At 38.0% G+C, this 72,089-nt stretch overlaps 1 protein-coding gene across 1 annotated transcript; it reads left to right on the top strand.

The window, feature by feature from the left end:
* Positions 1–31,740: 31,740 nt before the first annotated feature.
* On the top strand, positions 31,741–63,469 carry fndc5b (fibronectin type III domain containing 5b). The gene is made up of 6 exons (XM_028461483.1): positions 31,741–31,937; positions 43,452–43,570; positions 45,570–45,768; positions 51,582–51,671; positions 58,971–59,161; positions 62,735–63,469. The coding sequence occupies exons 1-5, from the start codon at positions 31,859–31,861 to the stop codon at positions 59,108–59,110; spliced, it is 627 nt and encodes a 208-aa protein (XP_028317284.1). The 5' UTR covers positions 31,741–31,858; the 3' UTR covers positions 59,111–59,161; positions 62,735–63,469.
* The last annotated feature ends 8,620 nt before the right edge of the window (positions 63,470–72,089 follow it).

Here is a 72,089-nt window from a genome sequence, read left to right as displayed (position 1 = left end):
TGCAAAATTCAGATGGAGGGCAGGAAGTGAAGCATGAGAATCTGACGTCTGAAATAATAAAAATGCCCATGTTTTATGGAGTTTACGGCTGCTCTACTCGAGTACCGAAGATAGTCGTTCACAAGGGTGAGAAATGTAAAAAGCTCAGAACAACGCCGTAAAAAGTGGATTTTGAACCTACATCTGTGGTCAGGAGGAGCAGAGTCAGCTGATGTCCGTGTCTGTAGCAACCGCTTAGTCAGAGGTATGTTCGCGAGCTAACTTTGTTAGGACAACTGCGGGGGCACCCCCGCAGTTGTCCTAATGCCCCCCCCATTTAATACTGCCTGGCGCCGACTCTGTTTAAAGCATATACCGAATATAGGTAATTTCTTCACTCCAGTGTATTTTGCCAGATCAGCAGTTCTTTGGGAGAAATTGACAGGGACTGAAATGTTTAACCTTTGCCTGTCTGGTTGAATTGTGACGTTAGAGGTTGTTTTCTGTTTCAAAACAAGCTAAAATGATCTTAGGACCAAAATGCTAATTTGAGCAGATGATACTGCATCTTATTTATTTTTCTTTCTTTGTGGTGGCTCAATGAAAATGCTGTAAATTGTTTATTGTTGTTGAGAGAAAGCTGGCAGATTTCAAAATGTGTATATTGCACCACTTGCTTGTCCTGTTCAATTCTGAGGAAACAGGGTGATTTATGTTTAAAATGAGCCGAGGAACAAAATAGCACTTGATCCTATCAGATTATGGGTTTTTTATTTGGTGTTTTGTCTGTGGACTTCCTCTGTGATGGTTCTATCAATTCAGTACATTTGTGTTGGCAATAAGTGTTGTAAAATGAATACTGGATGCTTTGAAAGTGGTGACTTATTCTTATTTTCTGAAAATGGAGGACACTTCCCTTCCTCTCTAATGTAGTGGGTCAGTTTTGCCAGATTATACTGATGCTGATGTGTTTTATTTTCATAGCATCATATGTGAGTGAGTGGCTTTGACAAGAGGATATAGTGCTACATTTGTATTTCTATGAGCATCTGTACATCAAAATGCACTTGATGACAGTTAGATATTGATGTATTGAGTATATTTATGTATATTACTGAAATGTCTTTGTTCTTTTGCCATATTATAGTAAACCTAGGGTTGTGATGATGGGGCCCTTGAACATTGTTGCCCAGGGTACAGCAAAGTGTTAATCTGACCCAGGCCCCATCCTTCAGAAATGACTGGCAGCCTTCCCAAAACAGCTGTCAACTTAATACAGACTTTGCGGTAGATCAGGAAAAGGCCAGCTGCAGTCAACAGCATGCCCACTACCATAAATCCAATTATGTAGATGTCCTCCACGTCTTCAACGGAAAGCATGGACAAACACACAACCATCCACCTGTTCCAGAAATCCATCGTAAACGTTCCATCTGGACATGCAGGCTCACCCCGGCCCGGTCTTCTTACAGAAAAGGGACAAGGCAGCGTATCTTTAAAACACAAATCCTCTCTCTCTCAAATCAAAATTATTAAAAATGTATGATCTTGTAAAATGATTGAATGCACAGTTCACCTTCAAAGTGTATCATCATTTAATACCTGTTCATATTCAAAATATGTTTTCTCATAAATTTCAGTCGTACAGTTTGAGAGGATTTGGGAACTTTGTGGTTTCGATGGAGGGATCCACCAGGATGTCTCTTCTATGTCTGTGTGGTGTTAAGTTGTGGAACAGTCTGGGGCTTGAACTACAGCAATGTTCACCATTTAAAACGTCTTTATAAACAAAATGTCTGGTCACAATACAAAGATAATGAGGTTTGATTGTATTCATGTTGTGTGAACAGTTGGATTAGATGATACTGTACTTACCACTGTGATATTCCCTCTCCCAATGTTGCTAACAGATCCTCAATATTACTTACCCTAGTGGTATTCCAATTACTATTGTTGATATTTGAAAATCATTGTTACGTGTGGTAATATCTGTATAAAATGAGTCAGTATGAGTTTGTGTGGTTTGGCACGTGTAACTATAATACTGTTTCTTAATGAGGTATTTTTGAGAAAATGGAATATGAAGCAGCTATTTTGTTTCTAAGTATTAGGGTGGAGTTCAATAACTTTTGCTTTTTATTACCATTTCAAGCATCAGTGTATAAGTGATTATTATTGTGTAGCCTATGCTTTTGTTTTGTTCTTGGCACACTATTATCTTGAAATAAAAAATGAAATTAATCACTATAAGAATTGTTTACTACAGCCCTACTGAAACTGAAAGAAAAGTATTATTATTATTATTATTATTATTATTATTATTATTATTATTATTATTATTATTATTATTATTTTATGAATAATTTTTGCAATGATTGCCCTTTTTTTCTGGTTCAAGCACCTGCCCCCCCATGTCTGTGCACATACCTGCTACAGGTCATTTACAGAAACTTTAAATAACATGTTTTAGACTGTGTGTGTAAAGAGGAAAACATGTAAATTCCAAATAAAAACATTCAAGGTGTCTACCATCAGAGAGAAAGCTGTGAGGCAGGTGTGTACAACTACCCTAAATGCTGCTCGAATACATCTGTTAGAGGCATGATAGGAGGTTTTTTTTAGAAATATTGGGTTTTTGACTTTAAAATAATAAAAAAATAGGGGTGACGGTTTAATAGTTAAATAATGCAGTAAGACTACAGGAAATGGAAATATTACTAAGCGAAGTCAAAGAAGTCTTTCAATGTCTGGAACAACTTTTACAAGTCCTTTATTGTATTGTATTATTTATTCATTTCCCCCCCTGTGGATACTGAACTACATGGTGATTAAAAACTGATGTGAAAATGAGAATCTCTGCCAATTGTATTAACTTTTATTATTGTCTTTGTTTGCTGTTTCAAATGTACTGTATGTATGGCCTGGTGGACTGCAAAACTGAAATGCCATTTAGGATAAATAAAGTTGTTTAAATCGAAATCTTAAATAGAAATCACACAGTGATTTATCATACGAAATAATCAAGAACAAAGAAATAAAACAACATACACATAAAATCAGCCTCCTTTTAGAACTAAAGTGCAATTAGAAGAAGAAAAAAAATCACTGTTTTACGAATCACTCTTTGAAGACACACTGCACCAAACTAAACTGGCACACTGACAGTTTAGTTTCTCTTCCCTCCTGATAGTTGAAGTGGTGCTTGGTGTGTTGTTAAATGCAGGTAACATTTCGTTCCTGTCATTTGATGGCAGGACACTCAGGGCAACATGACTCTGCATTAATCCTGAGGAGATGCTGGTCAGGAAGGCCAAATATATTGGGAAATCAACCCATTGACTGACCAAATATGACATCTGATTCGTTGTATACGTACACCATGTAGGAGATGTTATTAAGTCAGTGATGCTCAACATGTGGCTCTTTATGTCTTCATTTTTTTTATTATTCCCCCAGAAAACCTTAAAAGGGGGAAACTTTTTAACCCCTTTTTTTTTTACCTATTTCATTTGTCCATTTTGCAACTTCCTTTGTCCAATTTTATCCTCTTTTCAAAAACTTCTGACACTTTTTTCAGCCTTTTGCTACCTTTTGCCAATAGATACCCAATTTTCCTTTTTTTTGTCAATTTTTGCCAGTTCATTTTGACACTTTTATCCAATTTTTGTCCTTTCTTGAATTTTTTTCTCCCCTTTTTCTTCCAATAAGCTAACTTTCGGCTAATAAATACCACTTGTTTCTTTTTTTTTCCATATTTTTGCCCTTTTTCACTATTGTTTGCCTCATGTTGCTCATTAAAGCTACACTTTGCTATTACATACCACCTGGCTCCTCTTTATTTGCCCATTTTTTGGCCATTCTTGATGACTTTTGGCCAATTTAAGTCACTTTTCTACTATTTTCTTGCCACGTTTTTGCCATTTTTGACCATTTTTGGCCATCTATACCATGTCTGCCTCCACTCACTAATCAAAAAAATCAAAAATAATAAAAAAAATAAATACAAAAATGTAGTCGACCAAACCAGCCCATTATGAGTCGATGCCCGGTATGCCAGATGGCCAGTCTACCCCTGGTCATGTATTTGATCAGATGCCGTACATCAGGAATCAATTAGGACTTATTGTATAACCTTAATTTAAACACCAGTACATACATTACTACTACTACTACTACTACTACTACTACTACTACTACACAAACTCCCTTTGTGCGTTGTTGTGCTTTTTCTCCCTCCTGCTACTTTATAGTATTCTTAGTGGTCACTTAGTGTTCCTCAGCCCTCACACGCATACACAAAGGTCTCCTCTGTTGCCTTATTGGCTCTTTTGTTTCCAGCTCATCCTCCTTTTGTGCCTGTAGCCCACAGCAATGCAGGAGGAAAACTGTGATTTAGTCCCAGCGTGGGCCGGGGAGCCGCGGCCTGCGTCTTCCTTATATCAGCGGTGCTCCATCTTGTCGATGGGGGACACGAGAACTCATTTAGGGGGATGCCTCGGTTTGCCTGATAGCACAGTTGAATTACTACTGCGCTACGTTGCTCTTTTATTACTCTCCAGTTCCCTGACTACCCTGTGCATTTGCTGCTGCTGCTGCTGCTGCTGTCGCAAGCACATGAAGGGAAACCTTTGGCCATCAAGAATAGTTGGAAGTGGCTCTGCTGGCACACACACTTGAGTATTGCAACAAAACCCAAAGCAACCACGGCGGAAAACAAAAGCTAGAGCCTTCCAAACTCTAACAAAGGCAGTGTTTAAACAGAAGAGTTGTAGGATAAGAAAGGAAGATAAATGCAGGAGTGTGAATTTTACCCTACTTTGATTTAGTGTTGATATTGTTAGGATTCACATTGTTTCCAGATGGCTCTAGTGACTGATAATCTGCATGCGGTGGGTGTTTTTGGCTTTCTAAAGAGTTGAGTAGAAAGTATCCAGCTATATTACTGCAAATGGTACGTTAATGTGATGGTCCCTGGGCCACAGAATGAGTTAGCATAGCAGCAAAAGCATTGATCATACACTGTAAAAACTGTTGCTTAGATGCAACTAAAAAGGTATTTTCCAATCACTTTTTATAGTAAATTTCTTGTTTTTTTGATTTCGGAAAACTCAAAAATTTGTATTTTTCTGTATTCATTTTTTCTATAGCCTTGAAGAAAAAGCAAAAAAATTGAGTTTGACTAACTTAATATATATATTTGATATATATTAACAAATGTATTTGGACGAATTCCTGCAATGAATCATATTGGTTTTAAATAGAAATAATTTTGTATGTTTTGAAAGTCTACTAACTTCACAATTAACTGTTTAGATGCATTTTAGATTTCAAAACTAAAATAGATCCAAGTAATCTTCTTAATGTACTATACATTTTGCTCTGAAGTATGTGGGCCTGTCAGAAAGTTTTAGTTTTGGTAAATGCTCAAAAATTGAGTTTGTTAAATAAATTTTATGAGAATTTAATTTTATTCACATTTATTACTTATCTCTATAACTTTCACAAACGAAAAAAAAAATGAATCAATTTATTGGTGCAGGTATGCTTTGTAAAATAAAGTAATACTACCGGTAAGTACATCACTGAAGGTCATTTTTACAGTGTACTGTAAAACATCATGGTACTTAGCTCCTGTTATTTGTCCATGAATGCCTTGAACCTGGGCAGTAGTGGAGTAACACTTAAGGAAGCAGGTCACTGGTTCAAATCCAACCTGGGCCATTACTGTGGAATGTTGAGCAAGTCCCATATCTCTGCTCATAAATGTACGTCTTTTTGGATGAAATGGTTTGCTAAATGCAGAGGTGAAGTAACTAATGACAAGTACTCACGTTACCGTAATTGAGTTGCTTTTATGGGTACTGAGTAATGGTACTTGTACTTAAGTATGTTTTAAAAGAAGTTAAGTTATTACTAGTTACATTTCTACACCCAACCATTACTTAGTAAATTATTATTTTTTGTAGGAGATATGCAGGTGACCGAAAATGGTCCGAAAGAGGCAAAAACGTGGCAATAAAAGAGTGAAAAGTGAATTAAATGAACCTAAAGCAGTCAAGAGTGGCCAAAAAAAGGGCAAATAAGAGGAAGCAGTTAATATTTAATAGCAAAGGGTAGCTAAAATAAGCAAATTGTGGCAAACAATAGTGAAAAAGGGCATAAACATGAAACAAAGAGAGGCAAAATGTAGGCAAAAAAAGAAGGAAACATGTGGTTTATTGGGCAAAAGTTAGCTTATTATGAAGAAAAGGGGCCAATACATTTCAAGAAAGGACAAAAAATGGGTAAAAGTGTCAAAATGAACTGGCAAAATGAACAAGAACTAGGAAAAAGGGGTATTTATTGGCAAAAGGCAGCTAAAGCCTGAAAAAAGTGTCGGAACTTTTTAAAAAGGGGCAAAAATGGGACAAAGGAAGTTGCAAAGGAGCCAAAGGAAATAGGTCAAAAGGGGTTAAAAAGTTTCCCCTTTTCAGGTTTTCTGGGGGAATGATATTTAAAATTAAGATATAAAATGCCACATGTTGAGCATCACTGACGTCATAACGGCTTCTACTTGGTGTATGTACTGTATACAACAATCAGAAGTCATATTTGGTCAAATGCCATGGCTGAATTTTTGTCCCAGTCCACCCTTGTTTTATACAGATGCTTTTGTGAGAAAAAAATGTATTTCCAATTGTGCCTGATTTGGTCTCTTCCTTTTTAAGATTATACCGTGGCAAGATTTATTACCTAAAACAACTGATTCACATCAGTAATCAGGTGGAGCGGGAGGAGGAGCTGTATAAAAGGCTGACAGGACCAGAAAGAAAGCCCAGTGCCCTCCCCACTTTTGTTCAGTTTGGCCAAGATCTCCAGTCCATTTTGTTTCTGTGTTATTTTTGATTATGTTACTACTTTTAATCACTTTATATAAATACTTTGAAAACCTTGATGATTTCTGTTCAGCGTCTTTATGTTGCAACCCATCAAGCCTTTTGTGTACGTATCATGGAGGGGGCCGTAACACTTGAGTACTATTTAATTGAGCTACATTTTACTTGTACTTGAGTATTTTATATATGACTTACTTGAACTTGGGTACAATTTCAATCAAGTAACAGTACTTCTACTTGAGTAGGATATAACAGTAGTCTTTACACCTCTGGTTTAATGAAATTGTAGAAATGTAGAACCTTTGTTTAATTACAAATCATTCACTGTGAATAGTGGGTTTCCAGGATTACGCTGTATAGGATTTCATACTATTCTTTATAAACCACACAAAGTGCTATGCTGTTTGATAGAAAGCCAAGCCGAGTACATTATATCAGCAGCTTTTAACATAAAAAGTGATCACGAGCATGAGGCCACGTTGCTGCACTCCTCACTATTTGACTGACAGGTGATCTTTAAAAGGAACCTATATTAACTAAAAAGAGTAAAGTGTTGTGCTGGCAGGTAGCTCTGCACAAAGTCAGAGAGGACATTCGCAGGTAGAACAAAAAGAAACATCCCCTGTCTGCTTTACCTCTCTGTGCCATATTAGGAGTCCTATTTTATGTTACGTTGCATAGCCCATCATACTGCTCACACTGCTTTACACCATTTACACTGATGTCCACCCCATATATCATTACGTGTGACCAGTAGAAGACGAAACCTTGTCTGTAGTGGTAGTATTTCAGAGCATGGAGGATGCCGCAAGACGTTTAATATTAATATTAACCCAACCACTAGGAACGAGTGTATCGTAGTGTATCATGTTTTTTCTGCAGTCTGTGCCTTCTCCTCGCCCTCCGAGTGCTCTCTTTTCTGTTTCAGGTGTCTTGATGTTGGAGCTGGCAGTTCCTGATTGATGGCTTGTGACTCAACTAGTCTAGAACACCCAGATGGACTGATCATTGGTTCACGGCTCAACTAGTCTAGAACACCCAGATGGACTGATCATTGGTTCAGGGCTCAACTAGTCTGGAACACCCGGATGGACTGATCATTGTACAAGTACAAGTAAGTCATACATAAAAAACTCAAGTACAAGTAAAAAGTAGCTCAATTAAATAGTACTCAAAGTAAAAGTTATTTTCAAAAGTAACTAGTAACCCCGCCCCCCCCCACGTTTAGATTAGATTAGTGCCGACAGTGGGACCAAACCCGGAAACAACTAAAGAGCGAGAGAGATGGATATAAGAAGACGTTCCAAAAAAACAAAGAACTCGTGTAAATACCTTGGGAAATGGGACAGAGACTTTACCTTCTTAAAGAGCAGCAGGATGTGACACAGTTATAGGTTCTGTAAGATTTCTAACTGAGATTTTAGCGTCAGCATGTCAGTCAGCATGAAAAATCCACCAAGCACAAGCGCCACGCTTGTGATTGGTAATATACACTCCTTTCCAAAAAGTGTTAAAGAATGTGAAGTCTGCAACAAATCTGTAAAATAAGTCATTAGTGAATACCAGAGAACCACATGAGTGAGCATGAGAAATAAAAAGAAAATATGTAATGACAATAAAATGTAAATGTCTAACGTAAAGCAAGTAATGTTAAATGAACCGTAAATATGCAACATGTTGACTTGTATGTGAACTGCAAGTATATTAGATAAACAAGTTCTGATGAACTACGGCCGGGTCCGCGGAATGTCTCCTGTTCCCGAGAATTCAGTGAAATTACTCGGTTCAACAGAGCTAAACAAATGAAATTGTGCGTTGTAAAATTGTAATCTACGATGAATTGCCTTTGAAATGATATATCACACAACTATGTTCCAATAAATTTAGAAACTACTGGAAAAGGGGGTTGGCCCCCGGTTCCTCCCCTTTCAAAAAGGTCTCCTAGAGGCTCTTGACATTCGCTCATAGAATATACATGTCAAATTACAGCCCAGTTCAACGAGCATCAACGGAGGAGTAGTCATTTGAAGAATGGGGTCCATAGGGGCCCCCTGGTGCCCCCATGGCATATATGGAGTAATGGGCCCAATTCATATATTGGTTTGTACCAATGAATCTGTACCACCAACCATTGTAATATATGACTCGCAAAAAAAATCACAAATCGACTTTCATTTTTTTTAATCCTTTGGGGCCCCAAATCAAAAATTGGGCGTTGAATGCGTACACATCCATAGATTATACCTACCAAATTTCAGCCCGATTCGTTCACGAAAAATAGAGGAGTAGTGATTTTAACTTGTGTACACAACAACTACAAGAAGAAGAACAACAAAGTGAGTGGAGTTTTGAGTCCAGTAGCCCGGCCTGAAAATGTGCTTCATATACCCTTTGATGTTTTCATTTAGGCTGTATTATAACGTAGGAATGTTCATCATCTCACTGTCAACAAAGGTAGGCCTATTACGTTCTAATCACCTAATAGTGTTTACTAAGAGGTAGGGATGTAACGATTAATCGTAAGGCAGTTAAAAATCGATTCATAGGTATCACGGTTGATATCGATTTTCTGAAAATTTAATCGCAGTACTTTTTTTAACCAGCAGAGGGCGGCGTGTACAAGTGTAGGCGGCGGGCGGAGTCTGCTAAAAGTTTCTTTCTGGCCGCCTTCTACTCTTAAATACGTTAATAAATGATTCATTACCCCTTAAGCACCGAAAGAATATCTGTAATATTACTTGAATATCTGTAAAAGTCACGTTTTTCTATTAGCTCTGTCTGCTAGCATAGCTTCTCTTCTTCACTGCAAGATATCTGCATCCCAACCGACCACTGTGTTACCAGCGCCCTCTGCTGGTCCAAACAAATATGACGTAAATCAGTGTAATCACCGTTTTTGTTTTTTTAAAGTCCAATTGTTAAGGCACAAAATACATTTTCAGTTGCACTTTTAAAAGAAAAAGAACTATTATGCAGTTTTGCATTGTTTAATTTAGAATCAGAATTTAAATTAATAGGCTTCATTTTCATTTGTATTATTCCTTTATTTATTTCATTCAAGATTTATTTTTAGTTAAATTGCATTGTTTTGAATAGTTTATCAAGGAATTCTTTTGACAATGAAAAATAAAAGGAAAATAGTACCGTATTTTCTAGTTTTTTTCCCAAAAAAAAAATTTGTCTACAGTCCCATTTTGTAAAATAAATCGTGAGAGAATCGTATCGTGAACCCAGTATCGTGAATCGAATCGTATCGGGAGTTGAGTGAATCATTACATCTCTACTAAGAGGGCATTTTAGATTTCTTGTCCACCTGTCTTGGACTATTAGGGATACTGGAACTTGGTTGGGGTGGTGGGATGGCTTGTAGCGGGCTCCAGAGAATTTCCCATGTTTTGAAATCCCAAACTTGACACGTATGCACGACGCTGCAACATTTGCCTCTGCATTTTCTGTTTGTCCATTTGAATAAGGGCAAACTGGCTTTTTAAATACAGTATGTCTGTAACCTGTAGATCTCAAGGCCAATCAAGAAAAATAGTTAAAGGTGCTACTCCTGGATTTTTTTTACTCGATAAAATCATACTGTAGGCCTCATGGTTCAATTAATCAAACATAATTTACTCTAACAAGAAAGGAAAAAGGTCGCAATGGCTGTTTGAAAGTAAACAGACAAATAGAAGTGCTTTGTTCTGGTTTGTTCCCGGTATTCCATGTGATATCAGAATCCCACAAGCGGTATTTCCGACCTTTTTCCTTCTTTTTTGGAGTACATTTATTTAAATTAAATGGATGATGTTTGATTCATTGATCTATGAGGACTAAACTAATTTCATCTAATAGAGAAATGATCAGGGTTAGCAGCTTTAACAACAGCAATGGTTTGGCTAGTATTTGCCAATTGTGGAAACAAAAGCCTATTCATCTGCTGTCATGCCAACGTGCCTCAGCATAAGGTTTTGGTAAATTGAAATACAAAGTTCAATAATATTTCTCCTATGAGGTCCTTCACTCCTCAAACAGGATATATGAAACATTTCTCCTCACCATGGTATTACCATGAACAGGATGTGGTAAAAAAAAAACAGGATTTCCACTGTCATGTTCCCCGAATAGGATTAAAATGGATTTTTATTCTAAACAGGATTACATTGTGTTGTTGTAGTAACATTCTTGACATAACTTTGTAAAAATAAATACATGCTAAATGGAAACTCAGCATAATCCTCAGATTACACTGTCAAAGGGTTCAGACAGATGATTGTATAATCATTCAATCCAGGATGCAGAGAGTCCCCCAGAAACTTCCTTCCCAATTATGTTTATTTCATGAAGTGAGAATATTGAATCAGCAGCTAAATCAGGAACTATGATTTAATAAAAGATGGGAATTTGCTGCTCTGAATGTCTCTGAACACCCAGCAGATGATTCTTCTATTTAGTGTAAAATAATAGTCTACTTCAGAGTTCTGAGTGAGTTTCACTCAGATTTCTGCTAGTGAAGTTTTTTTTATTATTATTTTTTTTAAATAGTTTTATACATTCATATGTTGAAAAATCTGTTATTCATGTGAGCTTTCATTGTTTTCGTCTTACTACATCTCAAAAAATCCACTTAGTTTTTGTGTTTTTCATCATTTTAAACTGATATTACACTTCTAGAACATGTAATAATTTGCTTAAAAAAAAAAAAGAACTCTAAAAGGTAAAATCACTTCCTCATATGACATTTACTGACTATTTTATAGACAAAATAAGTATTTTAAAAACAATTTCTGATAAACTATGGCCGGGCCTGCAGAACGTCTCTGCGCCAACTTCAGTGAAATGACTCGGTTCCACCGAGTAAAACAAAAATAATTGTGAGACGTAACATCGTGGACAGGCGCCCTGTCCAGGGTGTACCCCCGCCCAGCACCCAATGAGAGCCAGAGATTGGCACCGGCAGACACCCGCGACCCTGACAAACACGAATAAGTGGGTCTGAAAGTGGATGAATGGATGGATGGAAAGAACTCAACTTTTCCACAAGAATTGCAATTCCTCAGAAACAAATTCACAAAATTCCTTTAAATTACACAAAAATGGGTCCCTTTTTGTGTGTGTGTTTAAGTTTAGAAAAGCAATAGTTATAAACAGTTTTCTTGTGTTTTCTCTGGATTCTCCAACTATAAAAAAAAATCCATCGTCCTTAAAGCAAAACAAGGCAGATGTATATGTGTCGGGAATTCAACGTGATTTACATGATTTAAAAAGAATAAAAATGATTATAATAATTAATATGCATTGTAATTTTATAAAGTGCTTTTTCATAGACACTCAATGTGCTTTACATTGATGTGCATTATTCTTTCACTCCACACACAGTGGTGGTAAGCTACTATTGTAGCCACAGCTGCCCTGGGGCAGACTGACAGAAGCGAGGCTGCCATAGTGAACCATCGGCCTCCGACCACCACCAACACTCACTCACACACTACATTCATACTACACTACACTTTTTAATTGTAACTTACACAATATTTTTTACACATTACATTTTTATTTTTGATGTACATTTTTGTTTCATTATTTTTTATTTATTAAAACAACATTTTAAAAAATGAATGAAACAGAATTTGGAGAAGAATAAAATTTATTTTATAGGGCCCAATATGGTCCTTCCTAACCTCTTAATCCGGCCCTTTAGAGCATCCAATTTGGCCCGCAGGACAAAATAAAAATGACAGCGAAATATTCATATTCACCAATTTGATGAAACTCTATAATATTTTTAGGGGCTTTTATTTTTCCTTTGTTTATTTACATGAATTTAATAATGTTTAAATGGAAATTGTGGAAAGAACTCAACTTTTCAATAAGCAATTGGAATTTCTCACAAACAATTTCACAAAATTCTTCTAAATTACACAAAAAGGGGTAAAATTAAGAAAATTCTGAACTGAATTGAACTGATATTGAAAACTAGGACACAGTGATGTTAAAATTGTTCTTTTTTTTCCCGCCTAAAATCTGTGGCCCACTAAAGGTCAAACTGCTCTGTATTTGGCCCCTGAACTAAAATGAGTTTGACACTCCTGATATAAAAGATAAAAGCTTTCATGCAAAAGAATAAGATAGACCTTTTAATTGTAGCTTACACAGTGTTTTAAATTATATTTTCATTTTTTTTAATTGTTTTATTTTGTTTAATTATGGTTTTCTTTTTTATTATTTTATTTCCTCACAGGAGTTAAAAACTAATATTTATTGAAAAAACTGAATCTAGAAAAAAAATCTAATTGATCCATAGGGGCCTATACTGTATGTTCCAAATGGGCATCATCTAAAAAGATAAAAGCCACTTCCTGCTGTTCCAAAAGATCAAAGCCACTTTAACTATAAAAGTCTTCACTGTGACTTTGATGATCAGTCTGACCTGTGATATTCATTGAGGACAGAAGTGTTTTCAGAGACAGAGTAATTACAACTTAAACAGGTTACTGGAGATCCAAAGAGGAAGATGGAGAATTCTGTGGAAACTTACAACAGCATTGAGAACAGTATCGACTCTTTGATAGAGTCCATCTCTCAATACAGAGATACGTGTAAGGCTGAGGAGAAACAAAAGTCTCCATTGTCTGAGAAGATGAAGAACCTGGAGGAGGAGAACCAGATGCTGATGAAGGTGAACAAAGAACTGGCAGAAAACGAGGTCTGCCAGTCACGAAAGGCTCAGATGAATAAAGACTGGGTGAAGAATGTGTGCTCTGAGCTGGAGAAGAAAGAGCAGAAGATCAGCTCTTTAACGACAGCTTTCCAACAAGCCAACGCTGAAGTGGAGCGCCTGGAGAGTGAACGCTGTGACTTCAACAGCATGAAGATGAGGATGACCACTGAGCTGGAGAAAAAGAACGAGGACTTGGTCGTGTTAAAGAAAGCACACCATAAGGTGAACACTGACTGGCAGCACATGGAGCAGGAATTGTGTCTGAAGGAGCGCGACCATAAGGACACTGTGGCTCAGAAGGAAGCAAAATGGGAGACGATGAAGGAGACCCTGATCACGTCCCATGAGACCATGCTGAGCCACGTCTGCTCACAGTTACAGGCTCTACACAAAGATGTGGAGCTCTATGAGAGGAACGCTGCTGAGGCTGCAAAACAGCTCCAGGAAAAGGATGCTACCATCCACGCCATGGAGACCATGTTTGTAGATCTGCAGAAGAAACATCTCACTCTGACCAAGGTTAAGGAGAACCAGCAATTGCAAATTGATCTTCTGGTGAAGGAGGGCGTTGAACTGAAGGAGCTTGCCCGTATGACGGACAAACAGAAGGCCAGGAGAAAGAAAGAGCAGGACGAAGCAGAGAAGAAGAACAAGAAGAAGGAAGGAAAACTAGGTTTCCTGAAAAAGATCTTTTGCTGTTTTGCTTGCTGCAAAGAGTGAGAAAGAATGGATCCATCGTCTTTAAAGCAAAACAAGGCAGATGTATTTGTGTCGAGAATTCAACGTGATTTACATGATTTAAAAAGAATAAAAATGATTATAATAATTATCATGCATTGTATTTTATGAAGTGCTTTTTTCATAGACACTCAAAGTGCTTTACATTGATGTGCATTATTCTTTCACTCCACACACAGTGGTGGTAGGCTACTATTGTAGCCACAGCTGCCCTGGGGCAGACTGACAGAAGCGAGGCTGCCATAGTGAACCATCGGCCTCCGACCACCACCAACACTCACTCACACACTACATTCATACTACACTACACTTTTTAATTGTAACTTACACAATATTTTTTACACATTACATTTTTATTTTTGATGTACATTTTTGTTTCATTATTTTTTATTTATTAAAACAACATTTTAAAAAATGAATGAAACAGAATTTGGAGAAGAATAAAATTTATTTTATAGGGCCCTATATGGTCCTTCCTAACCTCTTAATCCGGCCCTTTAGAGCATCCAATTTGGCCCGCAGGACAAAATAAAAATGACAGCGAAATATTCATATTCACCAATTTGATGAAACTCTATAATATTTTTAGGGGCTTTTATTTTTCCTTTGTTTATTTACATGAATTTAATAATGTTTAAATGGAAATTGTGGAAAGAACTCAACTTTTCAATAAGCAATTGGAATTTCTCACAAACAATTTCACAAAATTCTTCTAAATTACACAAAAAGGGGTAAAATCAAGAAAATTCTGAACTGAATTGAACTGATATTGAAAACTAGGACACAGTGATGTTAAAATTGTTCTTTTTTTTCCCGCCTAAAATCTGTGGCCCACTAGAGGTCAAACTGCTCTGTATTTGGCCCCTGAACTAAAATGAGTTTGACACTCCTGATATAAAAGATAAAAGCTTTCATGCAAAAGAATAAGATAGACCTTTTAATTGTAGCTTACACAGTGTTTTAAATTATATTTTCATTTTTTTTAATTGTTTTATTTTGTTTAATTATGGTTTTCTTTTTTATTATTTTATTTCCTCACAGGAGTTAAAAACTAATATTTATTGAAAAAACTGAATCTAGAAAAAAAATCTAATTGATCCATAGGGGCCTATACTGTATGTTCCAAATGGGCATCATCTAAAAAGATAAAAGCCACTTCCTGCTGTTCCAAAAGATCAAAGCCACTTTAACTATAAAAGTCTTCACTGTGACTTTGATGATCAGTCTGACCTGTGGTATTCATTGAGGACAGAAGTGTTTTCAGAGACAGAGTAATTACAACTTAAACAGGTTACTGGAGATCCAAAGAGGAAGATGGAGAATTCTGTGGAAACTTACAACAGCATTGAGAACAGTATCGACTCTTTGATAGAGTCCATCTCTCAATACAGAGATACGTGTAAGGCTGAGGAGAAACAAAAGTCTCCATTGTCTGAGAAGATGAAGAACCTGGAGGAGGAGAACCAGATGCTGATGAAGGTGAACAAAGAACTGGTAGAAAACGAGGTCTGCCAGTCACGAAATGCTCAGATGAATAAAGACTGGGTGAAGAATGTGTGCTCTGAGCTGGAGAACAAAGAGCAGAAGATCAGCTCTTTAACGACAGCTTTCCAACAAGCCAACGCTGAAGTGGAGCGCCTGGAGAGTGAACGCTGTGACTTCAACAGCATGAAGATGAGGATGACCACTGAGCTGGAGAAAAAGAACGAGGACTTGGTCGTGTTAAAGAAAGCACACCATAAGGTGAACGCTGACTGGGAGCACATGGAGCAGGAATTGTGTCTGAAGGAGCGCGACCATAAGGACAATGTGGCTCAGAAGGAAGCAAAATGGGAGACGATGAAGGAGACCCTGATCACGTCCCATGAGACCATGCTGAGCCACGTCTGCTCACAGATACAGGCTCTACACAAAGATGTGGAGCTCTATGAGAGGAACGCTGCTGAGGCTGCAAAACAGCTCCAGGAAAAGGATGCTACCATCCACTCCATGGAGACCATGTTTGTAGATCTGCAGAAGAAACATCTCACTCTGACTACGGTTAAGGAGAACCTGCAATTGCAAATTGATCTTCTGGTGAAGGAGGGCGTTGAACTGAAGGAGCTTGCCCGTATGACGGACAAACAGAAGGCCAGGAGAAAGAAAGAGCAGGACGAAGCAGAGAAGAAGAACAAGAAGAAGGAAGGAAAACTAGGTTTCCTGAAAAAGATCTTTTGCTGTTTTCCTTGCTGCAAAGAGTGAGAAAGAATGGATCCATCGTCTTTAAAGCAAAACAAGACAGATGTATTTGTGTCGAGAATTCAACGTGATTTACATGATTTAAAAAGAATAAAAATGATTATAATAATTAATATGCATTGTATTTTATGAAGTGCTTTTTTCATAGACACTCAAAGTGCTTTACATTGATGTACATTATTCTTTCACTCCACACACAGTGGTGGTAAGCTACTATTGTAGCCACAGCTGCCCTGGGGCAGACTGACAGAAGCGAGGCTGCCATAGTGAACCATCGGCCTCCGACCACCACCAACACTCACTCACACACTACATTCATACTACACTACACTTTTTAATTGTAACTTACACAATATTTTTTACACATTACATTTTTATTTTTGATGTACATTTTTGTTTCATTATTTTTTATTTATTAAAACAACATTTTAAAAAATGAATGAAACAGAATTTGGACAAGAATAAAATTTATTTTATAGGGCCCTATATGGTCCTTCCTAACCTCTTAATCCAGCCCTTTAGAGCATCCAATTTGGCCCGCAGGACAAAATAAAAATGACAGCGAAATATTCATATTCACCAATTTGATGAAACTCTATAATATTTTTAGGGGCTTTTATTTTTCCTTTGTTTATTTACATGAATTTAATAATTTTTAAATGGAAATTGTGGAAAGAACTCAACTTTTCAATAAGCAATTGGAATTTCTCACAAACAATTTCACAAAATTCTTCTAAATTACACAAAAAGGGGTAAAATCAAGAAAATTCTGAACTGAATTGAACTGATATTGAAAACTAGGACACAGTGATGTTAAAATTGTTCTTTTTTTTCCCGCCTAAAATCTGTGGCCCACTAGAGGTCAAACTGCTCTGTATTTGGCCCCTGAACTAAAATGAGTTTGACACTCCTGATATAAAAGATAAAAGCTTTCATGCAAAAGAATAAGATAAACCTTTTAATTGTAGCTTACACAGTGTTTTAAATTATATTTTCATTTTTTTTAATTGTTTTATTTTGTTTAATTATGGTTTTCTTTTTTATTATTTTATTTCCTCACAGGAGTTAAAAACTAATATTTATTGAAAAAACTGAATCTAGAAAAAAAATCTAATTGATCCATAGGGGCCTATACTGTATGTTCCAAATGAGCATCATCTAAAAAGATAAAAGCCACTTCCTGCTGTTCCAAAAGATCAAAGCCACTTTAACTTTAAAAGTCTTCACTGTGACTTTGATGATCAGTCTGACCTGTGATATTTATTGAGGACAGAAGTGTTTTCAGAGACAGAGTAATTACAACTTAAACAGGTTACTGGAGATCCAAAGAGGAAGATGGAGAATTCTGTGGAAACTTACAACAGCATTGAGAACAGTATCAACTCTTTGATAGAGTCCATCTCTCAATACAGAGATACGTGTAAGGCTGAGGAGGAGAAACAAAAGTCTCCATTGTCTGAGAAGATGAAGAACCTGGAGGAGGAGAACCAGATGCTGATGAAGGTGAACAAAGAACTGGCAGAAAACGAGGTCTGCCAGTCACGAAATGCTCAGATGAATAAAGACTGGGTGAAGAATATGTGCTCTGAGCTGGAGAAGAAAGAGCAGAAGATCAGCTCTTTAACGACAGCTTTCCAACAAGCCAACGCTGAAGTGGAGCGCCTGGAGAGTGAACGCTGTGACTTCAACAGCATGAAGATGAGGATGACCACTGAGCTGGAGAAAAAGAACGAGGACTTGGTCGTGTTAAAGAAAGCGCACCATAAGGTGAACGCTGACTGGCAGCACATGGAGCAGGAATTGTGTCTGAAGGAGCGCGACCATAAGGACACTGTGGCTCAGAAGGAAGCAAAATGGGAGATGATGAAGGAGACCCTGATCACGTCCCATGAGACCATGCTGAGCCACGTCTGCTCACAGATACAGGCTCTACACAAAGATGTGGAGCTCTATGAGAGGAACGCTGCTGAGGCTGCAAAACAGCTCCAGGAAAAGGATGCTACCATCCACGCCATGGAGACCATGTTTGTAGATCTGCAGAAGAAACATCTCACTCTGACTACGGTTAAGGAGAACCAGCAATTGCAAATTGATCTTCTGGTGAAGGAGGGCGTTGAACTGAGGGAGCTTGCCCGTATGACGGACAAACAGAAGGCCAGGAGAAAGAAAGAGCAGGACGAAGCAGAGAAGAAGAACAAGAAGAAGGAAGGAAAACTAGGTTTCCTGAAAAAGATCTTTTGCTGTTTTGCTTGGTGCAAAGAGTGAGAAAGAATGGATCCATCGTCTTTAAAGCAAAACAAGGCAGATGTATTTGTGTCGAGAATTCAACGTGATTTACATGATTTAAAAAGAATAAAAATGATTATAATAATTAACATGCATTGTATTTTATAAAGTGCTTTTTTAATAGACACTCAATGTGCTTTACATTGATGTGCATTATTCTTTCACTCCACACACAGTGGTGGTAAGCTACTATTGTAGCCACAGCTGCCCTGGGGCAGACTGACAGAAGCGAGGCTGCCATAGTGAACCATCGGCCTCCGACCACCACCAACACTCACTCACACACTACATTCATACTACACTACACTTTTTAATTGTAACTTACACAATATTTTTTACACATTACATTTTTATTTTTGATGTACATTTTTGTTTCATTATTTTTTATTTATTAAAACAACATTTTAAAAAATGAATGAAACAGAATTTGGACAAGAATAAAATTTATTTTATAGGGCCCTATATGGTCCTTCCTAACCTCTTAATCCAGCCCTTTAGAGCATCCAATTTGGCCCGCAGGACAAAATAAAAATGACAGCGAAATATTCATATTCACCAATTTGATGAAACTCTATAATATTTTTAGGGGCTTTTATTTTTCCTTTGTTTATTTACATGAATTTAATAATTTTTAAATGGAAATTGTGGAAAGAACTCAACTTTTCAATAAGCAATTGGAATTTCTCACAAACAATTTCACAAAATTCTTCTAAATTACACAAAAAGGGGTAAAATCAAGAAAATTCTGAACTGAATTGAACTGATATTGAAAACTAGGACACAGTGATGTTAAAATTGTTCTTTTTTTCCCGCCTAAAATCTGTGGCCCACTAAAGGTCAAACTGCTCTGTATTTGGCCCCTGAACTAAAATGGGTTTGACACTCCTGATATAAAAGATAAAAGCTTTCATGCAAAAGAATAAGATAGACCTTTTAATTGTAGCTTACACAGTGTTTTAAATTATATTTTCATTTTTTTTAATTGTTTTATTTTGTTTAATTATGGTTTTCTTTTTTATTATTTTATTTCCTCACAGGAGTTAAAAACTAATATTTATTGAAAAAACTGAATCTAGAAAAAAAATCTAATTGATCCATAGGGGCCTATACTGTATGTTCCAAATGAGCATCATCTAAAAAGATAAAAGCCACTTCCTGCTGTTCCAAAAGATCAAAGCCACTTTAACTATAAAAGTCTTCACTGTGACTTTGATGATCAGTCTGACCTGTGATATTCATTGAGGACAGAAGTGTTTTCAGAGACAGATTAATTACAACTTAAACAGGTTACTGGAGATCCAAAGAGGAAGAATGGATCCTTCGTCTTTAAAGCAAAACAAGGCAGATGTATTTGTGTCGAGAATTCAACGTGATTTACATGATTTAAAAAGAAAAAAAATGATTATAATAATTAACATGCATTGTATTTTATGAAGTGCTTTTTTCATAGACACTCAAAGTGCTTTACATTGATGTGCATTATTCTTTCACTCCACACACAGTGGTGGTAAGCTACTATTGTAGCCACAGCTGCCCTGGGGCAGACTGACAGAAGCGAGGCTGCCATAGTGAACCATCGGCCTCCGACCACCACCAACACTCACTCACACACTACATTCATACTACACTACACTTTTTAATTGTAACTTACACAATATTTTTTACACATTACATTTTTATTTTTGATGTACATTTTTGTTTCATTATTTTTTATTTATTAAAACAACATTTAAAAAAATGAATGAAACAGAATTTGGAGAAGAATAAAATTTATTTTATAGGGCCCTATATGGTCCTTCCTAACCTCTTAATCCAGCCCTTTAGAGCATCCAATTTGGCCAGCAGGACAAAATAAAAATTTTCAATAAGCAATTGGAATTTCTCACAAACAATTTCACAAAATTCTTCTAAATTACACAAAAAGGGGTAAAAACAAGAAATTTCTGAAGTGAATTGCCTTTGAAATGATATATCACACAACTATGCTCCGATAAATTTAGAAATGACCAGAAAAGGGGTTGGCCACCCGGTTCCTCCCCTTTCAAAAAGGTCTCAGAGAGGCTTGTTGACATCAGCTCATAGAATATCCATGTCAAATTACAGCCCGATTCAACGAGCATTAACGGAGTAGTCATTTGAAAAATGGGTCCCCATGGCACCCTGTGGTGCCCCTGTGGCACATACAAAGTAATGGGCCCCATTCATATATTGATATGTGTCAATGATTCGATACCACTAACTGTCGCAATATTTGACTCACAAATAAATGAGAAAATTACTTTCATGGAAAATTGCCTTAAAAGGGGGGTGGGCTCCTAATCACATTGAGCGAGACATAATCACACAACTATGTTTCAATAAATTTGGATATTAACAAAAATGGGGGGTCTGCCCCCTACCCCATCTCAAAAAAAGGGCTCATCATATTAATTCATAGAGAATTCATACCAAACTGCATTCTGATCTAACTAGAATTAACGGGTGAGTTGAAAAATGTGGCCTCCGGGGGCCCCCTGGCGCCCCCATGACACGTACGGGTTAATGGGTCCCATTCATATATTGACGTGTGCCAATGATTCGGTACCACCAACCGTCGTAATATTTGACTCGCAAATAAATGAGAAATCTACTTTTTTTATTATTATTTTGGCGCCCCAAATCAAAAATCGGGCTACGAGCGTCAATGAGTACACATACATAGATGACGCCTACCAAATTTCAGCCCGATCCGTTCACATATAACAGAGAAGAAGAAGAAGAAGAAGAAGAAGAAGAAGAAGAAGAAGAAGAAGAAGAAGAAGAAGAAGAAGAAGAAGAAGAAGAAGAAGAAGAAGAAGAAGAAAAAGAAAAGAAGCAGTATTTTAACTTTTGGGATATACAAATTATTGTTTTGAAAACTGAAAACATTAAGTTGACATGCCTTCATTTATTGTTGGATCATTTTTAAGTCCAGGTCAATTAAATCAGTTGTGTTATTTTAACGTATTGTTGTTAATTTACATTTAAAAAATTTCAATAATTTAGGACCAAATTGGTCCAACTATTTTTTTTTCTTCGTCGACCGTAAACCATATAGCTGAATGTAGACGAGTCCTTCAACACACAGAACCTGAGCCTGCAGCGTTGCCTGCCTGTTAGATAACACAAAGGTCTGCACCCTCAGCACTGGGCATCTGTCCTTCAATGAAAGGCACAGGATGGCTAAGAAAAGGCACTGACGTCAGAGCATCAGGTCTTTTTCTGTCTCTGACTGACACACACACACACACACGTAGAGACTACTTTGGAAAATCAGATAGCTCCATAAAGGCCTATACCTACAAAACTCCAAGGTGTTTTGGGAGATTCAGCACCCCAGAAGAGTTCAATACCCTCATCCGTCAACAGGCTATTAATGTTAAATTATGCCACTGTGTGCCAAACAGGACTGTGACTGCTTTTGATGAGAAAGGTAAATCACCTGAGTGTGTTGAAAAGTGCCCTAAAATTTAATTTTACTGTCAAGGAGAAAAGAGCCAAATATTCATGAATGAGAGGAGATGTGATGATGTCAGCAGCTTTTTTGCCACCACTTTTATAAAGGTTGGCAGGCTGTGCACGTGCAGGGCATCGTAAAAGTATAGCATCCGTGCCAAAGGTTCATGTAAGCACGAGGGTGGCAAACAGTTCAGGTCTCAACTTCTTAAAGTGAGTTTCTTTCTGTCCTCTCTATCATTCAAAGTTCCTCAGTAGTGACTTTTTCCTCCGTGCAATTTCCACTATCATCCCTCACCCAATTTCACCCATGGTCCCGTCTCATCTTCATCTGTATGAATCAACTATGAGTACCCCCCCCCCTTCCCCCCCCCAACCCCTGCACACACACACTCATAGAACGGTGTAATTAAAGTGCTCAGGGGCCAGTTCAGAGAGGTTAGCAGTAAGAGGGGTCGAGGGGGAAGGAGTGGGTGATAACACTTCAAAGCGACAGATGGATTAGGGTCACTTCAGGCTGGCTTTGAACCCTATCAGCTTCATTTATTACACAGGGGAATCCCCTTAAAAGATATCTAAATTTAAATTGTTAGTTTAAACCAACAAAACCTCAATTAGTAACACCATTATGAACAAGTAAGGAATGTGATTTTAATTGTCATATTAATTTATGATTTGATATATAAATAATAATCATCAAAAGTCATTGGGATGCTGTTTCAAAACATTTTTTTTAACATTCATTGTGAAAATAACTCTACATTCCTTGGTAATTTCAGCCATGTAATTTCACATTCTTTCTTTGTTCTTTTTTTCCAAAGATCAAGTGGAGTTGTTGATAGTGTCCAACAACTCCACTGTCAATTTTCATATCATAATTATGGATGGTGCGTGCTCTCCTTCTCCCTCTCTTTGCTGAACACTTGAATCAAATCAGCACTCAGCCTTTTCATCCACTTCTTCTCCCACTCTACCTTAAGTTACATTTTTCATTTCAACTTTATTTATATGACGCAAAATACAACAAAGTCATATCAAAGCACTGAACAAAATATAAAGTCCATAGTAAGAAAGAAAGAACCCAACAAAATCCACATGAACAAGCATTTAGCAACAGTGGGAAGAAAAAATTCCCTCTTTTTTGGCAGACAATGTGCGATTTTTTTCAATTGTTGTACTCCAGCTCAAATTGTGCGACTCAATTGCAGAGTCTGGATGTTCGCAAAGTGACTGCTCACACTGTACGTCCATAGACGGCACGTCGGACTCTTGCAACATAAAAATCAGGAGAAGAAGAACTCTGAAACAAAAGAACAACCCGGAAGTTGATAAACACTTGAGAATCCCAGCAAAAAGAGCTTTAAAAAAGAATGATGCAGTGGACCAGGAACTGTCTGGACAGGACGTGATTTCTACAGCGGTCCTACGGTGTCGCATGCGCACTGGGCTAATTTGCAGTAAGCCGGTCCGTGGCACTGCTTCAACAGTGCGATACCCTCACGAGGAGCGACCAGGATTTGTGATTTTCTTACGACCATACGATTGCTGATCGGGGGCTGGTCATGAGGTGTTAATTGCTTCTCGTGACCCCATACACAATGCACAACACTTGATTTAGCCGAAAATTGGACGCAAAAATAGACGCACGAGTCAAAAATCGGCTCAAAATGGACCAAAAATTGCACAGTGTATGCACGTCTTAAGGCTGGTCCTGTAATACAGAGTGAAAATAATAATAATTTCAAAAGAAATGCACTGTAAACCGGAATGTTCAAAGTACTTGAATAAATTAAGTAGTTTATACTCAAAGTTATAGAAAAGGTTGTACTAACTTAATTATGTCGTCAGTGTAACATGTTTGTCTTTTTCTGAGTAACTTTAACTAATAACTTTTGAGTAAATTCTAAGTATGCATAACTTAGAAACACAACTTAAGTACAATTTAATTTAATTAAGTAATTACATGCTAAGAATGATAAAGTTATTTCTATTTTTTCAAATAGAGATTATCTAAAAATAAACTTAATTCATACAGTACTTTAATTTTACTGTTATCGTAAAGTACAAGTAGCCAATCATCCAACCTTTTAAGTTCTGGAAAATGTTGACTTTTAAGTTAATCATCATTAAAAAAAAAATGCAATCAATTTTTTTAGTTCTGGTAGCCTGTTCGAGTTTACAATATTATTGTGTACATGTGGTTTTCAGAATTGGAAGTGTAAATCCTAATGAAAATGCCATAATATGAAGGCTACTATAATGGTGATCAAGTCTTATTAGTTCATCTCTGCAGTTGATTCACAATGTGAACCAGTTTGTAGCTCTGAGATGGACAATCCTATTCATGCATATGTGAACCAAACCTGTATGTTTATGGCCTGTGGGAGGGAAAGGGAATCTCAAAGCGTAAGCATGTTCCACTTTCTTCATTCAGCTTAAAAGACTCATTGATTGCTTGTATGGAAGGCTTTATTTATGGAGGCGCACCAACCACTTTGAGATCGTACCAAGCTAATACGGTATTGAGCTCACCTCACAGCACCTCTACATCATTATCCAAAAATACATGGAAGTTTTACACAAATCTCTACACATCATCATCTTCAGACAAAAACAGTAAGGAAAATTAGTGACTGAAAAACTTTCATGCCAAACTATAGAGGTCAATGGAGTATATTTGGCAATCTCAACTTAAATCCGGCGGTAAACCTGTCGTTGGCAGAGAGAAGAGATATGACTGCCATCCTCCAAAATTCATCCTATAACCTTCAAAGAGCAGCAACACCCCACTCTCCTCTCAGTGCAATGAAAGCAATGGAAGAGGAAAGAGTGTCCTCTTAGGAATGTTAATCACGTATATCGATCGAGTAATCTATGGTCAAGTCGTGTCCCAGGATCCCGATATATATTTGGGCAATAGGAACCAGCAAGAGAAACTATCACACACACACATTTTTTTACAGCCCTTTGAGGAGCACATTTTCCTATTTAACCCAAGCATAAAAACACCCACTCTATGGTAATGATACAATATTGATGTTGTTAATGTCTTTGCATTCAATCCCTTAGCGCTTAAAATGATACTCAGGATACATTTTGTTGTGTTAAACCATACAGTGGATGTAATGTTTTAGTGAAAATATATACACCAAGGTGGATTGTGTAGAAGGTGTTTGCCCCAGACATCCCATTTACAGTTTACACAAAACATTCACAAACTTTTTCAAGATGGAATTGGAATAGCGGTGTACAGTGGCACACTGACAATAGCAATGTAGAATATTGATTGAAGGTTTCCTATTCAGTCCCATTCGTCCGTAATGCTGAACTACGTGAAAGATAGCTAAACACATGTCCCGGACATTGGAAGGTTTTGGAAGGTTTGAAGACTCATATGTACAGTTCCGTTAAATGTTTAAGACCATCAAACAAATTAAAATATTAAAAAAAACACAGAATGCAGTTTTTAAATGATGAATTAAATGTTAGAGAAAAAAGCTATTCAAAACTACCCATCCCTATGTGGAAAAAGAATTTGCCCCTTGTCAAATCATGAATTAACTGTGGCTTATCAAATTTTTTGGAAAGCAGTGTTCAATTTCACTGACCACACCCAAGCCTGATTACCTTCAGATTTGTTCAATCAAGAAATCACAACATGTCTGACAAAATTACATTGGCCAAAACATCTCAAAAAGCTGCAACAAAATGCCACAATCCAATAAAATTCAAGAACAGATTAGAAAAAAAGTGATTAAAATCTATCAGCCTGGAAAGGGTTGCAAAGCCATTTCTAAAGCTTTAGGATTCCAGTAAACCATGGTGAGAGTCATTATCCATAAATGGAGAAAAGAAAACATACAACAGTGGTGAACGATAATTTACCCCAAGAACACTGGGGCGACTGTTCCAGGAAGTCACAAAAGAGCCCAGGAGAACATCTATAGAACTGCAGGGCAAACTTCCAAGATAAAAACCACCTGCTGACCAAAAAGAACAAAGGCTCGTATTATTTTTGCAAAAAGAAACAAAAAAACATCTGAACGTCTCCCAAGACTTGTGGGAGAATATTCTATAGACTGACAAGACGAAAGTTTAACTTTTTGGAAGGTGTGTGTCTTGTTCCATCTGGAGTAAAAGTAACACAGAATTTCAGAAGAAGAACATCATACCAACAGTCAAACATGGTGAGCCAAAATATCTCCACAGAGATGTGAAAGACTCATTGCCAGATATAGAAAATGATTGATTTCAGTTGTTGTTGGCCCAACCAGTTATTAGGTTTAAAGGGGAATTACTTTTTCACACAGGGCCTGGTATAGCTTGTAATAGTTTTTTTTTTTTTACCCCTAATAAATAAAATCACCATTACTCTATCGTTGCCAGGGTGAGTCTTGGTAACAAGAGCCATTGGCCATTGATTTATGTTCATATGAGCCTCTTTGAGCAGCAATCTCCTGCCTTGACATTGGGCAGCACGTCTTGCCACTTCTTACAGTTTTGAAGAGAATAAAGGTATTTTTTGTCCATCTCTCAACAAGGCTCCTGGAGGAGAAAGTGGGGTGCAAATGCAAGTCCTTTGACAAGAAGTGGCAAAAGAAGTCAAAAGAAGTGGAGATGGGACCTTGGCCATCAAAGTCAAAAGCACTTCATGAGCCAGATGTGAGGGGCTGATACCCAATCATTCTTTCCCATAGGTTTAAAAGTCCATGTACATCCTTCCTCACCAAGATACTTGGTCATATTGACATGGACACAGGGAAAAGAAGCGCTGCTTGACCCTTGACCTTATTATGTGACCCTGGTAATTGTTACAGATACTCTGAATCTACAATTTCTTCACTCTGAAAAGTTTTTATTTTGCTGTGATTGCACAAAACATTACATAAACCTTAGACAAGGCACTCATTAACTGGTTAAATAACTGGTAGTGGTGTTGGTTTTGATCACCTTCAATACCTAATTGGACACTTTCCTTTATGCATGGATGGAGGACAATCAGAAAGTAACATTTATAAATATGTGTATTTATGCTTTTGACTCCTTTGTGACGGACAGAAAATCTTTGATCAATAGGAAAAAGCTCAGAGATCTGTCAGTCAGACATAGAGCTTCACCTTGACTATCTACTCGTAGTCAACAATCACGGTTGGCTGCAATGATTTTCTGTCTTCTGTATAGCAAACATCCTACCTGATGTACACTTGGCACTACAGTAAACATACATTATTGATGAAAGAACTTCCTCTAATATAGATTGTAAACAGCTCACATTGTAAGTTGTGTCAAATCTACAATCCTGCTTCCAGGAATAACGTCAATATCAATTAGGTATTTTTTTAGTATGTTCTGTATAGCCCATTAAAATAAAAACAATAAAGTGTTTATTTTATTCACAATATTTATTCAAAATATTTACATGAAGAATTCAGGTGATGACATTTCACAGAAAGAGAAGCTGACACTATGAATGGCCCTTCCTCCTCCTCCTCACCCTTAAAAGCCAGGTGATGGGTGTAGTTGTCCTTTTTACACCCGAGATTGGTGTAATTGGCTTTATTGTCCACAACATGGGTGGTATTTCACCAGCCAATCAGGATTGCCGTAATGAGATAGGGCTTCAGAGGAATGACGCGGAGGCGTATATCCCGTAGTGATAACTAACCTTTTTCTCTTTATCTGATTGCATCCTTTGCACTCCTCTGATTTCATCACTGTTTCACTCGTATGTTTTCCTGTATTTTCTCTTACTCATCTAACAGCTTCGGCACAGCTCAAGCTCTCAGACCGTTTTATCTTCTGAACCTCTGCTCTCTTTGCTGACTTCACAAGTTCGCAGGCTGAGCTATGCTCCCCACCACAGTTAGCACACTGGGGTTGTACCCATAGGCGTAGTTTGAGATTCATGCCGGGGGGGGGGAAATTAAAATAAAATATAATATATAGAACGTCTCGAGATTCGTGCCATCCACGAAGTGTGTAACATAAACAATAATGCAAAAATATTAGTAATATAGTTGATAATGTTGAATGCAAAAAATTGCATCAACACATTATTTAATTGTAAATGAATGATAAAATCAGGCCGGCGGCTGCTTACTGCTTCATTTTTGCTGCAGTACCATAACATGAACTGCTGCAATCCAAAATACAACTTGAAATGTTTGGCACCCTCTTGTAATTTCGAGAATGAAAGAGTAAATTTGCTCAAATTAGGCAGAGTTATTATTGATGATGTTCTACATGACATATCATACAACACTCCATACATGTGCTTTAATACATGAGATATGCTTTAACATGGTGGGATAGACTCTGGCAGTTGTAAATCACTAAGTCAGACAACAGGTAACAAGTTTCTAACAACGTTGAATGCATGCATACTCCCATGGCGGCAAGAGGATGCCGATTTTGTCGGGGGGAGGGTAGAGTTGATTGGAACAACACCGCTCAATCCACCGCTTTGTATCTAGACAAGCGTGCACTGATTGCCGGGTCTTTCCTCATTCGCTGGTTTAGCCGCTTGTTTTCTCGGTGCATCACTACAAACAATAGACTTGTGTCTACGGAGCACCCACGGTCTCCAGCGTCCACCATGTTGTAAACAGATCTAGCACTGAGCTGCTACGGGAAGCAATGTCATCGGCTGCTGGTCCTTTAAAACTATTTTCCTTGATTTTATTTCATGAACCTTTGAATTTTATATTGCCCTAGTCTCGTCTTTTTGGCACTTAAAATATGTTTACATTATGTAAATTATAATAAAAATTTGGAAAACTGTACCCCATCCTCCCACATCCCACCTTCATGGTCATTAGCACACTTCCTACACCGCTGCTTCTCTCTGCACACTGCAGCTGTTACCAAACTTTTGGCACTTACCCTGGACTTCCACTGGATGCGTAACTGCACTGTAACTGCTGCGAAACAGCAACGCAGCTGATAGGTCTCCATTAAAGTCAATGTGTCAATTTCCAACACATGCGAATGATTCTCCAGCGCTGCACCGTCACTGCTGAGTCATGGTGCTGCCCTCTGCAGCAAATATGCAGCACTTCTATTTTTGCTGGACACTGGAGCTGTGCTGCAGCAAGTTAACAAAAATAAGTCTGCGCGGGACAGGAAGTAGTACATAGACACAGAATAAAATATCCGGATTATTTTCAAAAATTAAAATACTCCGTATTTAAGGGGGAAAACACAGACCTTCCAGGACCTCCAGCAGGCCCATTTCGGACTCTATCCAAAAACTGAGCACATATTCGGACTCAGGGGAATAAAACTTGTCCGCTGATACCACATTTTCGAAGAAAAAAAAAGAACACTTATAAAATTGTGTGTTTTGGCTCGATCCGAGCACTTTTAAAATTGTATTTCACATATAAATATTGCATTTATCCACGATTGAATCACACATATGTATACGTGAATTAGCGGGATCTCCTGAGTCCTTGCTACAACATTTCCCTCCTGGTGTAAAACCAAGACTGACTCCTATATTTTCAGTTCATGTTCTAATCAAGATCATTTATATCATCATTTTGTGTGTTTTTTGTGTCATTTTATGTATTTTTGGTGTCATTTTGCGTGTTTTTGGTCTCATTTTGTGTGTTTTTAGTGTCATTTTGTCTGTTTTTTTATATCATTCAGTACATTTTTCTCTCATTTTGTGTTTTTGTTGTTGTTTTTATGTGTTCTTGATATTATTGAAATTATTCTATCTCAGTGTGTGTGTTTTTGGTGTAATGTGGTGTTTTTTTTTATGTTGTTTTGTATGTTTCTCTGTTTTTTTTGTGTATTTTGTAGTGATCTTGTTTATTTTTCTCTCATTTAGTATGTCTTTTGTTGTTGTTTTGTAAGTTGCTGGTAATTTTTAGTATGATTATTGTTTTTAACCAAAAATAAACATTATAAAACCACATAGTTCTCTCTCTCTCAAGTACCCCCTGTACCCCTAGTGGTACACATACCCCCATTGGAGAACCACTGGTCTATACTATGTGTGCACATTTACTGGCTTCACATTGTAGCAAATCAACACTGATGTGTTTTTTTTTTTTTTTTTTTACAAATGAAAAACAAACACCACACTGACTGCCAAACCTGCTTTACAAGAGATTTTAGTGAAAACATTGAATGATTTGCATAAATGTATCACCATCAAGTTTTGTGTAAACATAATCCAGGAACGAGTGAGCAGTCTGTCACAGAAACACACGTCAACCTCACCATATGGTATGTTTTTGGACCTGGAGTGCGTTTGGACGACATGTGGAGAAACCATGCATTCTGGGAGAGAATGTGCTTATTCTACAGAAGAAAAAAGGACCAAACCTGGATTGGAACCAATCATTGTTTTTATTTAAATCAGTTACAATAAGGAGTGAGACATAATAATAATACAGGGGTGTCAAACTCACTTTCACCCATGAACCAAAAACGGATCAGTTTGATTTCAAGTGGGCCGTAGAAATAAAAACAATAAATGAAAAACTTAAATCTTTGGTAATTTACACAATAATTCTTGTTGTGTGTGTGTGTGTGTGTGTCAGGATTAGGGTCAATTATACTTGTAATTGAGTAATTGATCATTAATTACAATTATGGTGTATTCATATTTGTAATTATCATTTAAAAACTGTTGCTGTTGTATTTGTACTCAAATTGTAATTGTGTTTAGATAATTGGCTTTGCAATTGTAATTGCCATGAAAATCCTATAAAAATTGCCAATCGTAATTTAACTAAAGTAATTGAGAATGTAATTGTAATTGACTTTCTGAGGACAAAACATAATTGTAATTTTAATTGTAACTGTAATCATAATTGAACATGGATGATTGAAAACGTAATTGTAACTTAAAAATGTAATTGAACCCAACTCTGGTGTGTGTGTGAGTCACTGTGGGCTGGACGATATGGACCACATCTCTCTCTCTCTATATATATATATATATATATATATGTCATTGCAATAATTTCAATTCAAATAAAATTTTATTTGGTCATGAGAAATAGCAAAAGCAGCAACTCCTAAAATAAGTATTTTGAGACTAAATGAACTGTTACAAAATACAATTATATTTCTTACATATATTTTTAGATAGATATAGTCGAGTATTATATTCTTTATATCGCCAAAATAGAAAACTCAATATATCTTGGAATCGCGATATATTGATCAGCTCTCGTGTGTGTGTGTGTGTGTGTGTGTGTGTGTGTGTGTGTGTGTGTGTGTGTGTGTGTGTGTGTGTGTGTGTGTGTGTGTGTGTGCGTGCGTGTGTGTGTGTGTGTGTGTGTGTGTGTGTGTGTGTGTGTGTGTGTGTGTGATGGTTCGAGGCAGATTCACCCACCGAGGACACCCAGCACCACCCGCCCCCTTGCCGCCCCTCCTCCCCCCGCTGCTGCAGCCTCAGTGCTCAGGTGAGAGCCGTGCGTGGTGTCCGTCTCTCCCGCCACAACAAGTCCCGTTGTCGCTCCCGCGGTTCCCTCGCACCGATGATGCTCTCCCTCTCCCGGTGATGTGATGTGATCGATGGGCCGAGCAGCAGGAGGAGGACATGGAGAACCCAGGCTCTAGTGCGGCGGTGCTGCTGCTGCTGGGGCTCGGCTTCCTCTGCGTGTTGTCCGCGGATGCCGGTGAGTTTCCCTTCCCTTCCCCACAGGTTGATGACCGTCGTGCGTGTTTACTGTGCACTGTGCGCTGTCACTGTGTATCAGTCATGTTCTGTCTACTGACACATGCATATGTGCACGAGCTGGGTACAAACAATGGGCTTTGTAATGCCAAAAAATGGCTGACACAAGTTAATCTCGATCTTTACATTTGACTAAATGGATGTTCCATTTAAATAATAATAATAATAATAATTATAATTATAATAATAATAATAATAATGTATATGTATATTTTAAAGATAAAAATGTCTTGATTTGTCAGGTAAGCTACATTTTTAAGAAGTGGTTCAGAGTTGAAAATACAATCCAGCAAAAGTCAATGTAAAAGCTAATAATAATAAGGATGAAATACACGCCTTCTTTATTATACTCAGAGGTGTAAAAAACACTGATATATTTTACTCAAGTAGAAGTACTGTTACTTGAATGAAATTGTACTCAAGTACTAGTCAAAATAAGTCATACTTAAAATACTCAAGTACAAGTAAAAAGTAGCTCAAAGTAAAAATGACTAATTACTTTCACCCCCCCCACCCCCCCCCACCCTTATTTTTTGTAATAACTCTTGCACAATTGGAACTTAATTTATTGTCCAAAGGTTTGTTAAAAATGTATTTATTTATTTTTTGTTAATAATAAAATAACAGCAATTAATTCAATTCAAAGTAACTACCTTTATGAACTCTAAAACTGAGAAATAGCCTCCATTCAATGCTGTTTTGGTGCTTTGCATTACATTTAATCTGATTGGTCGACTATGATGCGATGCACTGGAATGTTGTCTGGTCATTTCATTTTTTGTAGTTTCACAATGTCCCTTGATCATTTTAAAACAAACAATAATAATTTACTCAGTAACGGTTGGGTGTAGAAATGTAACAAATGATTTTACTTCTTTTAAAAAGTACTGTATGTACCAAATAGCTCAATTAAATAGTACTCAAAGTAAAAGTTACGAGTTTCTTTAAAAAAATGATCAGGCTCTAAGCTAAATACATGAACTCTAGAACCTAGGTTCCCAAAGTGGGGGGTACGCAAATGGTCACAGGGGTGACATGGATGAAAAGACAAAAACAGTCGTGGTGAGCTCATTCATTACATGGCCAGACGCCCTGCTCTCCCAGACTTACGTAAATCTAATTGTTTGATTTATTCACACCAAACGTGTCAAAAGCGGCAGGTTAACATTCACAATACATGGTGGACGCTGTGCGTCCCGCGCCTCCTGTGGGCGCGCGTCCGTCGCTTCTAACGCGGCCGACGTTGGAGTTGGGATTGTTGAACTTTTGGGGCATATCGTGTCGCGTCGACCAATCAGGAGCTTTCCCCAACCGTGACGTATCAGAATAATGAAGATAAAAAATTAAAAAAAACACACGAACCGGAGGCGGAGACAGATGGACAGCCTCTTCTGCTGGAATAAAGCACCTGTAGTTGGTGTCCTGGTAGGAGATGCGAGCGCCGATGCGGGTCAGCAGGTCGTCAAACTGGGCACGGGAGAGATGGAAGTAGCGCTGAAAGCGACTCGTCCGAGCTCAGCTCTGGTGGATCCAGACGCAAATAAAGCCAAGCCACTCTCTGGATAATGTAGAGCTGATGAACGGGAGTCGGAGGCGGCGTGTTCAGCAAGGAACTCCAAACTTTATTCTCCATTCACCCACACTTCTCTATAGCCCTCTGACATCACAGTGCACACACTGAGTCACACCAAAATACATCTGACCAGAAACACAGCCTTCTCAACACAATGATGTCCCCCACCACTTCACAGTCACTGGGTGAATTATGAACGTAACTGATCACCACAATATCATCCATTGTATGTAACACCACCGGCAACAGAGAAGCCCCTCCCCTCGACGCGCGCACCGAGCATCTTCGACACTGGTGACAAGCGTCTGTATTCAATGAGCACAAGCGTCCAGGCACGATTTTGACGTCCGAAACGCGTTTGGTGTGAACGTACCATTACACCCGTGAGTGACTGGTGCTTATTTCACCGTGCGCGGCGAACCGTCGAAAATGAGTTGAAAGTGATTAAAAGACATCACTTTTCCTTCCACGTCAACTGTTTCTCCATCAACTCGTCGGCCGACAGTTAAGCGTCACCCGACAGCGATAGCAAGACCAAATATTCAGAGTGTGCAGCGGACCAAGATGCTAGCAGCGGTAGGTACACCTGTGGATAGCACAGCTAGCATGGCCACCTGTGGTCCGTGGATAGCACAGCTAGCATGGCCACCTGTGGTCTGTGGATAGCACAGCTAGCATGGCCACCTGTGGTCTGTGGATAGCACAGCTAGCATGGCCACCTGTGGTCTGTGGATAGCACAGCTAGCATGGCCGTGGAGAGCTGCGAGGAGTCGGAGGCAGAGACGCAATCACAGCAACAAGAAAAAAAAAAAAAAAATCACAAATATGATGAGAGCGACATTGCTATGGGGTTCATATATGTTTGTACAAGTGGAGTTACTATGCGTGAAAGTTGGGAGATACTAAAACCCGGAAACATTCTGCAGACGGAGTAAATTCTGCCCCGTACTGCATTCACAGGCTGTAATATCACCAAGTTTATCATTGTACCGGTTGTTAGAGCTACAATCTTCACCAGGGAGCAAATATTTATTCCTGGTTATTGTTTTACACAGTTTAATAGGGCTTTATTTACCGACGAGTAGTTCCTACTGCATATTTACAAGTTTATAAATATTATTATATTATTGTGCATAGTTCCTGTTATGGACATATATACGTAAGCTACATCTGAATGAGGTAACCTTTTAAATAATAATAATAATTAAATATATATATATCTCATAATACAACTGGTTTACCTGTGTTTCTGAGCAGTGGGAACTAAGTTGTTTGCATCCCCTCAACCTCACCTTTCTCATTAAAGTTGCATTTCATGATGAGTTTCATGATGATGAATATTTTTCATTTAAAAATCTGGACATTTCTTTTGCTAAACACAGATAATTATTTCAATGCCTGTGGGCTAAAAAAAGAAATTAATCAAAAAGTTATAATTCTGAATAAGTCTTGTGTGCTTACAGAGTATTATTATTATTTTTTATTATATATTATTTCTCAACAGGATAGGTAAAATTCAGGGACACATTTCACTGTAGGGCCGGCTACGTTGTATATGACGTTACAGTGTCATGTTTTATAAGTGTGCAGGAGTAGGGGGTACATGGCTTCACGTTAAACGTCTGAAGGGGTACGCGACTGTGAAAAGTTTGGGAACCACTGATCTAGAACAGTTCCATGTCAAATAGAAACCCCAACCTTAACCAAAGAAAGTGATCAGAAATGGCACGACTAAGAACATATGGATTATATTCAATGTGACCATACACGACCATGAAACAGAAATTAAGCAATAATCACAAAAATGTGCAATTTAATCATTAACAGTTGGGTGTAGAAATATAACAAATGATTTTACTTTTTTTTAAACGTCTGTAAGCACAAGTAAAATGACTGGTTTAGAAATATACTCAAAAAAGTACAAGTACCCATAAAAGAACCTTAATTACAGTAATGTATGTACTTGTAACTTTGACTTTGAGTGCTATTTAAATGAGCTACTTTTTACGTGCACTTGAGTATTTTATGTGGAATAGAATGGAATAGATTAATATAATGCTTTTATTGTCATTAAACACAAGGCACAACAAAATGAAGAGACAACTTTTGTGGTGGAAGATACAGAGAAAATAAAAAAGACAGATAAGGGTATTTACAAGCGGAGCCACTAAGATGATAAAGAAACAAACAAATAAACAGATAAATGTATTGCACAGTTACAAATTGTCTGAATTGTATGACTTACTTGTACTTGAGTACAATTTCAATCAAATAACAGTACTTCTACTCGAGTAGGATACATCAGTACTTTTTACACCTCTGGTGCCAGCTCATCATATCAAAGGACATCCTATTCGACAACTTGGGCTAAAGTACATAATACATTTAAATGATGTTTTGAAATCCCAATAATTCGAGTGGCCATTCTTCAAAGTTCTGCTCGTATTGTGCAGTTTTCTTTATGTTTCTAAGTAATAAATCAAATTCACTGCCTTAATGTTCACAGTTCTACTTCAAGTTTCCACCATTGTTTGGAGCCAGGGTTGGGGTCAATTGCATTTGTCAGATATCGACCTTCGTAGGACAGCTTCTCTCTGACAGGGAACGTTTGGTTCGGTGAATCCAGGACGTAATTATTTAGCTTTGTAGCATAGGCTCTCGAAGTGCAACGTTGAAAAGGGTCCGGTCTGAAACGCGGCACAGCTTAGGGTTCTGAACATTGTGCAATCAAATACACCGGTACGACGGTATTTGAAAAATTCATATCATAACGAAAATATACACCAGTATTCAATATGAACCGGTATACCGCCCAGCCCTATTAGAAAGTTAATTAAAATTCAACCAAAGTCAATTACTAAAGTTTAATTACAATTCATCACAATTACTGAGCCTGAAATAAATAACCTAATATAAGTTAACCCTCCTCTTGTGTTAGCTTTCTGTTAGCATATCTAATGATAACGGGTCCTAAATCAGCTGTAAAATACACTAAAAACAGACATTTATCATCTCATTTCTACCCTATCTATTGGTTCATTTGTTAAGCTTCCTAATCAATGAAAATATAGATTTTAATATTTTTGATGAGGGCACCTGAGCCTTTTTTGTGTCAGTTTAGCCCTAGATTTATTAATTATTTTTTTTTTTTTTAAATGGTACAATGTGGGAAAACTTGATGTGAAATATATTTTGATAATTGTTAACTACATATGTGTAGATAATACTGTACACAGAACTGTAACATCGTTCCCCAGGTTAGCGTTAAATTACAATTGACAATTTTTGGCAATTAGGGTTACAAAGGCAATTATCTGAACTCAATTACAATTTAATTACAATTATGACTGCAACAGATTTTTGAAATTACAATTACAGTTATACCATAATTGTAATTAATTATCAATTACGTGAGAACAATTGTAATTGACCCCAACCCTGTTTGGAGCAGAGATGAAGAAATGTGACATAGTTAAGGCTATTCAACCCTTACCGTCCTATATCATGCTTCTCAGTGATAGAATGGCATCCATTTTTTATGGTATGGTATATTTTTAACCATGCAGCAGAAGATCACACTTGAGATGAACATCATCCTTGGCATGAGGTTGTGCTAAGCTGCAGAAGATGATTCTACTCAATTTTAACGATAAGATCAAGTGCAATGTGTTGCTGCCTACAGATGTTTGATATTTACTTTCCCGAGGTCTGAGAGCAGCGTGTTTTTGAAAAGAACATTTCTTACACGAGCTAAGATTTTTCTTTTTTTTTTTTTTTTTTTTTTAGTTTTCTGGCAGAAAAAAACAGTCGAAGATGAATGGAATCGGTCTTTGTTGTTGCAATGTGCTCGAACATCCATTAAATGAGCAAAATAGCCGGTGGAAATGGATCTATGCCACCCAGCATCTGCTCTGCATCAACAAACAGAGCCACAGAGATTGTGTGGTGTTGTAATTATTTGACTACGGGAACAAGTCTCAGACAGCGGATTCAATATTTGCAGATGTGAAGTGTAACAGTCTGGTTTTGCATTTTCAGAGAGGAATGGAACAAAGAGAGGGTGAAAGCACTGCTGCAGACTCTGAAAACATATATTTAGATGAACAGTTTGAAAGGCATTTAAATTATGATTTTGAACGTAATGTTATGCTACTATTTTAAAGACAAAGAAAGGTCAATGTATAAGAACCTAGCAGTAATTTGCGGGAAGTGTTTATTATTAATCCGTGTACCCTTCGTTCTTTGGTTATTCTGGTTTAAAACCAAATCAAAAAAACAAATAAACAGTGTGGTTATTTTGTTTTACTGATTTAAACCCAAAACAGAAATACAGAAAAAACAAAATACAGATATTTTAAAACTTTTTCTGTTTGTGTGATGGAGAAATTAGAGCGAGAACTGAAGTCTGCTGCACCTGATTTCCCTCCCCAGGTCCTGGACCAGTTCTCCTCACACAATAGGACTGTTTAGGATTTATTTTTTTAGCAGTTTTCTAGTCCTGCTCCTGTTTTCATTCAGTCTGTGGATGTTTTAGCTTGTCAAAAGCTGCTCAGTGCAGTGTTACGATCCAAATAGTATCCAGATAAACTGGTGACTGCTATTGACTGTGAGGCTGGTGTGAGGAACAATAGATGTTTGAACTTCTACCATTTGAGGGCAGTGAAATGTTTATTTTACATGTTATAAATACCGCTAACGGCAGCCGTCAACACACACGGAAGTTGATCACAAGAAACGAGGAGCACCAGTAGAGTCATTACACCACCTCTGGTTCCACATATCATCAGCATGTTTTACGTAACATCAATTTTTTTGGTTTTGATTAATTTATGTATGAATAACGTTTCACTTCACCAGAAATCTGACTCATGCGTTGCTTCTTTTTTTGTCCGGGATCAAAAGTTTGCCCAGTCACCAGTTTATCTGGATACTATTTGGACCATAACACTGTTCGGTGAAGTTGGCAGATATTCACAGATTCAGACTTCCAGCATCAGTAACTCTTTAACAAAACGTCATCGTCTCACAAATGACACCTCTGCCATTAGTGTGAGGTGGACAACATGACACAAGAACATTTTTATCAAACGCAGATTAAATCATGAAGCTCTCGTCCTAGTTTCCCCTAAATATCCAAATATCACACAAACAGAACCAGATTTCATTTTAAAACAGAAAAACGCTGCTTGCTTGGTTTTTCCGTTTTCCTGTATCTGGTTTTAAATTTCTGAAACACAAAAAACAGTTTTTTCTATTTTGCTATTTGGTTTTGAAACAAAATAACCAAAGAACGAAGGGTACACGGAGTATTATTGTCAGATGGAGCTGATGCTTTATTATAAAAACATGCAAAATATTCCCCCCAAATATCAATATGGGTTTGTTTATAATGATAGCAGCTGTTGAACAGCTGTTTACCTGCTTTGCTGTTGTTACGGCAATTTTTGTCCATAACTTTAATAAGAAAACTAAGTTTGTTTGCTCTGCAATATTGGTTCATAAAAAGGAGGATGACCCTTTATAAAAAAAAGTATAATTTATTACAAAATATTTAGAGGCAAGTTGTTGCAGCTCATTGAAAATCAAATATTCTCTTGCGTTGAGAGAACAAGAAAACAGTTCTCGTCAAAATTTACACCCATTATGTTTCAGCGAGTCCAGGATGGTGTGGTTTCAGAGGGAAAGCCGTTTCCCAGGAATTGTCCCACGTTGTCAGGAAAAAGGCTCCCCCAATCTACTCCACCCCCCCCCGGGAGTGTTCTTTGCTTTAGGAGTTCCTTCATTGTTCATCATCATATATGGTATAGCTTTACGGAGGAGGAGCAGAAGAAGGGGGCAGTGAGAAAGAGAGAAAGAGGATGAGGAGGATGAAGAAAGAGGATGGGAGGGGGAAGAAGGATGAGGATGGGCTATCTTGTCTGTGTGTGTTCTTGGAGGCGCCTTTCTATCTTAACTATTTTGGCTGTGCGTGTACAATTTTGGAGTCCGGTGCCAACTGGAACAGTATTATGAGCTCATTGTGACCCTGGCCATGTGACTCAATTCAATTCAACTTTATTTATTTAGTGCAAATTACAACAAAAAGTCATCTAAAAGCACTTAACAAAAATATAGAGTCCGTAGTAAGAAAGAAAAAACCAAACAAGAGCCACATGTACAAGCATTTAGCGACAGTGGGAAGAAACCGCCGGCTCCAACATCAAGACACCTGAAACAGAAAAGAGAGCCCTCTGAGGGCGAGGAGAAGGCACAGACTGCAGGAAAAACATGATACACTACGATACACTTGTTCCTAGTGGTTGGGTTAATAAATGTCTTGTGGCATCCTCCATGCTCTGAAATGCTACCACTACAGACAAGGTTTCGTCTTGTACTGGTCGCATGTATTGATATATGGGGTGGACATCAGTGTAAATGGTGTGAGCAGTATGAGCAGGCAGGCAGGGAGTGTGGGAAAGACATCACAGGATAGTTCAGAAGGAAAACTCACCATATATGGAGCATTGACATGCAAGCACACAGATAATCAGACTCAAATATATGAAAAATTAATTTTGCCCCAACACTGTAATTTGGCAATGTGCAACTAATACTTAGTTTTTTACAGTAGCTACTAGGGCTGAGTTATATAGACCAAAACTCATTACTCAATATTTTTTCTCAAAATGGCGATATACGATATAAATCTCGATAATTTTATTTCAAATGAAGTCTGACAAGAAAGACAATTCAGGGTTAAATTTGCTCATGCAAAATGCCATACAGGCTCATTTATTAACAGTTGATTGGTTGATCAAATTAGGAATTCCTTGATCTGGGATGTCAGGCTTCTATGTTGTAAAATAAAGACATTTTTGGTTGTAAATGTTTGATGTTAAATATTCACAGGTGGTCACATTGGATTTTCCAATATTGGATTTGGTTTGGATTTTTTAATATGGACATGCCAGTCAAGGTTACTGTCAAATAGGCATCATATTTAGAATCCCTGAGGTTCAGTACCTCAGAAATGTGTTTTTAATTTTAATTGTGTGACTTTTGATTGGCTAGTAACAGAAAAACCTGTTTTTGGGTGGCCGCCATATTGAATTGTCCAATATGGCGACCACGTTGAGAATTGGCTGCAGTTCCAGCCAGATTTGAATTCAGCAGGTCAAAAAATGGCAAGCTTGTAGACAAATTTGCACAATTATTCCCTTAACAGACCAGACTACTATAAGAGACAGCACGTGTGAGTGAGTTCTGTAGTGTGGATGTTTAGGGGAAGATGTGGGTTACGACGTGCTCAAATCCAAATGTGCTTTTAATGCTGTTCTGAGAAGTAGTGAAAGCAGCGACTCCTAAAATGAGTATTTAAATACAAAATAAGCTGTAAAAAATATGTATATTGATATAGGCGATATTGTAGTTTTCCTTATCACCAAAATGGAAAACTCAATATATCTTGAATCTCGATATATCGCCCAGGCCTATTAGATACTACAATGAATAAATATAATGCAAACCTTTAAAGTAAAGTGATTTTGCTCAGTTTTCACTATTCAAATACTTATTTTGACAGGGGCAAAAATAAACTTAAGGCGATAACCTGAGATATTTGAAACCTTAAAGGGATCCTCCACTAGTTTTACAAATGTGGCCTAAATCTTTTGATCTTTTTTAAAAGATCTATGCCAAACAAAACACATTGGGGTGGATTCACTAAAGGTTTAGATGTATTAAAATGTGTGCAAACGTCACCCCACGCGCTAATAAGAAGTACAAACCCCAGGGAATCAGGACTGCGCGTCTTCTGCGCATCACAATGCACCCTCAATCCATCCTCTGAAGAATATGTAAAGTAGACGGATCTCATAAGGGGCGCAAAAAAAATGTGAGGGGGAAATGCAAATAACTTAATACGGTGGATGCAATGCAACGCATCAAATCTTTAATTGTTTGCGGTGATTCTTTTAGCACTGGAAAATAGTACGACTGACAAGCAGGTGCAAACACACGCGCAGAGATCCGCTGCAGTAAATGTTGACACAAAACACAGCGGAGATGGAAAAAAAAAGGCTCCAGTTAACATTTCTAGTATAAGAAAATAATTTCAATAAAACAATAGTCAATATTTAACAGCCACTGAAAAAGAAAATGCATAGTAAAGTCTGCTTGAGGACGAGAAAACCTGCACACCTGTAGAGAGGATGCTGTACGCGCTATCGACGCACCGCTCGAGTGATGTTTTGACCGTCAAACTCTTGTGTCGCGTTGATGGAAGGAGCATCAGGCCAGAATCAGCTGATCAGATGTGTAATTTACACAGTGATGGCACAATGTTCACATATGAGAGTGTGGTGACACAGCACTACTCAGACCTGCTGCATGATGGTCAGTAGATGATCTTCAAATGGTGCAAACTGATTGACAGACTGTTGCTGCATTAACTCAGATCAATAGCAGATCAATAGGATGGTTTCTGTCCAAATCTGCCGGTTTTTCATGGACTGATCAGAGCAAATTTCCAGGACCTGACGGAGCAGCCACATTAAGTTAGGGGGAAAAAATATCATTAGGTTTTAAAGTTGTTTTTTTTTAAACATTTGTATTTGTTTAATTTGTTTTCTACATTATTAAATGTTTGTGCAGCAGACAGAGAAGCCCATCTGCCTCCAATTTAACTTCCTCTAACGTCATTGTGTGCTTCTGTGCATATTGAATGAGCAAAACGCTAATTTAAATGAGGCGGTCTGCACCACTTCTACACGTGCGCTAATCATTGCTGCAATCTTAGTGAATTCCGCACAACAGGTGAGGAAACTGCGTCACCAAAGGATTTAGGGACGCAACTGGTTGACCACCGTTTATTTCAGATCTTAGTGAATCCGCCTCATTATTTTGCATCATATTCGTTTAATTACTTTTCAAAAATTAGACAACTTTTCCATTTTAGAGCCTGTGCTCCACCATCTTGAAATCACGTGATTGATGACGTCACACGGCCCCACTGCCTGTAAACATCCCATTGTTTTCTGTAGGAGTTAAACATTCAGCTTGATTTTTTTGATTATTTAGCAGCTTTTTTTGGTCAAAATGGCAATTTGTGCTGCTTTTTGTTACTCTAAATAATTAGGAAAAGTTATAGATGCCGATGTAAACCTCTTTGGTTTACCAAAAGAGAATAAAAACATAAATCTGTGACCGCAGGGGGCGACAATTCCAACTTTACGGTTTTGTAGTCAACGAAGCAGAGAAGAAGAGCTCTCCTATGGAACCTTTACTCGCCCTGAAACCCCTGACGCTCAGATGACTGAAGTTAAGCGAATAAATCAGACTGGTGAAGACACACAAACCCTGAGAATAGAAGTCAGTGATTTACTCGCTAATTTCAGCCACCAGTGTGTCAGCCATGCACTGTTTAAGGTAGAGTAAAGGACCCTTAGGAGAGCCCTGGTGCATAGTAATATGTTTTGTGAGGCATAGATCTTCTAATAAGTACATTTCAAAGGTTTTTGGCCCAAACAGTGGAGGATCCCTTTAATGTTTAGTTTGTTGGCTTGACAGTTTGGGATTTTTTACTAACCCAGTGGTTAGTATTCAGAAAATATTCCTAGTCCAGATTAACTCATGTTCAAATGACTTGCAGAGGTTTAATGCCAGTAAGATATTTGAAAGAGCAGAAAAGCAAGAGAAGTACTGTACATCTAAGATAATTAGTCTTGGTAATATTGAAAGAAAAAAAATCCTAAAAATGTACGATGACATGAGAAGGCTAATGTGTGTGTTTATCTCGTGGCATCTGCTCTATTTGTTTTTTGTCCAAGATGTAAAGACACATAATTTATGACTTGTATCTCTTTATGTTCCCTCAATGGCCACATGTGTGTCCATGTGTGTCAGATGCTCTGCTGTCAGCTCCTCTTAATGTGACCATTAGAGAGCTGGAAGTCAACTCTGCCGTGGTTACATGGGAAATATTGGAAGGAGATCCTGTCATTGGCTTCGCCATCACTCAGCAGGTGTGTGTCCACCAGAGGAGAAAGTAACTCACTACAAGTACTCACATTACCATCAAAGAGTTGCTTTTATGGGCACTTGTACTTTTTTGAGTGTATTTCTAAAACAGTCATTTTACTTGTACGTAAGAAAAGAAGTAAATGTAATGTACCACGCCAAAACAGAATTAAATGGAGGTTATTTTCTCAGTTTTAGATAACATATAAATGTAGCTACACTTAGAGCCTGAGAATTAGTTTATTTTGAATTGAAATGATTGGTGTTATTTTATTTTTTAAAAAAAAGGATTGTACATTTTGACAAACCTTTTATTTTATGGAAAATAAATTAAGTTCCATTTGTGCAAGATTTGGTTTCTTCCTTTTTAAGTTTATACATGAGATGTTTATTGTATGTAAGGGAACCGTAGCAACATTTATTACCAAAAATAAACGTGGAGGGAGAAGGTAACTATTCAGTACTTATTCAATTGAGCTACTTTTTACTTGTACTTGAGTATTTTAAGTATGAATTACTTGGTACGTAAGTACGTTTTAAAAGAAGTAAAGTAGTTAGTTACATTTCTACAATCGTTACTGAGTAAATTATTATTTATTGTTTTAAAATGATCAACGGACATTGTGAAACTACAAAAAAAATGAAATAACCAGACAACGATCAAATGCCGACCAATCAGATTAAACGTAATGCACGGCACCAAAACAGAATTAAATGGAGGTTATTTCCTCAGTTTTAGAGTTAATAAATGTTGCTGTAACAATTAGTTTATTTTTAATTTAATTCTTTGGTGTTAAAATATAATTGTATATTTTAACAAATCTTTTATTTTATGCAGACACCTTTGTTACTTGTTCTCGCAAGTTTAAAAAAAAAAAAAGAAAGAAATTGTATTTCATACCTTTTTTACTTGTAAAGGTGAAACTTGTTATTTATTGTTATCACAATATATCGCAATGTATATCGTATTGTTTAGTATCATGACATGCAAATCATGAATCGCATCGTATCATCAGATTCATGGTAATGCACACCCCTAATCAGAACTCATGTGGTCACATCAAATCTGTGTCTTTACAAACATTAATACCATCCCATAATCAGGTTGATCAATGCATATGTGTATTTTAGTCGACTGAAATCCTAATGTCATTTAGTTATTGTCTAAAACTAGACAATAACTGAAATATTCCTGATGACTACATTTTAGCTAAAATTAAGTTGCAGTTTAGTCAAAATACTGTAACTAAAACGAACTAAAATCTGCTGCCACTGATTTCTGGTGAGTTTCTACCACAGGGTTGGGGTTAATTCTAATTCTAATTGTGTAATTGATAATTATTTACTATTATGGCATAATTATAATTGTAATTGTGTTTTAAAAAATATGTTGCTGTCTTAAACATAATTAAATTGTAATTGACTTTGTAATTGCCATGAAAAGTCCATAAAAATTGTCAATTATAATTTTTAGTATATTTATAATAGTTAACAATTATTAAAATGTGTTTCATATCAAGCTTCACACATTTTACCATTTTAAAATAAATATAAATCTTGTTGTATACTGACACAAAAAAGGCTCAGACGCCCACACCAAAAATATTGAAACCTATATTTTCATTGATTAGGAATCCTAACAAGGTAATCAATAGATAGGAAAGACATTAGATGATAGATATTTGTTTTTAGTGTATTTTACTGCTGATTTAGGACCCGTTATCAAAAGAGATGCTAACAGGAAGCTAACACAAGAGGAAGGCTAACTTTTATTATGTTATTTATTTCAGACTCAGTAATGGTGATTTATTGTAACTAAACTTTAGTAAAAGAGAACATAATAATCATTGACTTTCTGAGGATGAAATTACTGTAATTTAATTGTAATTGGGGAAAAATGCTGGTCACTGTAATTGTAATTGATTTGTAATTGAAAACATAATTGTAACTAAAAAATGTAACCAACCCTGGCGTTAACCTTTGTTGTTCTTTGTGCGGCTGCAGAAGAAGGACGTACGAATGCTGAGGTTCATCCAGGAGGTGAACACCACCACACGTTCCTGTGCGTTATGGGACCTGGATGAGGATACGGAGTACATCGTCCACGTCCAGAGCATTAGCATGGACGGCAGCAGCCCCCCCAGCCAGCCTGTGCTCTTCAGAACACCAAAGGAGTCCGAAAAGATGGCCTCCAAGAGTCCAGGTGAGAGAGGTTTTAACTGTGAGGTTTTATTATCAACACTAATGTGAAGGTAAAGTCGTAATCTGTGGTGCTAGAGGGCCTCAGTCCTGCATGTTTCAGATGTTTTCCTGTGTCAACACACATTATAAAGAGTGATCGGCTGTGTTCAAATTCACATACTACTCATACCAGTGTCTGGAATTTGCGAGGGCCACGGGCCATTTGTCCCTCAATTTAGCCAAGAACCTTGTTCCACAGGTCAAAATTCCCCCAAATCTTTAGTTAAAGACACATTGTGTAACCTTTGGCCACTAGGGGCGCTAGACTGCTAACTTTCATGTCAAGTGGCTACAAGCGCCGTAGCACTGTCGCAAAAATCAACAAACAGTCAGTCGGGCCAGCCACCCTTGTCTTTTGATGTGTATGCAGACAGTTGTTGACCTGTAACTTAGGGATAAGTATTGGCTCTAAGGGCTGGGTCGGTCTGGCTGGGGTGCGAAGCGGAGCTCGGCCCTCCTCGCAGCGTCGGTGGCGCTCCCCCCCACTCCCTGCCTCGCCGCCGTCGTCGACCTCCTTTGCCGGGGGTCAGCGCGGTGGCCGGGGTTGGGGCATGCGCGGGGCGGTGTCTGGTGCCAGGCAGAAGGCGGGGTGGTGTCCGTCGCTGAGCAGAAGGCGGGGTGGTGTCCGGCGCTAGGCAGAACACGGGGCGGTGTCCTCGACGACGTCTTTTTAGCCTCCTCAGAAGCAGTTTTAAACTTTTTGCTTACCTCAGCCATGACCAGGAGTCAAATAGGCAGAAAAAATGCTAGCAAAAGCCTTTTAGCCCAATGAGTATATACGAGCCTGTGGTCACGTGACTGCTGTAAAGTGATACGTTCTCCAGGCATTCACCAGGTCACATGACCTGGTGAAAAACGGTCTGTCTCTCCAAACTTACATAGGCGGTATTTCAAGAGGGAAGTCCCGCTTAGAGCATTGATACTGTCAAGTGCTGTTTAATGGCCTGAGGAATCATTTAAAATAACTCATATGGGTCAATTCTTTTGGTCAAAAAGTCTGTGCCTTTAACAACTAAGCATAATAAATAAATTGCATATAATAACTAGAGTGACCCACATGCACAAATATATTATATTATATAAAATTTCAGCCCATGAAGAATAGCTTTGAGTCAGCAGCTATTGTAGCCTTGTTTAATGTGTAAATGCTATTACTGAAGCAGATTCTAGTATTGATGTATTACATTTAATTTTTTTTTTTTAAATATATCTTATTTTAATTTCTTTAGAAGCTGTAGGTCTGTTAAACTTCTATTATACTTCTGTTTGCATTTCTGTTTTTAAGGTTTTGTTCTAGTTAATATTTAAAGGTTTATAAGAGTTAAATAAACCCATAGTTTCACTACATCTGTCATAATCTTCTTTCTGTAAAAGCTGTTGTACTACTAACAAAAGGCTGTGCTTTTCATTTATTTGCATTGGCAGAAGCTACTGCATTTTAATCTATAAAAGTATCAACATTTTTTTTTTACATGGCCCCCAATCATTTAAAAAAATAACCCAAGAACACAAAATAAAATAAAATAAAATAAAATAAATATGGGCAGAAGATTAGCAGGCATAGTTACAGATTTTTAATATTAATATTCAATTATGAGTTCCATGTTTATTACACCTTTTTAAATAAATATATTAAAAAAATAATAATGAAAAAAATTGGGGGGTGCAAGTTGGCGTCCCTCCAGCAGATGGCGCCCTATGTGGCCGCCTGTGTTGCCTGTCGAGAAGGCCGTCCCTGCCTTTTGCGCTCTGGTTGTAAAGGGGGCGACAACTATAACTCGCAGAACTGCAGCCCTCCAGGACCACATCACTAATTTATATGCACCCACTGACCGTTTTTTCCATACACTTGTTTGCTCATGCAAATCAGCCATTCAAGTTATTTAATAACACACACACACACACACACACACACACACACACACACACACACACACACACACACACACTTCGAATATCCTTGAAAATAAACGCACACGAGCAAATGCAAAAGAAAACCTAAAAGCACACAAACGGCAATCAAGCATTAAAAACAGAGCGACTCTGGGACATTAAAACACTTTATCATTTGCTGACAGGCGCACATTTGAAATTCACATTTGGATTCACACCTGCAGTTTTACTCACTATTTAAAAGCAGCTTTTAACCACAGACAATAGCTCAGCACAGAACTAATGTTCTGTTTATGCTTCACCGGCAGAGGGAAAATGGTTGGATCACAGTTTATTACAAATGAAAGGCAGCTACTGCCACCTTTGCCGGAGGTGCCCTTACACACACACACACACACACACGCACGCACACACATAGACCGTACACTGTATTGTTCACACTGCCTTGCTGTTATCTGGAGCAGCTTGCGGTATACTTCCAAGTTTATCATGTCCGACCCAGTCATAGTTCCAAAAGGAGCTTCTTCAGAGGGACTCAGTAAATGCTAAACGTCCACAAACAGGAAGGTGATAAGACAGAGAGGAGGAGGCATTAAAGGAGCAGGAAGCATACACCGCCATTGAATATGTTTGGGGAAGGTTAAAGAATAGCTGATGTACACAACAAGATCTATATGTATTCATTTAGAGTCAAGAAAGTCACAATATGTGAAGGCAGAATAAATTACTAACAGAATCAGACAAAATGCTTCTCTCTATTTAAACCTATGCACATCAGCAGGGCTGGAACAGTGATTTTAAAAGTGAGGGGGCTCTAAGGATAGGGCAACCATCAACTTCCTATTTAGTTTATTCAATTAATTTACTAAAACCATGATAAAGCTAATATTAAGTCAGTGGTACTCAACATGTGGCTCTTTATGTCTTCATTTGAATTATTATTTCCTCAGAAAACCTTAAAAGGGGGAAACTTTTTTAACCCCTTTTTACCTTTTTCTTTGGCCATTTTGCAACTTCCTTTGTCCAATTGTTCCCCCTTTTCCCAAGAGCTAGCTTCAACCTCTGAAGTTTCTATTTGATTTTAAAGACATCAGATATATTGTCAAAAGTGCCACTTTATTGCTGTGATTGTCCTCCAGAGTTAAAATGCATAGAACAATCCCAAAATAAAAAGTAAATGAGGCGCTGTCATTCAACTATTTCCAGCTTTAACCCAGGTTTAAGCAAAAGTGCAACAGCGCCTTCACAGTAGCTTCAATTTTACATACTTTACATATTTTATAACAATTAAAAAAAAAAAAAAACTCTTCTGTTAGCATCTCAGCATAGTGCAAAATAAAAAAAATTAAACATGCCTGTGGCACACATTTAGCCTACTCCAAGGGTTAACAAATGTAAACAAAGAAGGGGGCTGGCTCACATCGGAACGCGAAAAAGTCCAAAAAAATTGGTAGGAATTTATTTATTTTATTTTTTTTTTTTTTAACTCAAATTTGCAAAATAAAAATCGCTTTTATCTACAAATTCTATTAATCAATTAAATCGATTTTTTTCCATCAGCCCTACTTTGCTGTTTATTTTATGTTTTTCTTCCTGTGTTTTTACAATTCTGTAAACCATTCCTATATATCTTCAGTATATGTGCTTATTGTTCTATCTACTGCCACCTACTGATAAGGAGTATTTAATAACTCTTTCTACAATAATCAAGGCACTGACAGCCCTATATAGCTCAGTAATTGCAGTAATAATGGCAATAAAACACAATTGGACCAACTGAGTGAAAACTGACACTTTTATGAGGTAAAATGTTTGAAAACACTGGACTATTCTTGTATCATATTTCCCTAAAATACAACCCTCCACGGTGCAATATCCCTATATTCCACAGGATGTGTAAAGGAACAAAACCATCCTCACTGTGAGAAGAGTTACAGCCTTTAATTTATGGTCGGCTGTCTGCTTAGCTCTCTTCAGTTCTGCAGCAATATTCATTCCCATAAAACCTTGAGGATTCCCAGTAAAACCACACATATACTGTAGCCTCGGAGTTGTAGGTTTGATTACGCACCTGACAGTATGGAACAATTTAATAGGCGCTTTCAAAGTTTTGTGAAACACTTTGAGATCATTCTTTAGTACATTATTTCTCAAATGGGGGTATGTGCATTCCTGTCCTATTTTACCCCTCTTTCCTGCCATCGTCCCGTATTAGTATTTTCCCGTAAATATCCCGTATTTTAATGTAATAATTATTAAAAGATGCCTTACTAAACTGAACGCCGTCACTAGCTTCGTGAGAACTGCCACCTGAAATGGCCTGAGTGGCAGTTCTCGCGAGATTAGTGCCGACAGCGGCAAAAAACACTGAAACAACTCAGAAGAGAGATGATGTAAGAAGACGTTCCGGCTAAAAACACAAAGAACTGGTGTAAATACGTTGTTAAATGTGACAGAGAGTTTATCTTCCTAAAGAGCAGCAGGATGGGACACAGTTACACGTTCTGTTAGATTAATAACTGAGATTTTAACGTCTACCACAGCGGAAGTAATGACATAAGTCATCATGAAAAATCATCCAATCACAAGCGCCACAAATATACACTGCTTTCAAAAAGTGTTAAAGGATGTAGAGTCTGTAACAAATGTGTCTAATAAGTCATTAGTGAATACGGGGTTGGGGATCTCATGTGGGGCCGCCTGGAGTTTCAATGGAGTCATCTGAAATTTCTGAATTTTTTTTTAAATGATTTCTCTTTTTTAAAAAAAAAATCAAAACAACACACAATCTTATCTTTTAGCTAATCTTTCACTTTGTTAAATGTAACTATATTTAAGTAAATCTAGTTCAACTAAAATGCAGAAAAAAAAAAAAAAAAAAAAAATCTGAGTCAAACATGATCAAAAAATTCATTCTCGAAAAAAAAATGTCTTCGGGCTCGCCAAAAATTCTTTATATCAAAATGGGGTCAAGATCCAAAAAAAAAAAAAGGTTGGGAACCACTGCACTTAATACTGTTTCTTTTCACTTATTTACAAAATGACATTCTTTAAAATGTGTGTTTTCACTCATTCATTCCATCATTATGTTTTAAATAGTTTTCTAAGCTAAATGTTGTCATTGGACAAAGGGGGTACTTGGATTCAGAAATAAGAGAAAGGGGGGACTTGAGCCTAAAAAAGTTTGAGAATCACTGATTTGGCAGAACTTTGTCTAGACTTGGTTTCACTATATTTTTAGACTGCCCTAAATGCAGAGCAAACTGAAAAAAAAAAAAGTCTGTATTTTTACATTTTTAATTATGTCTAAAACTTAAATTCAACTGATACAGTAAAATAAACCGATTAGATACTCCTAAATTAGTTACAACAATTAATATTATTTTCTCTGAATGCTCTTTGACAATAACTGGCAATCAGAATATCAGACTGTGCCAAGTCTAGTAATAGGAGGAAAGGTTGTGGACAGTTTGAACATTAAGATAAGACGGGGGTGGCACAAAGACTGGTGTTTGGCAGTGGTGAGTGGGAGGTTTTTCCGGGGCAAACCTCTGTCCTGGTGCAGATGCCAAAGGGCTGTCAGCGAGAGAAATACAGTGAGCAATTGGCTGGAGAGCCAGCTCTCTCTCTCTCCCCCTCTGTGGACCTCTACGCTCTCTTAGCTTTAATTACAAGGACCAGAGAGAAGAATTTAAACTCGCTGGCTTCTCTGCTCTCCTGTCACCCCCTTTGATTCCGTTATCTCTCCCTGCAGAGTTTCAGACTGATGGCAATTTCACATTTGCTCTCTGGGACAATAAATCGCAGCATTCACTTTGTTGACTTTTTTTTTTTCCCTGTGTGTGTGTGTGTGTGTGTGACGTGTGTGTTTTCACTCTGCAGATGAGGTGACCATGGAGGAGGTGGGTCAGGCTGCTCAGCTGAGGGCCGGAGAGCTCATCATCATCGTGGTGGTGCTGGTCATGTGGGCAGGTATGGCTGCTGTCACTGAAGTCCTAATGGTAATCCACAGTTTTTGGTGTATAATGAGCTCCTATGAGGACACACACACACACACACACACGCTATGGCCCTCATCCTTGTGTGATAACGGGTGCAAATCTGAGTGCACATTGTGTCGTACGACAGGACCGATGTGGGACTTATGAAACATTTGTATGTCACTAATCCCAACGGATCAACGATCAAGTGTTGATAAATGCAGTGGCTGAATTTTGTCGTCATTAACATGTTACGCCAAACAAATATTCCAGATTCAGAGGCCCCGCCCACTGAGGTCAAACAAACACTGGCAAGAAAATAAACAATTCCGAGATGATAATCAGCATCCTCACAGCTGAGGTGGAGAAAAGCAAACATGTGCTTTTCAATAGTGTGAAAACTGGAATATAAGGAGCTCATTTTAAAGGAAATGAACATTGTTTCCGTATATAAGCCTTTTCACACTCTCGGAAATCTCGCGTGAGTTCAATGGTCGAGAGGAATAAACTCGCCTTGGCTGACAATGAGTCTGACAGAGATTTAGATTATTTTTACCGTTAGAGCATCGATTCCTTGAAAGATTTTTTGCGAAAATGTGGTGTCGGTTTCCAAGGCAGCTAAAGCTAATGCTGCTAAAGCTAATGCTGCACACGAGTTGAAAATTCAGTTTTTCCTGCTTTTTAAACAGTGACCAATCAGCTGATCAGTGCTGTTTCACTTATCGTCCTATTACAGTCCATCCTGTGCACTTTCTTCAAATTTGTAAATTTATTTAAAATAATTACTTAATAAAAAATGATCCTGGACCTGGCTAGTGAATGGTTTACGTTGTAAATTTACCTTTTCAAAATGAAAACTCATACTATTATTTTCACACTCAAATCTTGCTTGTCCCATCAATAATAATGATACGATTTGTTTATAAGCGCTTTCCAAAAACTCAAAGACACTTTACAGTTGTTAAAACAATTACACAAATCAAAAAAAGAAACTAACAACAATAAAGGTAAATACAGAAACAAGTTCTGATGAACTACGGCCGGGCCCACAGAACGTCTCTCTACGTCTTCTACATTGAAGTGCCTTTGAAGCAATATATCACACGACTACGTATGTTCCGATAAATTTAGAAATTACCGAAAAGGGGACGGGCCCACGTCCCCCCCTTTCAAAAAGGTCTCTGAGAAGCTCTTGACGTCTGCTCATAGAATATCCATTTCAAATTAGAGCCCGATTCAACGAGCATTTACGGAGGAGTAGTCATTTTAAATTGGCGCCCCTGTGGCACATATGGAGTAATGGGCCCTATTCATATATTGGTATGTGTCAATGATTTGGTACCACCAACTGTCGTAATATTTGACTCACAAATAGATGAGAAAACGACTTTCATGGAAATTGCCAAAAAAAAGGGGGGTGAGGACCGGCCCCTAATTGAATTGGGTGAGGCATAATCGTAATCTACGTTGAATTATCTTTAAAAGGATATGTCACACGACTATGTTCCCATAAATTGGGAAATTACCGGAAATGGGCTCAGAGCGTCTCATCATATTCATTCATAGAGTATTCATACCAAATTGCATTCCGATCTAACGAGAACTAACGGAGGAGTGGTCCATTACCCCGTGACACGTACGGTGTAATGGGCCCCATTTATATATTGGTATGTGCCAATGATTCGGTACCACCAACGGTCGTAATATTTGACTCGCAAATAAATTAGAAATCGACTTTCGTTTTATTTTTTTCTTTAAATCAGAAATCAGAAGAAGAAGAAGAAAGTGAGTGGTGTTTTGAGTCCGGTAGCCCCGCCTAAAAATACATAATCACCAGTTAAAAGCTTGGGAGAGGAGTGTGGAAGCAGTGGAGTTCTGTCGTTTTGATATTGCTTCTCTCATCGGTTTTACAAAAGTGCTCGGATATGTGCATCATTCCCAGGTAGAATCCAAATTCCGCCTGCTGGAGACCCAGGTAGTCTGTGTTTTTGTGTACCAGGTGTAATGTGCTGCTGAGCTGCTCCCATCAGTTTTTAAAAGTGCTCGAATCGGCCGAAAGTGGCTTCAGCGGAAAACCCTGGTCCCTCCCCGAGTCTGAATATGTGTAATATTAATAATACAAACACTATTAAAACACTAAAGATGTCTGGAATAACATTACAAACGCTGTTAGGTTGTAAATATCAATAGAGTGGACGAGCTTGTTGAGCAGGTCGCGCATGCACAGAGTGTGAAAAGGCTTATTGGAACGGACTCAGGCTGAAGTTTGAATGAAATTCTCAATAACTAACTTAACAAATGCCTAATGATGGTTTAAAGGAAAGTGTACTCATTCACAGCCTAAAAACGTAGATCCCTGCTATTTAATCGAGACACTGTTACATTTTGGTCAAGAAAAACTAGAAACAAACCTCATATCAGGGCAGAAATCCTGAAAAGACACGCATAAGTATGTAGTTTATTGGCCTCAGTTGTTCACACATTGGAGGCAATAAATAACAGTGAATTTATTGAAGGAAAACCAAAAGTGCAGGTTTCAGTAATAACGTGGGCTTTTTTTTTTTTTTTTAAATTCCTTTTATTTTGTTTACTAATCCTTTTGATCTGTTCTGAATGTGTGTCTGTTTATCTTTAAACGACAGCTGAGGCTTGATTAATACTTTATTTTCAGACTCAGTCACATTTTGCTGTGCTGCAGCACACTCAGATTTGCGTACACGAAGTCAGACCAGATGTGAGATCTGAGGATAGCGTATGATCACGTCACAATTGACAAATACTGCGTGAATTTGGTGGAACGTGCGTTGTACGCTCAGATCTGAACATAAGAACAGTTGATAAATGAAGGACAATGACAGTGAGAAACATAATCCCCACCCAAACTGGGGTACGGGTACCCCCTGGTGTACGCAAATTGTCATAGGGGGTACGTGAATGAAAATTTTAAAAATGACAACATTGGAAACTAGAATATGAATTGAGCAGTTAATGTTAATGCTAATGCTAGGTTATTATTATTAGTAGGCTAATGTTAGGTTAATGCTAATGCTAGGCTAATGCTATTGCTAGTTTAATGCTATTGCTAGGGTAATGCTAGGTAAAAGCTAATGCTAGGTCAATGTTAATGTTAGGTTCATGCTTGGCTAATTATATTGCTTTGTTAATGTTAATGCTAGGTTATCGCTATTGCTAGGCTAATGATAATGCTATGTTAAAGCTAATACTAGGTCAATTTTAATGCTACATGCTAGATGCTAACGCTATTGCAAAGTTAATGCTAATGCTAGATAATGCTAATGCCAATGATAAGCTAATGCAGTGCAATGCGGGCCAGCACCTGCATCCTCACTAGCATTTTCTCCAGGAAATGCAAATATTCTAGTTATTATTATTATTATATTATTAATCAACTGGATAGTAAAAATCCCTGTAGGGCTACATTGTATATGACATTACATTATTATGTTTTTTAAGTGTGCATGAGCAGGGGGTACATGGCTTCAGGTTAAATGTCTGAAGGGGTACAGGACTGTGAAAGGTTTGGGAACCACTACTATAAGGAATGCATCTAAAAGGAAAAAATAAATAACAAAAAATGTTTTATTAAATTACATTTTTTAAAAAGTAGTAAAGCTAAAACATGTTCCCACTCATAAGCAGCTGCTTTGTAATCACATTTATTTACAGTAGTAACTTTACAGATTATCAATGTACTCCTGGACATAATATGTTTACTAGCTCTAGCCAAACCCCAAGGATTCAACCCAGTCCAAAAAGAGACCTGAAAGAACCCTGAAGTCATTAGTTAGACATTAGCAGAGAGCATCACAGCTTCGTTCTACAGTTTATGAAAACGTTTACTCTAACTCGGTAAAGCAGAATGTATCATGGCCTTTTTAATGATATTTAAGGTATAAACACAGCATGTAACCTTGATCTCTTTCATTAGTGGAGACAAAACTGATCAATGGAGGGGAAAAAGAGGTCAAAGTGTTGAAAACAAAGCAGAGAATAGTGTGTTCTGCTGTAATTGGACCCATGGGGCTTGCAGGGAGGTATCACTGTTAGATACCTCATTCTGCTCTTTGGTATTGCAATGATCAGACAAGCATTGGCTGACATAAGCAGAACATATTAAAATCAACCTTCTACATGCTCCCCGTCTACAGGAATGATTCTCTTTCTCTTTTAGCCTTTGCATCTGTAACTCCTCGCCATGTTTTTCACCTTTTGGAGTCAAGGCGAAGGTGGTTATCAGATCATTAAGTTCCAGCTGTAATCTGTTCAGGATGTGCAAATTATGCTGCTGTTAATTCCATCCAATTACAATGAACTCAAACCTGGTTACGATGCGTCACCAACTGCTATTTATATACATTAGTTTATAAAACACAAAACAGTAAAAGGGCAATTCGATATTTTTCAAGTGGTGACACCAACTGTAGTGTATAATAAGAGTCATTATTCAGTGAACCCATTGACAGTGGGATGTATGTAGTATAATTACATTCTGTAAAATAGTGTAGCTCTTCCCATGCTGTACTGACAAAAGGCAGGAGTCCTTTATGGGCTGTCACCTAACTCAGCCCACAATTAGCAGCAGCTGCATTGCATCAATTAATCAATGAACGTCCTCCTCTCCCCTACCGACTGCCTTTCCTTCCTTTTTTATTTGATTTGGTCAGCTTCATTGTCACATCTCGTCCAGAAACCTTCTACGAGCTTTCTGTTTCTCTCACGTTCTTTTGATTTGTTTACAGAAGAGAAATAAACGTATTCCCCTTTCAGAATTGATTCATAATGACTTTAGAATAAGCACGTCTTCAGATGTTTTTTTTTTTTTTGTTTTTTTTTACCAAGAAGATGCAATTAGCCCTAGAGGTGTCTTCTTTATTAACCTGGCAAGAGCCAGATTGATGTGTAGCCCCTCCCTCTACCTCGAGTTCTCCACATCGATCTGGGTCTGTGTCTGGCGAATCCTTTCAGAACCAGGGAGGGACATGAACAGAATGCTTCAAGCTGATTGGGCGAAGCGCCTGTCCACCATGATTTGTTTTAGCCAATCACATGGTAACAAATGATGATATCGTCATCGGCATGCGCCGCAGAGACAATGCTACAACAACAACAACAACAACAAGGTTCTGCTGTAGCTCTTTCAAAAAGGAAATGCTGGATTCTTCTAAAACTGAGTTTATAGCAGCTTCCACACGTTCATCCTCCTGCGTCGACATCTTTCTGTTTTGATTCGGAGCTATGCTAATAGAAGTAGCCGAGCTCGTTCCTCTCCCTGCAACTGCAACTTCGGTGCTTCTGCCTTTGTCACACTAGGATATCCCGCCCTAAACCACAACACTGCCTCATGATTGGTTCTAACCGTTTCGGTTCGGTTTTGAAAGGCAAAGGCGGGATGGATTCTGGTGCTTGTGAACACCAGGAGAATCCATCTTGCAGGCAAGGTTACTTCTTTATGCCTTTTTTAGATAGGCAAAACAAGTATGTCAATGAACATACAATTTAAAGTGTAATTGAACTCTAAAATCACTTTTTCTGCTGAATACATATATGCATTGGTTAGATATGAAGTAATGTACTTTATTGATCCTAGTCCCACTCTTCACGTTTTAGTCTAAAGGTGCGTTTACAGCAAACGCGACTTCAGCGACTATAGTTGCTTAACTCGCCTGTGATGAGTGGCTTGAGCATAGTTGCGCTTTTTGCTTCGTTTTTCATCGTTTCATCTACCCCAGTAATGTGACGAGCGGGGGAGTGACGTGAGGAGAAACTCATGCAGTGAGTAGATGTCGTGACACAGCGACACTGGAAGTTGCTTGAAAAGTTTAAAATTTTCAACTCAGATTGTGCGATTGAGTCGCTGGAATCGCACAAGTCTCTTGAAGGGAGGTTGCTTGACGTCGCATCATTACGTTGATTTTGAATGTGTTTTAGTCACCAGAGTCGCGTTCGGTGTGAACGCACCTTAAAGTTTCAGTATGTAAAATCGTGAGAAACAACGACAATCCCCCTCCCCTCCATTATCAAAACTTATTAACCTGCTTTACCGGTATCCTCGTGAACGCGCATAACTGTGGAGATCTGAGCGACTTTTTTCTCAATAGAGACTAGTGACAAATGTAGGGACTTTATCTTGTGTTAGTGGAGAGTTTTCTGGTCTTTTAGAGACTCTGATATGAATGCACGTATCACTCTATAGTTACTGCCCGGAACAGCTACTGCAGCCGTCCGCTCGTCCTCATCACACAGCTCAGAGAGGTGGCTGAGAACCACCAACCCAGACTGCAAAAGGAATTGCGTCTGTTCTCCCCACCTTGTAAAAGCTTCTCTTAGGTTTACACACAATGTAGCCCATTTGTTCTCACTCTCTCTCTGACACCAGTACGTGGGGCCGACCCTGCACAGTCACGGAGATCTGCAAGGACACAAAGCGGTCCGTTCCACCCCAGTATCTTTGTGTCTTTAGACTGTTGCTTCACCGTGTTGGTCTTCCTTTTTACGCTTGATTTGCCGTGTAACTGTTGTGTCTAATGTTGCAATGGAGACTTCTCCTGCTGGAATGTCCACCAATATACTTTACTTCTAGGATGAGAACACGCTTCGACATTAGTCGGGCAGAGTGACTGCCCTCTATGGGTTGAACGCCAGCAATTACAATTGAATTTTGCTATTGGCTGAGATTAGATTAGTGACATCACTCACTGTAACTGTTGGCCCCGCCCCTCCTATAAATACACAGCACTGTGGGGGCGGGGCTGCTGTGACTGGGTGTGTCATAACTACTCCAGGAGCAACGCGCACATTCAAGGTGTCAATACAAACACACGCACACAATCCCAACGTGACACACACACACTAGGAAGACACTAGTTAGTGAGTTGAGAAAAGTTGCGTGAGTAAATTTACCATGGGTTTTTATTTCTAATACTGGCAAAAACATCAGTTGACTGAAGATGTTGAAGCTAGGCTAATTCAACAACTTTCCTGGATAATTAGTGTTTTTTACTTTTACTGAAGGAAAGGACGTTTTTAGACACCCAGAATTTTACATTTGTCTGATCTCTTGTTCCTAAATTAAAATATATTTCTGTCCATAGATTGGTAATAAATGTAATCATCTGTACTGTGTGTACATGTGTATTTTTAGGAGAAAGATTTTCCTCTCTTCTATAGACATCATCAATCTAGATGTTTTTGCCAAACTGTCTGTTCTCAGGAGAAATACCCACACTGTCAATGACCTAATGAGTGTTTGTTGTTTGACAATGTGTCCCAGGGGTGATCGCTTTATTCTGTCGTCAGTATGACATCATCAAAGACAATGAACCGAACAACAACAAGGATAAAGCCAAGAACTCTTCGGAGTGCAGCACCCCTGAGCATCCACAAGGGGGGCTACTGCGCAGCAACGTCTAGGACTGGCTCATGTCGCCTTCTGCAATATCTAACTGTCAAACCTCAGGACAGGTGAGGAAAAGATGCTAGCAGCTACCTGCTAAATGAACACATAAATATCTGCCTTTTCACAACATTAGGTAACACTTTACTTGAAGTTTTATACATAAAGGCTGACATTACACTGTCATTACTATGACATGACACCTGTCATTAGCATTAATAAGATGTCATGAAGGCTGTCATTAAGTGTCGTTCGCTACCCTAACCTTAACCTTAACCCTTAACCGTGACCCCTCAATTATAATTACAGTTGCGTCATTAATAATTAATTACAATTATGGTGTAATATTTTAATTTTAAAAGATATTTTACCATCATAATAGTAATTACATTACAATAATTGACTTTGTAATTGTCATGAAAGTTCTATAAAAATTGTAAATTATAATTTAACACAAAACTGGAGAACCATGTTACAGTTCTATGTACAGTTCTACACATATGTAGTTAACAATTATTAAAATATGTTTCATATTAAGCTTTCCCACATTTTACAGTTTGCCATTTATACTGACTCAAAAAAGGCTCAGACGCCCACACGAAAAATATTAAATCATATATTTGCATTGATTAAGAAGCCTAACAAGGTAACCAATAAATAGGAAAGAAATCAGATGATAGATATTTGTTTTTAGTGTATTTTACTGCTGATTTAGGACCTGCTATCATAAGAGATGCTAAAAGGAAGGAAGCTAACACAAGAGGAATGTTAACTTTTATTAGGTGATTTATTCCAGGCTGGTTACTGTGATCGTATTGGACTTGTAATTGAACATGGGTAATTGAAAATGTAATTATAACTGAAAAATCTAATTGACCCCAACCCTGACCCTAAGCCTACTAGATCCCTCCACTTAACCCAAAAAATGCCAACCTAGCTCCAAAGGTGTATAATTTAGCGAACGACACTTAACTCACTCAGTGCCATTGACGAGATATCTCGTTATTTGCATTTTTTCACGGGGATTACTAGAAAACACCCTGGCGGAGGTCTCTCATCAATATTTAAGCTGTGGGGTGTTGTAGTGACCAATTGTGTCCAGAAGATGGCAGCAGTGCACCTTTAGCTGAGAGATTAGCCACTGATGCTACCCAGCAAAGGAGGAAGAAGCAGGAAAAGAAGTGAGATTATGGCTCTATGAAGTGATATTGTGATGTATCCAGCAGCTCACAGCGCCACATACTAACACAGAACATGTGTGGACCTGAGTGGATTATTGATAATGTTGTGATCGTGAGATAAAACCATCAACTAACCGGGCCAAACGGGTCATCCCTGCGTGTCGGGGGGAGGGGGGAGGAGGGGGGGTGTGGAGGTGGGTACAAAATACCCCCAGCCTGTGAGCCAGAGAGCAAGATAATAGGTGACGTGTAGGAAGTAGCAGTGCACCTTTGGATGTGAGATCATCCATTCTCATCGGAGCTCAGAGGGAGAAAGAAAGGCGTTTACGAGACAGAAAATGGCGCTACGTGCAGAGCTGACGTTCCCAGCAGCTCACAGCAGAGTTAGTGTGGAATTCATGGATAATGTGGCGATTGCGAGATAAAACCATAAAAAACGGGGTAAGCAGTAACATTCTGTATGTCTGGGATGAGGAGGAAGTTGTGTGTGTACAGACTGACGGGAGAGAAAGTTGGAGGAACGCCAAAATACAGTAAGAAATTCATTCAACTCTGACCCAGATGGATAAATAATAATAATTTTGCCATCAAAACCCACTGTGTTTTTTTTTTTTAGTTTTATATTAGGAAACGATGTTCAGATGTTAGAGTTGTCACTAAAGCAAAAAAAAAAGCTTTAAAGTCACTGACAGGGTTTTTTTTACAAAAAGGCTTTTTTCTCAGCTTTTTGCTCTGAAACTGAAGATTTGTGTAAAACTTGCTCTAGTCAACGGCTGATTACAAAAGAACGAAACAAGCCAGAAACATTTTTTTTTTTATGAAAGTAGAGGCTTCAATCTTTCAGAATCTGGTGTCAGATTTCAGATAGTCATAGTAGAAAATATTCTGTTGGTCTTTAAAAATCAGTCAAAGTGCTCAAAAACGGCTGGCACTGAGGGGGGTAGAAAATCTCAGAATGGCTGGCACTGAATGAGTTAATGACACCTTGTTCATGCTAATAACAGATAATGACAGCGTAATGTCAGCCTTATGTAGTTACCCACTGTCTATTTTATTCTTGAAAAGAAGACGTGCTGTTGATTGATCCTGGTCCAACTCTCACCATTTCAGTCAAAGTATTTCCATTTGGCATATTTAGTTGTAAAATGTCAGAGAGAAATGTGAGTCGGTTAGATTAAGAGAAGAGTGAATAGAGAAGTATCTTGATTAATGAGTAGCTAGTTAGCATAGCATAGATTGTTCATTGGAGATTTTATAGTATAGACTGGGCGTGTCTTAACTGCTTCAGGAGCCCCGCCCATAATCAAGGCATTTTTTAAATTTCCCTCCGAGTGGCATGTCAGGAGAAAGCAGGGGTTTAGTTACTAATTTAGTTGCTAATTCATTTTCTTCTCCTCCTTATCTTTATTAAATACAGGAATAGTGCATTTAAGGTGATAATCATTTGTTTATCACCTCAACCGTTGCGTCGCATTGGGTCACAAACACGTCAGATCAAGTTAAAGATGATACGATGTCTGCTCCCTGGGAACCTACACTGCAGTGTTCACAGTGGAGGCGCGGCACCAGCAGCAGGGGCGGTTCATAATTCTTGTGACGTCACTAGCATTTGAACCGCTCGTTTTTCAAAAGAGGACAGAGAAGCAGCTCAGAGAGCAGGATTATTGAGAATTTCTCAGAGATGCAAGAAGGAAGCCCAATAATACTTTGGGAGTGTTTTTGATAAGGAATTAACATTGTAACAAGGTTAAAAGCTCAAAAAAGTTAATTTGCATGATATAGGACCTTTAAAGGCACACCGTGGACGTTTTGACCTAAAGAGTTGACCCATATTATTTTAAATAATTCCTCATGCCAATATACAGCGCTTGACAGTATCAATGCTCCGAACGGGGCTTTCCTCTTGAAATACAGACTGTAAGTTTGGAGAGACGGACCGTCTTTTACCAGGTCATGTGACTTGGAGAATGCCTGGAGAACATTTCACTTTACGGCAGTCACGTGACCTTAGGCTCGGATATATATAGTTCCCACGTGACGTCAGAACATACGGGCATTTCCCGACCCGGCGCCATTGCTGTGGGCAGCTGAAACAAGTTTAGAATCTGTTTACAGCCAAAAGAGCACAATATGGTAGTTTCGTGTTACGTTAATGGTGCACTAATTGCTGCGATAGTTCAAATCGTGGATTCTTTAGTAAGGGAAGTCGGCAAGTTAGATCCGTAACTTCGAGCCAAGTTACAGGTCAACTACTGTCTGCATACACAATCAAAATCAAGGGAGGCTGGCCCGACTGACTGACTTGATTTTTGCGACAGTGCTGCGGCGCTTGTGGCCACTAGGGGCACTTGCGTGAAAGTTAACCCCTAGTGGCCAAAAGTTACACAGTGTGCCTTTAAAGAGTTTACATCATTAAGCTGCTGCTAGCATCGTTTCTAAAATGCTGTGACTTTGTTTCAGCCATTGAAACCCACAAAGAGGCATCTGGGAATAACACTGAAGAACAGAAAAACAAACTTCCTGAGATGGAGAACTCCTCACAAATACTTACCACAGGAGCTGAACCTGAGAACAAAACTGAGTTCACTTTTCTTTTTTTTTTACCAAATGTGGACTGCAACCTCTCTGCAGCCAAAATGAACTCCATCGGACAAACAATAGATGTCCGTCAACATCCACTTGAAGAGCACTGCTTGATTCATACCTTCTGGTTACTCCCCATCAGTACCATCAAGATCATGGAGCATCGTCCAGATCATGGAGCATGGATGGCTCAGCTTCAGGTTTGTGTCACTGTGACTGGTTCAGATTCCAGTCTGTACACAACAAGACAGGCTGAATTGTAGACAAGGACTGTCTGTTTTCTGTCCGTCCTGCTATCATCATTACCTCCTGACTGTCTGTGTAGCAGCTCATCTCCCTGTCTTATGTGTCACTGTCTCTGGAATAAGCACATCGCTGTTTGGTGCTCCTCCTCTCCTTCATTACAGTTTGATTTTATCATCAGGTTAAATGTATTGAACTTTACATTCTTTTTCTCCTAACCATTAGTCTAATGAGGCGGCTCTACTCTCTTCTGCTTTCACCGAGCTGAAAACCCAACTCTCTTGTCAAGGCGAAGGATAGAATCTGACACCTTTTCACAGGTTTTGCTCAAGGGAGTTGGATAACAATGTCTGAGCAGCTAAAATATCCCATCACCCTTAAAATTCAGTGGTTTGCATGAGAGTTACCATATGCTGTCTGCCTGCAGCTGCAAATATGACGAGGATCATTGCCGAAATATTTGTCCTGGTTCCGATTTGGCTCTAAACCATTGTGTTAAATGCATTCCCTCTTAAAATCCATCTTTGCATATAGAAAATATACAGTATTGACCATAAGTAAACAACAAGAAATAGAGAGAAACAACATTTACCATCCAAAATGAAATACAATTCAGAACTCTCAAGGACTGGCACTCAATTCTTATCATATTGTGTAAGTTTACTGACACTAAATGTAAATCTTTTTCAGATGAGGACATTTAGTTTAGTCAGTCAATCCATGAAAGCACAAAACCAATTTTTTTTAGTTGCCCTCTTACTCATGTGTACACGAGAGGCATTTAACAATATCTTAGACTTACCCTGGATTTCCTCTGGATCTGTAACTGCTGTGGAACTGCTGTCCAGCAATCCCCATCGCTTCCGGTTTTGCTACGTATCTGTTGCAACTGTCATAATATCCCGCTAATTCACGTGTAATCATGCAATATACACTGTTTATGTGATTCAACCATGGATAAATGCAATATTTATATGTGAAAAATGATTTTAAAATTGCTCTGATTGGGCCAAACATGTTATCAGCAGAAAGGTCTGGTCCCCTCGAGTCTAAATATGTGCTTGGTTTGGTTTTCGGGTAGACTCCAAATTGCGCTCGCAAGAGTCGAAACACACAATTTTGTCAAAAATGTGGTATCAGTAGACAGGTTTTATTCCCCTGAGTCCGAATATAGGCTCAGTGTTTGGACAGTGTCCAAAATGGACCCCCTGTAGGCCCCAGAAGGTCTGTGTTTTCCTCTGCCAGGAGTTACCTCGGCCAATGGATGGAAGTACAATCCGCCTTGAACGCAGTATTTTATTTTGAAAATAATCCAGATATTTTATTCTGTCTATGCATTACATCCTGTCCCGCACGGGCTTATTTTTGTTAAATTGCTGCAGCACAGCTCTGGCGTCCGGCAAAAATAGAAGGCCTGTGTATTTGCTGCAGAGAGCTCCAGCGGGGAATCACAGGGCACTTTGAAAAAAGTTCCCTGTGGTCTAATTGAAATATATGTGCCGGGTGTTTGGTCAAAACATAACCTGAATCAAGCAACAGGGGAGGTTTTTGACCCTGTATAAAAGTGCTCTTTCAGAGCACTCCGTTTTCCCCCCTCCCCCCGCCCTCTCTTCCGCAAGATGTTCCGAAACGAGTTATGATGTTATGGAAACAGTCGAGGGTGAAGTGGTTGGCACACACTAACAACTATTTCCCAACTATGAACTCCAGCCACTTCCTTCTTGTGTCTTTGGCAGCTGGAGTTCGAAGCAAAGCCCAATTCAACTTGTGACATCACAAACTGAGAACATTTGAAATGGAGCAATTTTCTTTGTGTTGTAAGATTTTCACAGACCACAAACAAAGGACTGGATGGATTTATTTCACATTTTGTGTGCTGGTGGACACTCAAGTTACCTCATATGTGATCAAAAACACTGCTAAAGTGGATTTTTCATAATATGTCCCCTTTAATGGAATCCTATCAGCTGCGTTGCGGTTCCGCAGCAGTTTCGGAGCAGTTACGGAAGCGGGGAAAATTGGGGGATATGTTATTATATAGTGGATATAAGCAATCAAACAATACATTTCTTCATCTAATATTATTATTGTCTGTTAAGTATGGCCAATATACCAGTGTTACATTAGCAAAATTTTGTCACAAGTTTTTTTTTTCTTTTTTTTTTCTTCTTTTTTTTTGGGGTGTGGGGGCTATTTTATGATTTATTTTTTTATTTTTTATTTTATTAAAACACATTATTGAACTACTTTAAAGGGTTTGTGTCTAAGGCAGGGGATATCAAACTGATTTTAGTTCAGGGGCCAAATACGAAATAAGTTTGTACTTTACACAACGTGTAAATCATACATATAGTATGTATGGAGCTGATGATATCCAGGCAATATGTGACAGATTTCACCGCAGGAATTTCTCTTTTAAATTTCATTGATTTGTGACCAATTTTTATTTATTTTGGGGAAATTATGTGAAATAATTTCAGGAAAATTTAGTTCATTGAACAATTTCAGATTTAAAATGACTGCATTGTGTGAAAAAAGCCTGGCAAAATTGCGATCCTCCAAACAATGTTGAGTTTCATTGAATTTGTGTATTTTGATGTCTGAGCTGGGATTTCTAGATCTGAATTATTTGGTATTTTAGACAATGATATGTTATTTCTGTCTTTTTAACTTTTTTCTGCAGGCCGAATTGGATGGTCTGTTTCTCAAATGGGGGTATGTGTACCCCTACAGGTACACAATGGAACTACATGGGGTACTTTAGAGGGAGAGAAAGTGTAAAATTAACAAATGAAAGCATTACAAAATATATTGTTTTATAATGTTTATTTTTAGTTAAAAATGAGAATCATACTATATATTACCAGCAACTCACATAATGACAACAAAAACACAAAAAAAGGAGAAACATATACTGAATAATAAAAAGAACAGACAAAGAACAACAAAATACACAAAATGAGACCAAAAACCCACACACTAAGCGAGAAAAATACTATTACTAACAACACACAAAATGACAACTAAGACATGCTAAAGGAAAGAAAAATACACAACATTACAACAAAATGCACAAAAATAACAGAGAAACATACAAAACAACATAAGAAACTACACCCAAAAAAAAAACACAAACTGAGATAGAATAATTTAAATAATACCAACAACACACAAAATAAGAGAAAAATATACTGAATAATAAAAAGAACAGACTTATCACAACAAAATGACACCAAAAACGCACTTAATTAGAACAAGACCTGAAACTACAAGGGTCAGTCCGGGTTCCAGAAATGATTAAAACTATAGAAATAAAGATTCAAGAGGCACTAAATACTATTTTATTCCACTTTTACAAAATGAGATTCTTTAAATGTGTGTTATCACTCATTTGTTCAATTATTACGCTCTATAGCTGTTTTTGCATCGTATTCTGAGCAAAATGTTGTAGTCGGACATAAGGGGGTACTTGGATTCAAAAGGCAGAGAAAGGGGGACTAGAGCCAAAAAAGTTTGTGAAACACTGGTCTAAAGGGCCAGATTTGGCCCCCCGAGCCTTGAATTTGACACATGTGGTCTAAGCAGAAAGGACAAGTAACAATATGCAGATCTCAGCATTAACTCAGAGATTTAAGGGAGGCATTTTTAGAAATACTTGAGAAATAAAATCTGAAACAATGCAAGAATCCTTCCTCATAATTAGTCACTGCCTCAGCCGAGATTTAAAAAGCAAATGACTCCATCTGAAATATGCAGCTAAAGATAAAGCTTCATTATCTTCACCCTTGATTCCTGCGCCATTATTTTGGTTATCTGCACATTTGCAAATATATTAGACCATAGCTCTTGATACATCTCCCACAAAGTCAGACAGAAAAATGTCTCTAAAGTGGAACTAAGTGGAGTTGCGGCGCTATCAGAGATGATGGATGAATGTCTGAATAGTTCCCCTGCTTTCACATGATTGCTGATCATCAGCAAAGTCATGTATCCAGACGCAGTCGTTTGGGATTAAAAACGACCCATCAGCCCCAAGAGTGCACTCGTTATCAGCTCTTTGCTCTATTTTAAGCTAACCCCATCACCTTCATTTTCTTTTTTATGACTATGGCCTTTCCATCTCTCTGTCTCAATGTTCCTTCCCATAAATCACTCTCTCATCATTTCTCCTCCTCACCAGTCACGTCTCAACCACCCTTCCTCCAGAAACTTCTCCCCACTCCACCAACTCTCATGAAAGTCTTTGCAGCTGTACAGCTTATTGACTATCCCTCGTCTTCTACTCACTTTTTACTTATTAAACACACACACACACACACTGGTGTGGACTCATCTGATAAACAATTAGAGAAAAACAAATTAAAGGGAGGAGGATGGGGGAAAACGAAAAGTCGCTAAGGCGACATACCAGCACACGTGATGCACGCACACACGCACACACACGCACACACACACAACCACTACAGATTTGATGAAGCAGCAGAGATGGTGAGCGTGGAGCAGTCTGATGAAAAGTTGACATTTTTAAGGTGACGATACAAACACTATTTTAAATTAATTGTGGTCAAAGACAAGAACGTGTATGTGAAGTGTTCATTATATCCAGGAGAGAAGACTTTGTCCACATCCGTTGTAAGCAACTCATATTTAATGAAACACCTCACAATGATCAGTGTTGGGAACGTTACTTTAAAAAAGTAATTAGTTATAGTTGCTCACTACTTGTTCAAAAAAGTAACTGCGTTAGGAACTAAATTACTCTATAATAAAAGTAACTCATTACCAAGGAAAGTAACTATTTGTGTTACTGTTAAAAAAAAAAAGTTGCTGTATGTCAAAGAATTTACATTTTTTAGAGATGTGTGTCGTGAGGCACTTCATTAAATTTGAGTTGCTTACAACGGATGTCGACAAAGTCTTCTCTCCTGGATATAATGAACACTTCACATACACGTTCTTGTCTTTGACCACAATTAATTTTAAGTAGTGTTTGTATCGTCACCTTAAAAATGTCAACTTTTCATCAGACTGCTCCACGCTCACCATCTCTGCTGCTTCATCCAATCTGCTCTGTGTGTGTGTGTCGCGTGTGCTGGCACGTCGCCTTAGCCAATCATAATCGCTCACCTTGTTTTTAACCCACCTCCTCACTACAGCTGAGTAAGAAGCTGTAGTTTCTAAAAGTAGCAAGCTAATTTTAGAAACACCCCTTTCCCCCTTTTCTTTAGATTTTTTTTTTTTTTTTTTAAATCCAAACATTGTTCAGGATTGTTTTAGCTGCTGTTTGATAAAAATGGTTTACTAATGTTAGCATTTCTTCTAGATATTAGCTAACATTACCAAGCTAATTTAAAAAAAAACAAAAAAAAAAAAACCCTTAACCATTTTCTTCAGGTTTTTTTTTTTTAATCCAAACATTGTTGATGATTGTTTTAGCTACTGTTTGATGAAATAGTTTACTAATGTTAGCATTTCATTGCTCGTAACTAATAGCTAATTCTATGATACTGTTCCTCCACACCACTACACAGGAATGACATATTGGGTTTTATTTGTAAGTGTAGATTGAAATTACAGAATTTGATATCTTTAATACATTTAGACTAAACTATTATTTTTAAAAGGATTTTCCAAATCCTAAAATAAAAAAAAAATCTTACAAATTAATCAGAAAAAATGTGTTTAAAAACCTCAGATTTTTTGTGCTATTCAGATTTCTGACCCCCGTTTAATCATCTTAGTCATTCTTGCACCAGCATTCGAGTTCCTTCTAAAGCGTTAAATCCGAGAAATAAAATAAAATAAATAAAATCAACATTTTACCTCGCCTTACCTCAGATTTTTTGTGCTTTTCAAATTTTAGCAATTTCTATACTTTAGTCTGACCCCTGTTTATTTTTTTTGTACTACTTTACTATTTTCTTTAGTAAAACCTTGTTTAACACAGAACTAATTAACTTGTTCACCTCAATAAATCCTTCTCATAATCCCTGTGAGGGTAAGTGTTTGGGGGTCTTTCCTCCCCCCTGCTGTCTCTGGCCAGAAAACAGCACTTGCAACTTTCCTGCAGCCGACCCAGTGGCAAGACGTTCTGCTTTATGGCAGCCCAAAACAAATTAATGCTAGATTATGATATGACCAGCCCCGTAGCTGCACACGGTTGTCTACAAATTCACTTTTTGTCAAACTTATATCATGGTGGAGCCAGCAAAAAAAAAAAGACAGAGAAGACCTTTGTCTGAGGAACGGAGCAGCTTCATGCAGTGACAGCTCAGCAGCAACACACAGCAATCACACACGCTGTGATTGTGGCAACAGGCACGCACACACACACACTCAACCCAGCGCTCCATCAGGCAGCACACACACAAATATCCATCCATCCATCCATCTTCAGAGCCACTTTGTCAGCACACAAACAAACACATCACACACATTTCCACACTCCCTTCCGTATTATTCCCACATCATTCATTTATTTTACTTCTCTCTCTTCCTCATTCTGTTCACATGGTCACATGGGACTATATGTGTAAAAGCACTCTTAATGTCACTGTTGTATTGGGATTTTTCAGTGATTGTTTGCTTCCGTCTTGGGAGAGCAAAGGTGCGCATATAGCTGTGGGGTGGGGCAGGCGGCGAGGGGGTGCAGAGTTTTTACGACAGTGATATTACCAAAAAGGACCTTTTGGGGGAGCACTAAGAACAAGTTACTTAGTTCTGCTTTGAATTTCAAGTGATAATTTGGATCAGTTTGTGCTTAAACGAGATAAGACAATAAATTTGCTTGGATTAGATTAATTACTGTTCTTCTGTAATAGGTTGGCATGATGGGAAATTTACTTTTTGAAATTTGTGATGCAAAACTAATTTATGACCAAAACTCAGTTACAGTATTGACAGCTTTGAAACCTTTTACGGCTGTAATACTTAGCATTTCCCTTTAATGTTCTGGCTAAATGTAAATCACAGCTCTCTTAAAGAGACGATATGAAACAAAGCTATCTCAAGTGGGAAGAGATTAAAGGGAAAGTCTTTATAGAATGAACAAGTGCCTCCAGTCCCGCGGTGGTCTACTTACTTTGAGATGAGTGCAGACAGATCATCTGACCTTGGGACGGCCCAGAGTATTTTTCACCAGCACGCAGAAAGGAAAACGATTACACCAGCATAGAACACCTCGAGGTGATGACAGAAATGGGGCATCATGGCCATAGCACAACCACAACAAAGGAGAATTAATAATAAGCAAGCACGTCCAACAAAGTGAACACCAGGGAAGTGAACGTCAAGCTTTTCCCACAGAGAGTGCAGCTGGAGGGGTGTCGGAAAGTTAGACTATTGAAACTTATTCAGATTGCCCCCGTTTCCTCTCTTGTTTTCTTTATCTCCGCCCACAATGAAGAGAGCTTGACATAAACAGGGCATGCATTGTACAAAGCGTGAGACTATTAATGTCACCTTTTTTTTTTGCATTTCATCACCGAACAGTTCTAACCTTGAAGGAGAAGTCCCAGAAACATAGAAACAAATAAGCTTTCACCAACTGTAGCCTAAACACTGACAGATATTCAATGATAACGTATCACAACCGACCTTCCTATCATCCTCAAACATTCATAACACTGACCCCAGAGATATTTGTCAGGGTTGGGGTCAATTTTAATTGTAATCACGTAATTAGGGCGTAATTATAATAGTAATTGGAATTTTAAAAATCTGTTGCTGTCGTAATTGCAATTATAATGTCATTGAGTTCAGATAATTGACAATTGCCATTAGAATTCTATAAAAATGGTCAAAACTGGGGAACCATGTTACAGTTCTATGTACAGTTCTACACATAAGTAGTTAACAATTACTAAAATATGTTTCATATCAAGCTTTCCCACATTTTGTTATTGAAAAAAATTAAATCGAGGGGTATACTGACACAAAAAAGTCAGATATCGGGACCAAAAATATTAAAACCTATATTTTCATTGATTAGGAAGCCTAACAAGGTAACCAATAGATAGGAAAGAAATTAAATGATAGATATTTGTTTTTAGTATATTTTACAGACAATTTAGGACTTATTATCATAAGAAATCCTAATAGAAAGCTAACACAAGAAAAGGTTAACTTTTAATAAGTTCTTTATTTCATAAACATATTTATTTACTTATTTTTATGTAACAAATTTGTAGTTTTTCACTGTAAAGTCCCCTGCCTCAGATGCATCCACCTCTATGTCACTTTTACTGTGAAAGAGCTGTTCTGTGGCAGGTGTGGGATGTGAGGTCACACATTGGTCACACACAGACAAGTTTTACACAGCTAAAAAAAAAGCATTGGATTAAATTGACCCCAGAGGAACACCAATATGTGCAATATGCATTCAGATCATTGAAAACATATTATGATGGTTTCATGCTGAATCGATTGTACCCATCAAATTAGAAAAAGTCATGAAATATGAAGCAAAAGAAAAAAAGTGAACTATTATTTTTTTGAATGATAAACATTGAATGGGGTCAAATTGACCCCAAGGATAATAAAAGGGTTGAAATAACCCAGTTTGCTAACTTTACTACTCAGGCTGCACTGATAGTTAGAGTCACACTGAAATTGAAAACAGGCCTTTTTTTTTTATCGCAGACTCATCCAAGTCTAAACTCTCAAACTGGCTACAGTTCAAATTGGCATACTGGGAGCAGCACAGGCAGAAGGTTGAGCCAGTGTCTATCTGAGACTGCAGGAGGTAGAAGAGCTGCTCAAGGTGAACATTTAATGAGGCAAGTGCAAATGAAATGTGGAGCCTGAGACCTAAAGACAGACAGACATAGAGACACACACACAGACAGACAGACAGACAGAAGAACAGAGCGGGATGATAAGTCAGAGGCCATTCAATGAGCAGTGACAGACACAGAAAAGCAGAGATGATCATTAGATCCAGTGGGAATGCAGTGTGAGAGCGCTGTCCATGGTTATTGACTGTGTGTGT

The sequence above is a fragment of the Gouania willdenowi genome, chromosome 11 (genome assembly GCF_900634775.1).
Source record: "Gouania willdenowi chromosome 11, fGouWil2.1, whole genome shotgun sequence".
NCBI classification, from domain to species: domain Eukaryota; kingdom Metazoa; phylum Chordata; class Actinopteri; order Blenniiformes; family Gobiesocidae; genus Gouania; species Gouania willdenowi.
Note: the sequence above shows the minus strand (reverse complement) of the source record. Positions and strands in the feature narration are given on the sequence as shown.

Bases quoted from the DNA above. Each gene is read 5' to 3' on its own strand.
- fndc5b (XM_028461483.1), top strand. From the start codon at position 31,859: ATGGAGAACCCAGGCTCTAGTGCGGCGGTGCTGCTGCTGCTGGGGCTC. The intron at 45,769-51,581 runs GTGAGAGAGGTT...TTCACTCTGCAG, and splicing joins GATGGCCTCCAAGAGTCCAG to ATGAGGTGACCATGGAGGAG. The intron at 51,672-58,970 runs GTATGGCTGCTG...AATGTGTCCCAG, and splicing joins GGTGCTGGTCATGTGGGCAG to GGGTGATCGCTTTATTCTGT.